This window comes from Miscanthus floridulus, chromosome 4, assembly GCF_019320115.1.
Source record: "Miscanthus floridulus cultivar M001 chromosome 4, ASM1932011v1, whole genome shotgun sequence".
NCBI classification, from domain to species: domain Eukaryota; kingdom Viridiplantae; phylum Streptophyta; class Magnoliopsida; order Poales; family Poaceae; genus Miscanthus; species Miscanthus floridulus.
This window is the reverse complement of record NC_089583.1, coordinates 118,816,000-118,874,988: the sequence shown is the minus strand read 5'-3', so window position 1 is coordinate 118,874,988 and position 58,989 is coordinate 118,816,000. Positions and strand designations below refer to the sequence as shown.

Sequence of the window (58,989 nt, the reverse complement as noted above, 5' to 3'; positions counted from 1 at the left end):
TATTCACTTTGTCCTAAGTTAAAAAATTGTATCTTTAACCATCAATTTTTTTTAAAAAAGATGGGTTCAGGACATGCGATTTATGTTTTAGATTCACCATGAAAAATACTTTCACAATGTGAAACTATAGGATTTTTTTGAAATGGATGGCCGAAGTTAACAGTGTTTGACTTAGGACAAAGCTAACGTGACATATAAAAAAAGAACAGAGAGAGTAATTATTAGCTAGCTAATTTTTAATAGAAGTTGTTTGGATCCATCTACTAATATGTTGCTAATTTGAGGTTAGCGCCTAGTAGTAAATTTGTTTGGACCTACTAGTACTAATTTTAGTTGCTACTTATTACTGCCTCGGTCCGAAAGAATGCAATTTTAGGCGCATTCTCAGTTAAAGTGACTAAAGTCTGACAAAATATAGAGGTAAAAATATTAATATTTATGTTGTTAAATAAGCATATTATGAGTATGCTTCATGATGATTCCAATGGTACCTAACCTAAAATGATAGATATGAGTAATTTTTATATAGATTTGGTCAGACTTATATTTTTTAGGAAACTACTGGTGCCCTGGATGTCCGATCGAATAATGATCCATCGGACAGTACCGTGGACCGGGACGATTCATTTTCCCGGCGCACGCCTGCACTCCGCACCCCCCGCCCGTGCCTACTTTTTCACGTACCCACCTGGGGGCCTGCACTCATGGGGACCGCTGGCGACCTGCTCCCGCCGCTCCTGACGTCCGGATGGATGGCCGCGTAGCCCGCCCCTGTCCGCCTCGCAAGCGCACCTTACCCTCGTCGTTGCGCCCGCTCCTTCCTCGGCCCCCCTCCTATCTCTCCACGTGGGCGGGACTCGGGAAGCCCACCCCCAACTCGTTGCGCCCCCATCCGCCGGTCCCTAGCTCTATCGTGCCCCATCCCCCAACGTAGGGGAGAGGAAGGCTCGTGCTGGTCGATTCCGGTAATCGAGGTGGGATCCGGCAGCGCGTGAGCACCACCAGCACTAGCACCAGCGGCGCCGCCTGAGCACCACCACCATCCAGCACCAGCAACACCACCCATGACTCAGCCTGGCGGGCGGTGCGCGCTACATGAGGGAGCGGGCAGCGCGGCGCACGCCCGAAGCGAGGTGTGTGTGGGGCGCGCGACGGGCGGGGGAGAGGAGCGAGGAGCGAGCTGCGTAGGGTCGGGGCACAATTGAAGAACACCGCAACAACGAGCGGAGTGAGGCGCGGCGTCCGGGCAAGAATAAGAGACATGGAAATGAGCCGAAAATAAAAAAAAAGCAAAGGTGTGGTGCACGTCATGCACGCGTCTATACGGAGGGAGTCACTGACGTCAAACGTTCTGTTCGTACCCTTACCGTATATTTTAACATAACACGGTTCTAGAATTGCATTTTTTTTGAACGAGGGAGCAGTGGATCGAAATAGGCTCTATGTAAGACTGTACTTGTACTTTTGTTTGTTTGCTTCTTCTTTTTGAGAAACCCATCCTTGAAAAGAATACAATGTCATAGGAAAGCCCGCCCAGGATCCAGTCCTCCATCCGAATGAAAGGCCCAGAACGTTGAGCTTGTGTCGAGCCCAGTCCATCCGAATGAAAGGCCCAGAACGTTGAGCTTCGGTCGAGCCGTCTGACCTGAAAAGTGCCGCAGTCTCGAACTATCTAACAGCCCAAAAAAATAGATCTTGGGCTGGGCCGCGATAATGCCTGGTGTCGACAGTCGACGCGTCCAGGTAGCGCTAGAACAACGCTACCACCTCCACCGCAATTCCCCGCAGCATCAGGCGCAGCCGGCGGCCGTGCGGCATCGCAGCATCGTCTCCTCCTCCTCCTCAGCTACTCGCGTGGTCTGCAGATGGGCGTCGAACCGGCACAACCGAACCCCGCCGCGGCCGCGGCCACCACCGCTGAGCAGGCTCAGGATCTCATCGACGTAAGCCCTAGCCCAAAACCCCCAAACCTCCTCCACCACCGCCCTATCGCCGAGCTCTGGTTCGGTGTCCCCCTTGTTCGTATGCGCTACTGTAGACTGATCTGGAAGCTTGGCTCGATTAACTTGCCAGGCCGCTAGGTACGATGACTTAGAGGACGTCGTCGCTCTGTTCTCCGCTGGTGTCTCGCTGGAATCCACAGATTCGCAAGGCCGCACAGGTTGGGTTCGATTCTATGCACTCGTCCACTGCTCTAAGTGATCTTACTTCGCTGTTTATAAGAAAATTCTGTTTCAGTTTTGTCATGGCAGTATAACATAGGGCTCAGTTTGATTGTGGTGACTGTCGTACACTTGCATAGAACAAAGTGAAGTGGAATTATGTAGTAGAAGTATGCAGTATGCATATCTGTTTGGTGAATAATCTACTAGTAGGAGTACTATATGCTAATTGAAGTGTAGCTGCTCCTTGGTGGAAGGTTTCCTCAATGATCCTTTTGGCTCCTTTTTTATTCATATACAGTATCCTCTTCTTATCAGCCAAGTATCATTAAGCTGCAAATCACCAATCGACTGCCTAGACTCTTCAACTGTGCGAAATGGAATAGTTAAAGTTCATCTGAAGCCTGCTGACGGACTTGTTGGCTGGTTTTCTTACCCAATAGACTACCTGAACTCTTAAACCGTGTGAAACTGGAATAGTTAAAGTTCATCTGAACTGCTAAAAAGACTTTGTGGCTGGGTTTTCATCAAAGATTATTGTCGAATTCTTGTTCATCTGGTCATTAACTAACATTTTCCCCATTTCCATTCAGCTCTTCATATGGCCTCTGCCAATGGTCATCTTGCTGTGGTGGAATACTTGATTCAAAATGGAGCGGTATAAAGCTACTTTTTCGTATAATAGTTTACCATGTTGATTTCAACTAAAGCTAAGCCCTTGTTTAGTTCTCCAAAAGTGCACTATGCAAAAAGAAGATTCCCCGTCACATCAAACTTGCGGTACATGCATGGAGTACTAAATGTAGACGAAATCAAAAACTAATTGCACAGTTTGCTTTAACTTTGCGAGACGAATCTTTTGAGCCTAATTAGTCAATGTTTGGACAATAATTCACAAATACAAACGAAATGCTACAGTGGATAATCGTGCACTATGCAAACTTTGCCGAACTAAACGCGCCCTAAGCCTCTTTGCAATATGTTCTATTTTCTTATTAGAGAAAGGATAATCCGACTTCTATTGAAAGTCAATTAAGGTCTTTTTCATTTTGATGGGACTACCAGCTAAGAAAATTATCCACTGACTATTCTGTCCTGAATAGAAAATCGTTCTGTTAAAGACACCATGCGAGTTAACCACAAGCAAAGCCTGAACCCTTTGAAGTTGCATTTTGTTTTTCGGACTAGACTCATAAGTTCCGTTTATGGCTGCATAACTGAAATCCAGAATGTTAACGCCACCAACTTGGAGAAGAACACACCCCTCCACTGGGCATGCCTTAACGGACATATAGAGGTAAAATTAGTAGTTTTGTTGTTCTGCTTTCTTGTGCAGATGTAAACACACACAGTGACATTGCTCCTCCTGAAAATAACTAACCCAGGTAATCAAGGCTTTGATATCAGCTGGAGCTAGCGTGAGTGCTCTGAACAGGTACGCTCAAATCTAAACGACCACGTCTCAAGACGCGACATCATCATGAATGCATTTTCCATCGCTGCGTATGACATTAAGCAGAGCAATGATTGCGCTTTTTCATGGTATGATTTGTGTTCTGCAGCCATGAGAAAACGCCTATGGACGAAGCGGTGAGCAAAGGCAAGATGGATGTGATCGATGCAATCGGTGCAACAGTAGCTCAAGCCGAGCTCGATGGCGTTACTGTCTCCTAAAAGGACCTGATGAGTACCTGGAGCTTTGAATGACTTGCAGCCTTGTTCTTATCTCCAAGAGGTTCTGTCTATGTCAGTTGTGATCCAGAATTTTTGATGGGCCAGTATCTGTGGAATATGGCTTAGGGGGTGTTTGGTTCGAGCTACTAAACTTTAGTAGCCACTAAACGGTTTAGTCACTTTTAGTAACTCCAGAGTTACTAGAGAGGACTAAAGCTCTTTTAGTAGCTTTTAATCATAGCGTTTGGTTGAAAAGTTACTAAAGTGACTAAAAGTTACTAAATTTAGTAGCTACTAGGCGAACCAAACAGGCCCTTAGCCTTTGCCTTTGCATGAGTTGAAAGTTTATTATCTATAGTGTCGACAATCGCCTGTTAGCGTCAATGGCATGAGACCGTGGAAGGCAGATCTGTCGTTATAAACCAGATGTGCAGATGTCAAAGATAAGGATTTCTCCTACAGGTTACAATGTTGTAGGACCGTTGTTTGTTCTCCTAGACAACCTTCATTTTCCTTTGAGTTCCTTGGCTCCAAGTAGGGGCGCAATGGTATCCACACCTCCCTGCTCCTTTTCTTTTCCAATTCAACTTTTATTGCCTTTAAAACTAAAATGCAATGTCATGTCCTTGTTTGAGGGTTGTTTTTACTGATGAAACTGCTGCAATCATGGATTCTCTACACTTGGTTACTACTCTATTGCAGTATTGGACTAATTGGATTGGACGGATAGGCGTCTGGACCATTGTCCACTACTACACTCGCTCTACTTTGCGCTTTTGGTTGGGCCTCTCTGATGGAAAGCACAGTGTCACAGAGCCCACTTCGCCCAGTTGCGACGATCCGTAGCTGTGCCAGACACAATTCGACGACAGATTTCTTGTCCTGCTCCTGCCCGATCCCCCAAGATAATCCAGACGATGCCAACTGCTGCGTTTGTGATGCATGACACTTTCTCTGCCGTGACAACTTCCATGGAAACAAGTCTACCGTCTCCCATCCAATGGCCGGACGTCCCCAATGGTCCCAGCCAGCGTGGAGCTCGCTCTCATGATTCTATGCACTGACCACGAAGGCCTGCCTGAGTGAACTGAAAACCCCACGATGCGCTGCACGCGTCGCTGTCCGTGGTCAGCCTCAGTGTGTCAGATCCGGCAGGAGGAGCTTCTAGCAAAAGCAGCCCCATTGTTCATTGATGGATGGTTTGCGATGGCATGCTGCCGACCTGGCGTCGACGGCGGGCGCAGCGTGAGGTGCACGAGGTCGTCGCCGTCGCCGTCCACGCCGCCGCCGGGGCATGCGTGAGACGACGAGTAGGAATTAATGGCACGGATGGCCCGTGAGTAGGTGTAGTGGTGATAGTATATAGTATATACTCCTTGTACGATACATAAATACGGCGTGTGTCGAGGTAGAAACCTTGACGTATATACTACTGTATCTGTATTTCGGTTGCCTGCCTGCCAAGTGCCATGGCTCATGGCTGGCACTGCGGCACAGGCACAAACCGTCCTCCTGTGCTCCGAGCGACGCCAACGGCGCCGCAATGATGCTGGGTGCGCCGCCGGACAGACGACGCTGCCCCTGCCGGCCTGTGAGCTGTGACTGTCTGACTGCGTGCAGAGCAGAGAGCACTGAGGTCTGACCGTCTGAGCGGGCAGTCAGCTAGCCGCCAGGAGCTTCCACTTCCTTCGACATTTCTTGCCGAGAGGCCGAGAAGGCCCGGATCCATCCCGGCCGGATGGAGACGGCCGTGCGGCCGCATTCAATCGGAGCCCGGGGCAGCGCTGCACAGGAAGCGGTTGAGGTGGTTTTCATCGTTTACCCACAACAGTGCGGTCCATGCCACAGGCGTAGATTAGAGCATGGTAGCATCTCGTCTACTACATCCGTCTCAAAATCAAAATTATTTTTCTAGATTGATTCTGTTGGTGAGAAACTGGTTTTTTAGCTCCCAATTTCAAGTGTAAATGGAGAAACGATTTTTGTCTCATACCCACCAGAATTTATTAGTTGTCATTTTCCCGTTTGGCAGTTCAGGAGCGATCTCACGGAGAATCTAGATCTAGGTTCAATCCCAAATGGATACAATAAATATTAGTCTATTTTTGTAAAAGAATCGAAATGGTCAAAATGAAAATGGTTTGATTTGGCACCGTAACTAAAAGTGCACTCTTTGAGCGGTGAAAAAGTGTTACTGTCCCTTAAAGAATCATGCTGCAGATTAGCCGGCAGAAAAAAATAAAAACTTACTTTAGCCTGTGTTTAGATGTTTTTGGAATAACAAAACTTTTGCCTCTAATCTTTTGTCGTAAAACTTTTATCATTTAAACTTTTGGCATTTGGTGTTTAGATGCATGGTAAAACTTTAATGATGCAGACACAGCACGCGCCCTCAAGAAGTTTTTTGCCTAGTTTTGGGCATCTTGGGTTCCAAATGCTAAAAGTTTTGCAGCCCAAGTTTTGTTGTTTTTACCTATGGTGTTTAGATCTATTTTGCTAAAAAAAATAGAATAAAACAGCAAAAGTTTTTAGCTAAAATGGGAAACTAAACAGAGCCTTACTGCTTCGAAGAAGACTTGAGCAGATACCTTTTTCAACTTGCATTGGCACCTCAAGGATATGTCGTCCTGGCCGGTGGGTTCAGGAGATAGATATTGCGGTGTACAAGTACGTAGTACTTGCCATTACTCCTGACCGTGAAAGAAAGATCCAACCGCTGGATCGCTGCCACTGCAGCCATTCGTATGCATCTCTACAACCAGCTCCGCTAGATCATATCAAGGCATTGAGGCTCTGGCTATCTTTGGGTAGCTTAGCGTTGCAGTAATTGTATGTGTGCACTGGCCTATGCCTAACCTGTTTCTGCACTGCAGCCAGCTCTTTATTTCGATCTAGTTGTAGCTAGCCCTGCAGCTGCAGGTTTTGTTTGCACGCTCGTGCCAGATCGAGCCTTGTGGAGATCGAGGAAATAGCTTTGTTTAGTTCGCGAAATGAAATTTTTTTTTTATGTTACATCGGATGTTTTGGAATGTTGGTACAGATTTTTGGATACTAATAAAAAAAACTAATTACATAGCTCGTCTGAAAACTGCGAGACGAATTTATTAAGCCTAATTAATCCATCATTAGCGCATATTAGTTAGTGTAGCACTTATGGCTAATCATGGACTAATTAGTCTTAAAACATTCGTCTCGCGATTTCCAACCAAACTGTGTAATTAGTTTTTTCGTCTATATTTAATACTCCATGCATGTGCCGCAAGATTCGATGTGATAGTTTGAGGTAAAAATTTTTGGGAACTAAACCAGACCTAAGCTGTTTCTTCTATCTAAAATAAAATAAAAGAATTTTGTCGTGTCCAACTGTGCGGGATACTCCAGGTCACTACACGCTGTCCACAAAAGATAATTCTAAGGATGATCAAATTTATAATAAATAGTATTAATATTTATGTTTTTAAATAAATTTATTATAAAAATATATTCTATAATAATTAATCTAATGATACTAATTTTGTATTAGAGATTTTATTATTTTTTATATAATTTTGGTCAAAGTTCGAACTACTTGACTTATCGGGAAGCGAGATTTGTATTTTTTTTATAGACCGAAGTCTCCCTACAAGTACAAGGCCTACTACAATAGTCATGCGTAGGAGTACTCTTCCTCTGTAAAAAAAAAAAAGTACATCTCGCTCTTCAAAAGATTAAACCTTACAAAAATTACCAAATAACATATACCAACACTGCTACAATAAAATTTAACCGAGACTTTTGGCAAATGGTCTCGAAGGTGGGCGGGCTAGTTGCGCGCCTCCGTTATTTGGTGGCCGGGCAGCTAGCCCAACAACCACCGAGGCAGACGCACTAAAAGGCTCGCCTCCAAAAATAGGCGTTGTTTAGTTGGCCACCGAGGCAGACGCACTAAAAGATGCGGGGCGTTACTGTAGCTACTGTAGCGTTTTGTTTTTATTTGGTAATAATTGTCCAATTGTTGACTAATTAGGCTCAAAACGTTCGTCTCGTAAAGTACAACCAAACTGTACAATTAGTTTTTGATTTCGTCAACATTTAGTACTCTATGCATGTACCGCAAGTTTGATGTGACGGGGAATCTTCTTTTTGCATAGTACCAAATTCAGGAATTGGGGGAACTAAACATGGCCATAGTGGCTCAGTAGGCAGCCCATCTCGCCCCGATATCCCGCTCACTGTATATATACGGGAGTTAGGGTTTCATTCTCAGCCTACTCTCTCTCATCCCTCTCCCCCCCTCAGACGTCGCGCAACGCACCCGCTCTCCCTCCCTCACATCACCCCTCGTCCCCTCCTGACACGATAGAAGGCGGCGCGCCCTCCCCTCCTGCCCCCAAGTGCGGCACCCCTCTCCCAAACATTGCCCCAACCTCCCTCTCCTCTACCTCTATCTCCTCCCTTCAACGGCGCGGGGCCCCTCCCAGGCGGGCGAGTGAGGGGCGCAGCGGACGGGGCCTCTCCCCGGCCCAGCGGCTCCCCAGATCCAGTCCCGGCGGCGGCGGCGCGGGGGACAAGGCCTCCTCTCCTAGCTAGATCCGGTGGCGACACGGGGGAGCCACCTCCCTCCTCCCTCCGCCTCGACGATGCGGATCTGGTGGCGGCGCGGGGGAGCCGCCACCCTATGGCGCGCGGCGCAGTGCGGGGACGCCAAATCTGGTGACGTCTCGGCAAAGGGACGCCTGATTTGGCTCGCGTTGGTGGCGCGCGAGGATGCGGCAGCAGTGGGGCCACACGGAGCAGGCAAGCTCGTTTGTGGGCTTCAAAACTGGCTCACCGGTGGGCTCTAGCCTTTTTTAATCCATTAACCGAAGCTGGCATTTGCAAGGCGCTCGCCTCAGTTAATCGATTAATCGAGGTAGACAAGGCAACCGTCTCCGTTGTTCACGGATTAACCGTGACCTTTCGACGGAGGCGGTTGTCTTTGCCCGCCTCCATTAAGTTTATTGTAGTGGTGAAAAGGTACTGGGGGCTATTTGGTTCACAACCCCCGCCAACCACTGATGTTGTGGCGGCGTCGAAGAAAAAGTGTGGCTGCCAAACATAAAAAGCTAAATCAAGCAAGTGTCTTCCCTCTGTGGCGCGCCGCAGCCTAGGCATGTGGAGTATGGCGGTGAGCCAAACACCCCCTTAATATTTGTCATACATAATAGATATTGTTAAATTATTTTTATTATAAATAAATGTATTTACGGATATAAATGTTGATACTATTTTGTATAAATTAAATATAGAAGCAGTTCTTTTTTAAAAAAACTATTGACTTCTTCAGGAGCCAGGCATATGTTATATTTTGTAACGTACTCCTCTTTCTTGTAATATAGTGCATTATAGGAATTTTAAGATAAATTAAGAGGAAACATAAAAGACATATGTATTCTTATTTTATTTTCTAGTCAGACGCTATCATCAACGTGATTAATGGTGATTGGTTGATAAATAAAAAATATTTAATATAAAATATTTTTTTGTCATTTAGAATGTATTATATTTGAGAATAAATTTTAAATACTAGAATGTAAAGGACGGAGGGATTAGGGAATACGTGCAGATGGTAAATTGTCATGGTCGATAGAACAGCGTCAAGCTTAACGAACACCGTTACCGTGTTACGTACTACTACTCCCGTTTGCATGTAGGCAAGCATGACGTTCGTTCGTTCGTTCGTTCTGGAAAGCAGTCAAGCACGCACGGGTGCACGACGTGCCCGATGGCACGCACGCATGCAACGACCAGGACCTCTCGTTGCTGCACAGGCCACGCAGCGGTTGCGGTGCGCTGCATCGTCCGACGACGTGTCTGCATGCCCCGATCGAGATTACGGTTGTGGTCGGCAGGCAGGCACGACGGCATCGGCATCGGCATCGGCATCGGCCGGCACGCATGCGGCATGCCCATAGGAGCGCGCGCGGGGGACATGGCACGTTGCGCGGTTGACGTCGCGGCCGGCGCGCCGTACTACGTGAGCGCGAGGCTGTACCTGTACTTACTGTACACGTGAGGGGAGGCAATGCCGGCCGGCGTTGCTTGCACTGGCCGGCGTCGCCCTCGCCCGCTTGCATGCGCGCGCGGGAGGGGCCACAGTCCACAGACAGACACGCGGGGGGCAGCCGCGTTAACTCCGCTTCGTACCGCCACGCTACGCTGAGCGGCGACACGCGGGCCCGCTCGGTCGGGAGCCGCCGCGCGCGCCACGAGCGTGGCGTGGCAGCGTCCAGCGCTCCGCCGCCGGCCGGCTCGAGAGGGAGCCATCAGCAGGAGCAGGCCCTGGTCGTCGTCGCCGCCGCCGCGCGCGCCGTCGTCTTGGCGCGACACACAGTCACACAGATGGATCCACATCCATATGCATGCATATGATCTCCTAGCTAGGCTGCGCGTGCAGAATCCGCGACAGGCAGGCTTCCGGGCTTCAAGCAAAAGAAAGGGCACGAGATGGTAGCATGTTGGCATGGGCTTAAAGCCTGTACGTGTCGCCCGGCGGTTTAAGCCGGGCACTGTCGCGTAGATACTGACACATGCATGCATGTACCAGACGTAGAGAAGGACGGACAATGCAGCATGTCCGCGACAAGGGACGGCCACCAAAATCTAAACTTTAGCATTGTTCAAAGAGAAGATTCTCCGTCATATCAAATTTGTGGTACATACATGGAGTACTAAATGTTGACGAAATCAAAAACTAATTGTACAGTTTGGTTGTACTTTACGAGACGAACGTTTTGAGCCTAATTAATCAACAATTAAACAATTATTACCAAATACAAACGAAATGCTACAGTACGCCGACGCCAAATCGGTCCAACTAAACGAGGGCTTGGTTCCAGTCGGACACACAATAATGTTATTGGATGCTAGTACTGTAGTACATGTGTGGTGCCGAGGCAATGTGCTCTCTGCAGCCTGAGGGTCGGGTGCATGAACTGTGCGGAGGGATGGCCGCGCCGGACTGGATGGGTCAGGGTATACGGGTAGTGGAGTGCACGGATGGGATGAAGCACAGTGCAAGCTGCCCGCTCATTTCATTACCGGCTAGGGCCGCGTTTAGTTTGCCTCCTGAATCGGCGCCGCCGTAATTTCCGCTACACTGTAGCATTTGTTTTTATTTGGTAATAATTGTTCAGTCGTCGACTAATTAGGCTTAAAACGTTCGTCTCGCAAAGTACAACCAAACTGTACAATTAGTTTTTAATTTCGTCAACATTTAGTATTTACCGTAAATTTAATGTGACGAAACTAAACGTGGCCCAGGCTAGTCCTAGCTAGCACAAGCGCACGCGCCGGCCTTGGCCTCTCATTATTTTATTGCACGTCCGTGCACCTGACTCCGAATTATCACCACCGCCTCTCTTTTACGCACTATTATTGCGTTGCGCCTTTTGGCTTTACAGCATCGTCCATTGAAGCACCTCATCCCACAGCAGCAGCAAAACTAGTGCCCACCGTACGTATGCATAGGGATAGCGCAACGGACATGTTGATGATTCTAAAAGGAGCTGTTTCAGAGCTCTTCTGCGGACGGTTTTTACGGTTGATAAATTAGCTGACGTTATTTTGTTATGAAAGAAAAAAAATATTGTACCATAACTGATAAGCCGGACTGATAAGTTCAAAGCGAACAGGGCTGTCCTATGTTCCAAATTATTTGTCTCTCCTATCTTTAACCATTAACTCCTATAAGCTTATCTAGTGTATATAAAAACACATGTATTATATAGTATAAAAAGGCATTTGTCATGCTGCATCTAATAACATAAATTGTACTCCACCTGTCTTGAAATATATCGGGTTTTTCGTTGTTCTAAGTCCAATAATTTTATATTTGATAAAAAAAGTATGAAGAAAAGAAACAAGAATATTTACAATATCAAGTGAGGGATTCATCATATACACATAATTTTCATCTCTGATATATTAAACATATTGGTTGTTCTTTTTTCACATTTTTTTTGTTAAACTTATAGTGGTTTGACTTAGGACAATTTGAAAATCCATTATATTTTAGAATAGAGGAAGTATATATAGTACACATTTTTAAAAAATTGAGACAGTTATTAAAGATATAAAGACTTGACTTTGGATAAAATAGGAATGGCAACTAATATAAAACAAAGGGAGTACAACCACCTAAGGTACAAATACTGTAATTTTAAAAGCTTGATAACTATATCTATATGAAGCTATACTTTGTGGGAAACTAATATACCAGGTGCAACGATGAGTGAGGAGGAGAAGAGGGGAGGGTGTTGCAAATTATCTAAGCTATGAAAGTCTCATCATGACTTGCCAAAATGGCTTGAGAAAATGAGTTTCAAAGGCTTCAGCAAGAAAGTGGTTGGCAAAAAAAAAAAAAAAAAAACCCATTTTTTTTGAAACCAAAGGAGAAGCAGCAGCAATCTTCATGTCGGGTGGTTTGTTCGTGGATCGTGGTTCCAGTCGATCCGATTGTCTCGATCTTGCCACACTGTGAACATGGGATCGACTATTAGTACCATACTTATTTAGTTAAATCGCCAAAAAGTGATGTGTTTGTGTTGTCTTATTGGAGCACATTCACAACATAGGCCCCGTTTAGATCCAAAATTTTTTAGATTTTGGTTACTGTAGCACTTTCGTTTGTATTTGACAACTAGTGTTTAATTATAGACTAATTAGGTTCAAAAGTTTCGTCTCACGATTTCTCACCTAATTGTGCAATTAGTTTTTTTTCGTCTACATTTAGTACTCCATGCATGTGCCGCAAGATTCGATGTGACGAGTACTACGTAAATTTTTTTGGGCCATGTTTAGATTGGAACTTTTTTCAACCCGATGAATAGTACCACTTTCGTTTTATTTGGCAAATATTATCCAATCGTGGACCAACTAGGCTCAAAAGATTCATCTCGTGATTTTCAACTAAACTGTATAATTAGTTATTTTTTTTTATCTACATTTAATACTCTATGCAAACGGCTAAAAATTGATATGATGGAGAGACAGTGAAAAAACTTAGAATTTGGATGGTATCTAAACAAGGCCTTGAAATCTAAACAGGCCCATAATCAGGGAGGATTTTGACGTTCTGAAACTGACAGGCACACGATAGTAGTATAGTAGTAGTAGTAACATTTACACTAATTGTCACCCGTTGAAGTGACAGTGACCTTGCTGTATACCAACAGTGTAGAAGTGCGCGCGCGCGCAAGCAAGAGCCTAATTAATCTGCAGCCTGCTCGCACGGTCATAAATGATCGTAGATTATAAGCCCGAATAGTATTTTTCTCTCACACTGAAACAGCCAGCAATAATAATCTATGATCGTTTCAACCGAAACGAACATGCTGCTGAACTTCTAATATGAAAACAAGAGTCACTGTCATTCAGATGCAGTCGGTTTTGTCTAATACTTGCTTGCATGATCTCCAACGCCGCCATTTATGTCTCTTTTTATTTTCCGCTCTCTATGAAGGTTGGAAGTACTCATCCAGTCGCAAGCACTACAGTCTAAGGATAATATGAAAAGTGTTCAATGATTTTGCCATTTTGGGGTCGACACGGTAATAGCCCAGGATTTATAATATGTTTATGTGGCAAAATAATTCGGTTTGGCACCCACAAAGGCCAAACTAACAATGGTGCTCACTACAATAACAATATCCTCAACTCAATTCCTCGTTATAGCTAGCGATCCTTACCTGTCGTGTTTCTATTGTTGCACATGTTAATCTGGACCAAGCAACACATTCCACAGATTATTGAGAGCTAGCTAGGTAGAATAGATTAGGGAGGGGTGTCAGCTGGGCCCCAGAAAATCCTAGCAAGTGGACCCCCACACCCCACCCAAAAAGAAAGAAAGAAAAAGAAAGGAAAAGAAAAGAGTACAAGAGCAAGCAAAGCTAACAAGGAGTAGCATCATCAGCTTAATCTCCCATCTTTTCAGCACTAATGTGGATAAGTGGGGGGCAAGGGCATTCACATCACATGCCATATAGGTGGTGTGAACGAGAACGACCCAATGCAAGTAGCCCCAAACCCAGGAGTGCCTACGCTACTAATTAAACCACCACGAATTTTGGCTAATTGTTCCTCGGCCATGATCATGACCCTAGTGTGTGCTTTGTTGGCCATTACCTCATCCATTCCCCTGGGCCCCACCACCACTAATAAAACGTACTCAAGAATTGCTAGCGTCTCACTCCATTCCACCCCCCTGCTTCATCTCTCTGCTATCCAGTAGGAGTAGTACCCATCACATACTCGTGCATGGTACACTCGGAGTTTGGTGGTGAATGTGGGTGGGGGAAAAACACAAGTGGAGAGATTTGAGGCTTGATCACTCCTCCTCCAGAAAGGAAGTTTGGAGCAGGACGATTTGATTTTATGGCACCTTTCAGGACACATCCTCAGGATTGCATGTTTTCTACTACTCCCGTTGCTGTTATCACTCTGTCCAAGGGTGACGACATCTCGTCTCCTGGGAGTCAAACAATTCTTAGGTACAGTTTAGTTGGCAATTTTTTTGGCGAAATGTCACTGTAGCATTTTTGTTGATATTTGGCAATGAGTGTCCAATCATAGTTTAATTAGGCTTAAAAGATTCGTCTCATGAATTCCATCTAAATTGTGTAATTAGTTTTATTTTTTTATTTATATTTAATGTTTCATGCATGCGTCCAAAGATTCGATGTGACGGGGAATCTTGAAAAATTTGGCATTTTGGAGTGGAACTAAACAGGGCCTTAATTTTAATTTTATTTATATAAAACTAGTATCTTATATACATCGTTTAATATATTTATTATGATTATATATAATAATTAATCTAATACTATAATTAGATATATAAAAAAGAAATGGGATCAGGTCACCTGACTGACGCAAGTACGCAACAGTGGTGTAACCGTCGGCGACAAGGCTATAAGGACCCGCCACTTGCGAAGCCGTCAGGTGAGCACAGCGTCTTAGGGGGTGTTTTTGATCCCGCTACTAAAATTTAGGAGATGTGTCGGGAGGATGTTGCATAGGGTGTTCAGATACTAATAAAAAAATAAATTACATAATCCGACAGTACTCCACGAAATGAATTTTTTAAGCCTAATTAATTCGTTATTAGCACATGTTTACTGTAGCAAACATTATCAAATCATGGGCCAATTAGGTTTAAAAGATCCGTCTCGTAAATTAGTCATAAACTATGTAATTAATTCCGTAATTAATCTACATTTAATACTTCATACATGTGTCTAAATATTTAAGGTGGCAACGAATTTAGGAGGGGCCAAACACCCCTTACTTCGTAGCCACCGGACCCTCCATCCATCGGTGACGGCATTTCTTTTTGGCCACGGCGAGGGCTGCACAAGCATACTACTACTGCTGCTGCTGTGCAACGCTGCGGCAATCCAATCCCGGCAGGACGGTTGGATGGAACAGGAGGCGTCGGCGCGTCGCTCCCGGCGGCCGGCGGGGGCATGCAGCAGCGGTGGCGGACGTCCTGCCAATGCAAGGCGAGGGCGAGGGCGAGGCGAGAGAAGCAGAAGAGGATGGGCCCGGCAAAGGATAGAAAAGGACGTACAGTAGGGGTGGGGCAGCCGAGCAGGGGAAGGCAGGCGCCCAGGCAGGATGGGGACAGGGGACTGCAGCGTGCCGGGCGTGGCAGCGGCAGGCCCTGTCCGGCCGTCCCTACCGCGAGCGGGGTCGCTATCCATGGCCCATGGACCCACCCGCACCGAACGTCCCCAAGCCCAAGCACTCGGTGTCCCGTGCACCGGCCGTCAATGCCCATGCGCTGGCTTGCGCCTTGTTTAGTTCCCGGAAAATTTTGGAAAATAATGCTGTAGCATTTTTTTTTATTGTTATTTAATAATTAGTGTTCAATCATAGTCTAATTAGGTTTAAAAGATTCGTCTCGTGAATTTCGTCTAAACTGTATAATTAGATTTATTTTTTATTTATATTTAATCCTTCATACATGCGTTTAAAGATTCGATGTGACGAAGAATTTTAAAAATCTTTGCAAAATAGATGGGAACTAAACAGCACTTTAGCTGGTCCGCTCGCTAGCTTTCTTCCTCTCCTCTGTGTGCGGCCGCGGCCGCGGCCGGTCTGGCAGTTGTCGCTCGCACCTGCACTGCATGCATGCAACGATAGGGTGGTTGTGGGGGGGCCACAGCCACACCACGCCCACACGGGCCATGTTTAGATGGTAAGTTTTTTTACTCTTTTTTCATCACGTTAAATTTTTGACACATGTATGGAGTATTAAATATAGATAAAAAAATAACTAATTACATAGTTTGATTGTAAATTACGAGACGAATCTTTTGAGTCTAGTTAGGCTATGGTTGGACAATAATTGTCAAATACAAACAAAAGTGCTACAGTGCCAAGGCCTTGTTTAGATTGTAAGTTTTTTTACTCTCTCTCCATCACATCAAATCTTTGGACGAGTATTAAATGTAGATAAAAAATAACTAATTATACAGTTTGATTGTAAATTACGAGACGAATCTTTTGAGCCTAGTTAGGTCATGATTGGACAATAATTGTCAAATACAAACGAAAGTGCTACAATGCCAAGGCCTTGCTTAGATTGCAAGTTTTTTCACTCTCTCTTCATCACATCAAATCTTTGGACACGTGCATGGAGTATTAAATGTAGATAAAAAATAACTAATTATACAGTTTGATTGTAAATTACGAGACGAATCTTTTGAGCCTAGTTATACCATAATTGAACACTAATTGTCAAATACAAACGAAAATGCTATAGTGTCAAATACTAATTCCTAACCTCAATCTAAATAAGGCCATTCCTAACTCTAATCTAAACCAGACCACGGATTGACATCCACGTGGAATGGAAGCCGTTGAAACGCAGGCACACGGCCGGAACCGGAACGGCCGACTGGCAGAGGACGAGCGAGAGCGCCCAGCGCTGGGCGCTGGTTGTCTTGTCTGCCAGAGACCTCTCAGACTGTCAGCCTGTCACCACGGGATCTCCTCACGACCTCGCCTCACCTGCCCCATCGTGTCGTCTTTGTTTGCTGGAGATTGACGTCACCTCGACCTCGGCCATGCATCGTGAACATGTGCCGGTCAGAGGCAGACGAGCCAGCTGGGCGTGCCGGGCAATTAGCAGCGCACGTGTATTGCGCGCAGGCTCGCCCGTCGTGCCTACTAGTGGATCGGATCAGGGGCGCAACTGCGCAAGCACCGCGTCACACGAGACCGATCGGATCGCCGCGCCGCGCGCATGGTTGGATGCTGCCGCGTGCCGTGGAGGGGCGGGCACCCAATTTTGGGCGGAGAAATCGACCACCTGACGAGCGCGAGCAGTGGTGGCCTCCTCCCCGCGGTCGGCGTCGCGGGCGTACTACGGGCGAGCCGCCGCCTTCCAGTGCCAGTACCATTGCCATTTGCCCATTTGTCAGGGTGCGGGCTGCGGAAGCGTGGACGTACTCGCACAAACACGCACCCATCCGGGGAAAAAGGGCCAAGAACGGAAGACACCAACGCGACGACGCAAATGGAACAAACCAGTCAGCCTTTTGTTTTTTTTCTCCACTCGCTCGCTCTCGCTCTCCCTTACTATTTCTTTTGAGCCTCAAAGACAGATGGGAATTCCTGCACGCATTTGGCTCTCCATTCGCATTGGTTCGTTCAATTCGTTTAGCACGGACACAGACACAACCTGACCGCTCGCGCGATTTGGGCCTTGGCGGCTTGTGTGTTTAACGCCTTCGCTTTGCTAGTGCTAGTGGGGCTCCAAATCATGGCGATCAGGACGAGAGCCTCTGCGACTCTCCGATACCTCAGCAAAACATCACCGCGTTTCTCTCTCTCTATTTACTTTGAGCAATTCAATACTTGTTCTTACATTCATAGAATTGCCATGCTAGAGTAAGTTTGGAACATAGGTTGCAAGTCCTTTGTACGTTAGATTAATAGAAACACTTTTCTAGGCACAAGGGGTTAATTGGGCTAACCGTAGGATTTAGTTATTGTAAGAAAATTTAGAATTAGCCCAATTCACCCCCCCATCTTAGGCATCTTGATCCTTTCAGCAGCTAATTATGCTCTGCATCAAGCATCAGTATATCAATGCCAACCATTAAATCATCCTCTAGAGTTTACAAATGTAAGGCATGACAATAAATTGCAACAATTCAGGGCAAGTTCAGTGAGAAATCCCTCTTTTTCAAGGTTTAACTTCAGTGAGAAATCATCATTCTTTTTCTTGCCTACCTACATCAGATTGTTCAAAAATAAACAAAGGTCAATCCACAGACATTTTGTAGTGTAGAGATAACTTTGTGACCTGGCTTGGTGTTGCTATTATGGGAACACCAATTTAGCGAGCGAGGTCTAGAGGTGCAAAGGCCTGATGCCAAACATCTGAATACCATCCAGTGTAATAAAAAAAGTTGACAAGAGAAAAGTATCTAATATATTTTACTAGTAAAGTATCTAACATTGGTACACCAAGCTCATAAATTGAGACTATCAGTAAATAAATAAGGCTCGAGCTACTTAAAACGAGATTGGTACAGACAAAATGCTAACTATGCTAAAAAACAATGGCATCCAAATGTGCAGGCACACAATATCGAAAAAGATAATTAACTATATAACAAGAATGTTGAAAGGTCCTAATATGGCTAGAGGGGGGGTGAATAGCCTATTTAAAAATCTACAAATCAACTAGAGCAATTTGATTAGTATGACAAATAGCGTAATGCAAACTTACTCTAGCTCTACAAGGGTTGCAAGCCACCTATCCAACAATTCTAGTTGCAATGAATACTTAGGCATACAAACTAGCTATGTAATTACTCACTAAGAGCTCTCAACCTTGCTACTCTAAAGAGCTCAACTAGATGAATGTAAATAATAAAGCAAGCTCTCAATTCTAATTACACTAAAGAGCTTATATCAACTAGTTTGCAAGAATGAAAATGAGTGAGTAGAGTGATTATACCAACGTGTAGGGGATGAACCAATCACAAGATGAATATATAGCCAATCACCGGGAGAATGATAAAGAAGAGAGACAATCGATTTTCTCCCGAGGTTCATGTGCTTGCCAACACGCTACGTCCCCGTTGTGTCGACCAACACTTGGTGGTTCGGTGGCTAAGAGGTGTTTCACAAACCTCGTCCACACGATTGGACACCGCAAGAACCGACCCACAAGTGAGGTAACTCAATGACACGAGCAATTTACTAGAGTTACCTTTCGGCGCTCCGCCGGGGAAGGTACAACTCCCCTCACAATCACCGAAGGCGGCCATGAACAATCACCAACTCGTGCCGATCCTTCACCACTGCTCCAACCGTCTAGGTGGTGGCAACCACCAAGAGAAACAAGCGAAATCCGCAGCGCAACACGAATAACAAGTGCCTCTAGATGCAATCACTCAAGCAATGCACTTGGATTCTCTCCCAATCTCACAATGATGATGGATCAATGACGGAGATGAGTGGGAGGGCTTTGGCTAAGCTCACAAGGTTGTTATGTCAATAAAAATGTGCAAGAGTTATCCTTTGAGCCGGCCATGGGGCTATAAATAGAGCTCCCATCAAATAGAGCCGTTATACCCCTTCACTGGGCAAAACGCGCTCTGACCGGACGCTTCGGTCATACTGACCGGACGCTGGCTCTCAGCGTCCGGTCGCCCGATGGACGTCACGCGTCACCGGCTTCAAACGCTGTTCGTCAGATTTCAACGGCTACGAAGCTGACCGGACGCTCCGGTAAAACTGACCGGACGCTAAAGCCCCAGCGTCCGGTCGTTTCCAGTAAGCTCCCCGAGGCATGTTTTTTCGACCGGACGCGTCCGGTCCACCTTGACCGGACGCAGCCAGCGTCCGGTGCTCAACCCTTAGCCACTGTGCAGACCCGTCAGTTTGACCGGACGCAGAAACCAGCGTCCGGTGCATCTCAGGTCCAGCGTCCGGTGCAACACCGAAACTGGCGACCTCTCTGCCAGCTCGACTGGACGCAGCCTTTCAGCGTCCGGTCAGTAGACCGACGCCAGCATCATTTCGACCAACTCCATTTCAACTCTAACTTCTTTACCCTTTCTCAAGTGTGCCAACCACCAAGAATTTTGCATCCGGCGCAATAGAAAATAGACATTTCATTTTTTCCAAAAGCGCCGAATCCCGCCGAGCTTGTGAGGCGGAATTCGACGCTTTTGGAAAAATGAAATGTCTATTTTCTATTGCGCCGGATGGCGGGAGGGAGAGAGGGACCCAAACCCATCTCAACCCTGCAAACACATTGTGCACATGTGTTAGCATATTTTCATAAATATTTTCAAGGGTGTTAGCACTCCACTAGATCCTAAATGCATATACAATGAGTTAGAGCATCTAGTGGCACTTTGATAACCGCATTCCGATACGAGTTTCACTCCTCTTAATAGTACGGCTATCTATCCTAAATGTGATCATACTCACTAAGTGTCTTGATCACTAAAACAAAATGGCTCCTACATTTTATACCTTTGCCTTGAGCCTTTTGTTTTTCTCTTTCTTCTTTTCCAAGTTCAAGCATTTGATCATCACCATGCTATCACCATTGTCATGATCTTCGTCATTGCTTCATCACTTGGAGTAGTGCTACCTATCTCATAATCACTTTGATAAACTAGGTTAGCACTTAGGGTTTCATCAATTAACCAAAACCAAACTAGAGCTTTCAAACGTCTACAGCATCATGAACTATGGTTGTGTAACATCATGAACGGCGAGCGATGGAGGACGGGCGACGTCAATCGGTCTACATATGCGAAGACGACGGCTCAGGTGGCGTTGAGGTAGCGGCACGGTAGCCGAGGACAACGGCTCGGGTGCATGGCGCGGGCGAACGTTGAGGACTATGGTGCAGACGTCGTGGAGGTGGCGGTGTTTCCAGGTGCACGATGCGGGCGAACGGTGCGACGTCGTGGAGGCGGCAGTGTGGCACACGGGGAGGATGACGGCATGGGCGCACAGACCATACGATGGAGCAGGTCGTGGAGGGGAGATCGCATGAGGAAGGTAGATCGCACGGGAAGGTGATCTTGCGGCGACCTTGCGGCGGTCGATGATGTAGCCACAAGTGCATCCACCGGTAGGCAGACGGTGGATGATCCATTGTTGTTGCTTCTCCACTACACGACGAGGAAGAAGTAGGGGCGGCTCGATCGTGCAGGGGCTTGAAGAATGGGGCGCGCGACGATCGTCTCCGACCAGTGACGCGCTTGAGTCCTACCAAGAAGACGCGTTCGATCGTGCAGCGACGAGCGACGATGGTCTTCCGTGTTTGTAGCGCATGCAAATCAGGGTCAAGAATTTCATATTTGTGGCACGAGGGCGGTATGATCGAGCGTGAGACGTGGGTGATCGCTTTCCTTGTTTGAGGCAATTAGGGTTAAGACTTTCTGTATTTGTAGCGCATGCAAATCAGGGTCAAGACTTTCCATATTTATAGCGCATGCAATTCAGGGTCAAGACTTTCCGTGTTTGTCGCAAGAGGGCGGTGCATGCGGAAGATGTCGTCGATCGCAGACGTGGGCAGACGGACGAACCATGGCTGTGCCGGCCCGTGGCTGCAAGGGAGGAGCTCGCCGAGCCAAGCCATGCCGCCGGCGTGATGAATACGCCGTCGTTGAGCCACTCCTTGGCCCCGCTGCGCCCTCACATTGTCGCCGCGGCCGCCGCGCCGTCGCAGTGTTGCCTCGCATGAACGCCGCCGGGCCACCGCAGTTGTGCCTCACTCGAATGTCGTCACGCTGCTGCCGTCGTAGCCACACCTCAAGGAGAAGACGAGTGGGGGAGGTGTGGCGTGGGACTGCCAGCCGCCGTCCTAGGGAGCGTGAGTCGGAGAGGCATGAAAGGCTTCTACGGTTGGGACTCGGGAAGAGGATACGAGAGGAGTACCGAGAGAAAGAGATGACAGCTAGGAATGAAAGAATGAGAGAGAATGAGGAGGGAGTTGCTTTTATAGCTAGGTAAGTCAATCCAACGGATAATAATACTCCAAATCGATCCAAGGGTCGAGAATAATCGGGCCACTATAGTACCGTCCCATTAACCATGCCGTGCCCGTGTCGGCACTATGGGTCGAACCTTCGACCCAGACACGACCCTAAATCGTACCCGTGCCGGCACTGGCACTATAAACATCATGCCGTGCCATGCTAGTGTCGTGCTTTTTTTTTTTTAGATCGGCCCGTGCCGGCCCATGGTGCCTGGCCTATTTGGCCATCTACCGGTAAAGAACACATGCATGTCGTGAGCTCTGGCCACGTGGATCGGATAAACCGGCTCGTTCGTCGTCGTCGTCGTCCTCCTCGACGGCACGGCCTCGAGTTGTAACGTGCATGTCGTCGGCGTCGTTTCCCTCCGCGCCGCGCGTTCCTCCGTCAGACACGTCTTGTGCGCGCGTTGGATTCCGTAGATTTTTGTACAGTGGGTTTGTGTCGAGACCTCGTGTCGTCGGCGCGGCGTTCAGGACAATACAGACACACACAACTGCACTCGCCCAGTGGACCTCCGCTAACTAACGCATTGGCTTGTTAATACTTCTCTCTCCGTTTCTTACTGTAAGTCGTTCTAAATTTGTTTGAAGAGTCAAAGAATCTAAAGTTTAACTAAATCTATATGATAAGATAATAACATTTATGATACCAACTAAGTATCATTAGATTCTTTATTAATTATATTTTATAGTATACCTATTTGATGTCATAAATCTTTTTAATTTTTCTTATAATTTTGGTCAAACTTAAGATCCTTTGACTCTCTGAGATTCTTAGAATGACTTATAATTTAGTATGGAGGGAGTAGTATATATACTAGTCTCTCCGATCAGAAAAAATGTCGATTAGATTTAGCCGAACTACGAACGTCAACTATGACTTTTTAAATTATTTATTAGTTTCAGAAAAAATAAGTATATGTGTAGAATTGTATAAAAATGCCAAATTTAAAAGGATTTTCAATACATTTAGAAGAGATTAGTTGTCAAATCAAATACCCCTCGTTTCAAATTATAAGACATTTTGACTTCTATGAAAACATTACTTTTATGTTGTATCTAACTAAGTGCATAATAAAAGCTACAAATCTAGAAAAGTCAAATTGTCTTATGATTTAGAATGAAAAGCTTGTGCATCAAATAACATTTGAATTGTTTATTAATCTAGACAAATATATACAGCCGAAACAGTTTGCTGCAACTGCTCTAGCAATAGTTCCAATACCAAATAGTTGTGGTGCTATAGCAGCATCCACAGCCACAGCAAAGCTGAACCGAGCATATAAAAAGATACTTGCAAATTTTGCAAAAAAAAAAAAAAACTTGCAAACTCTCATAAATTCAAAGGATTCTAATAATATACTTTTAAAAGTTGAACATTATGTTGATCCGCTAACCAACACATTTGCTTGTTAATAATACTAGTCTCTGCGGTCATAAAAAACATGCCATTTAAAATAAGATGTAGTCAAAATTTTAAATATAGACATCAAACATCTTTAAAATTATTTATTAATTTAGAAGATATGTGCAGGCTGCTTTATAGAAGCAAATATCTGTGATCCTTCGGTAACGTCAAGCTGAAGTGCGGAATACACACACACACACACACAGAGATATATATATATATATATATATATATATATATATATATATATATATATATATATATATATATATATATATATATATATATATATATATATATATATTCAGTAGCCGGCTACAAAATAAGTTATTCTGTAACCACCTCCGTTTACGATAATTTTATATACTAATTTACGATAATATCAATACATATTTACGATAGTTAGGTTACTATAACACATGAAGATATTTACCATAACGTTATAGTAAATCACTTAGCAATGAGTCACTATGATCTCGTAAATTAACATAGTAATTATCGTAACTCAAAGTGGCTACAGAATAAGTTATTTTGTAGCCAGCTATATATATATATATATATATATATATATATATATATATATATATAAGTGTAAAAAAGATATTTGTAAACTCTAATAAATACAAAAGGATTCTAATATATATTTAGAAGAAATTAGTAGTCAATGAGAAATATAAAGTCAAATGCACCATACTTTTGACTAGAATAAATATAGCCGAACGACAAGCTGATGGGAGGAGATCAGAGATGTACAATGGACAAACAGAGCGGGCACAACACTACAGTGCGTGCTAGCCAGACAAGAAGCCAAGAACTGGTCTGTTGACCTCGCTTCGTGTCCGGCAACGGCATACAGCTCTTTGCCTGTGTCTGTCTGTGCGTCGCTTTGTACATTTGGATTGATGGGAGCAGTGGTATTTTTTTTTGGGTAGTATTAGCTCATGATGAGAACTAGTCAAATTCTGTACCGGCCAAGGAAAACGCTACAAGTTTAGGAGAATTTTTTTTGTGGCCACTTGCCAGCAGATATAAGCTCTCCTCGGCTGGTCTATAAGCTGTTTGTGTTGATTCGTACTGCTAATTTATTAGGAGAGAAAAATACTATACAATGGCTGATAAGTTGGCTTATAATGACAGCTGAACAGAACCATAGTTAAGAAATATATAATGGAGCAGGATCTGGTCACTTATTTGGACGCACGACAGTTGTTACCGGTTCTGGCGGCAATGGCAATATTACTTAGCCTAACTTGCAAATCCGGCAGTGTACCGTCAGTGATCTTGAAGACGCAATAAGGAGAAAATAACCACCTCTTACTAGTAGCAAATACAGTACTAGATTAGACTGCCATTGCTGATATCATTACAGAAAGTACGTTACCTAATCGTGAGAGATCCATCTTCCAAACACATACACACAAAAAGAGTGTTCTTGTTGTACTCCTAGCCTCCTAGGAGTCCGAATAACGTCATTGACAAAGCTATCGAAATTGTCAAAGCCATTAGATTTCCGGTGCACTTTTTCCTGCATTTGCTGGTCCAGTTCGCCGACCATATCAGCGTACATTAACGCTGAATATACAACTCCTGCTAAAACGTCGGTTCTGAATTGAGTTTTTTTTTTCTTCCCAAACGTCAACCCTTACCTATGCAGAGGGAAAAAAATGTCACCATTTTAAATACTACAGGTGGAGGACAGGAAGTACATGCCCTGCATCACTGCATGACAGAGGAACAACCACCAACACGACTGAACCGACGATCTCATTGAAGATTCACGTCTTATTCAGATATCAGCTTTCCTCATATAAAGCAACAATCAGGAGGCTGTCATTAGCATACCACTTTCTAACTAACCAGGTGCTTAGACCTGCACGTCAGAACATTAGGACCAAGCTAGCATCAGACAAGTACAAGCTGCAGCTTCTCAGCACTTGCAGCTGCATTGCAATGCGCCTGAAAGAGGTACTCCCTCTGTCCCGATTTAATTGTCGTTTCTGGTTTTCGTGCCACAAATTTGACTTGATTTGTAAAAAATACTAGCAACATTTGTATCTTCAAATAAATTTATTAACAAACTAGATTCAAAGATCTTTCCTATGATACTGATTATGTACTATAAATAATAATATTTTTTAATATATATTTTGTTAAAGTAGATATTCTGGGACGGAGGGAGTAGGCTAGACCGGCTGGCAGGTGCACCTAGATACAGTGACAAGACACCGGACCACAACCAGTTGGGAGCTAGTACTGTGGTGGGGGTAGGATTGTAGGAAGAAGAAGAAGGGGAGGCTGCTGCCTGCTGGCGACGGTGAGGGAGAGGAGATGGCTTTTGCCATTTCTGCAGGCTGCAGCTGCTTGCAGCTTGCTTGGTTACTGTTGAGTACCTGACCATGACCTGGGGCACCTAGCCGGCCTAGGAGAAAAGAGGCGGAGGCCGCCACCTCGCGGACAGACAACCAGACAGGCCTCCTAAATTAAGCCAAGAAATGGTTAACTAGTTGGTTGGCGCTGCTAATTGAGCATGGACAGCGCTACTGCCCAAAATCTCTAGCCTTTTGACGGCTTAATTGAAAGGACAGGCGCCGGCACAAACTGATAGAAAACCACCGTGGTAACCAAGTCAGTAACCACTCATGCTGCAACCCCCAAACCTTTAAACAGCTCGTTCCAGGGCTTATCACTTATGGTACAATACTTTTTTCTCACAACAAATCAGCAATAGTTGGGTTTATTAGTCCAGAAACTAACCAGCGAATAGACTGAAAGCCTTGAGATATAAACACGTGAAGCTAGAAACCAATATCCCGAAGAAAGAGGCTTTTACCTGTGTGTTATTATAAAAGTCGATAATTATCTACAAGCCATAAAAAAGTAGAGTTCTCATAGGTGCCACTGCTGTGAACTTTTTTATCCTCCACGTCACTTCCGTCAGATTTGGCTCTAATAGTGTTAAACCATGGTTCTGAAAAGTCCAAAATACCCTCAGGTCTGAACATGCAATTAAATTTTTTGGGCATGGTTAGATTTGATGGTATTTTTGACTTTTCGCACCCGTAGTTTGACACCGTTAAATTCAAATCTGACAAAAGTGACGCGGAGAACTAAAAGAGTTTCAACCAGTAACACATATAAAAAATTAGCTTTTTTTTAATATCCTCTGAATAATTATCAACTTTTATAGTAAAAACCTCGAGAACCCCTCCACCTCCATAACTCCATTCTTCCTCTTCCACCCCTGCTCTGTTCCCCCACCTCCTGCTCCTGCCCGTCCCCAAAACACATACAGTATCTTTCCTTGCTTGCTTTCCTACCTTCTCGCCCGCTTGCGTGTATCCGCTCATTCCTCACCATTACATCCCTTTTTCCCCAACAATGCCGCCGTGGAGGCAGCGCGCGCGCGGCCTCCGGCGGTGCTAGATCCGAGGCCAAGCACAGCGACGCGCGCCGAGCCAAGGTACCGGGCGACGACCTCGAGCGGCGGCGCCGGCGTCAGCGCCGGCAGCGAACAGGAAGGCGCAGAAGAAAGGCGTGGCCGCCGGGACAGGCGGGGGCATCCAATGCACGAGCACACCCGTGTCGGGGCGTGGGAGGCGACGGTGCGCAAGGTGCAGCATCCGCAGCCCGTGGGCAGGCGCCGGGTGTCCCCGATGTTGGCCGCGGACGACTCCGAGACGGCATCCTCCTCGTCGGCCGGCGGCGACGACGGCGAGCACGTGCACGGCTACGTGGAGCGCGGCCTCCCCAACGGCGACTTCTACACGGGCCAGTGGCACGGCGGAGCGCCGCACGGGGCCGGCAAGTACCTGTGGACCGACGGGTGCATGTACGAGGGGGAGTGGCGGCACGGCAAGGCCACGGGGCGGGGCAAGTTCTCCTGGCCGTCGGGCGCCACCTACGAGGGCGAGTTCAAGGACGGGTTCATGGACGGCTCCGGCACCTACACCGGCGCCGCCGGGGACACCTACCGGGGGTCCTGGTCCATGAACCTCAAGCACGGCAACGGCAAGAAGAGCTACGCCAACGGCGACCAGTACGACGGCGAGTGGCGCGCGGGGCTGCAGGACGGCGCCGGCCGCTACACCTGGCGTAACGGCACCGAGTACACGGGGCAGTGGCGTGCGGGGCTCATCCACGGCCGCGGCGCGCTCGTCTGGTCCAACGGCAACCGCTACGACGGCGGGTGGGAGGATGGCTGCCCGCGCGGCCAGGGAACCTTCCGCTGGGCCGACGGCAGCGTCTACGTCGGCTACTGGACGCGCGACACTCCCACCGGCATTGTCCAGCAGAAGGGGGTCTACTACCCGTCCCCGGCGGCGTCCTCCCCGACGGCCCGCGATCCCCGCGACGTCTTCGCCAGGGACCTGCCGGGCTTCATGGGCGCCAGCCCCGACTCCGCGTCGCCGCGCAAGTCACGCGTATCGTCTGGGATCAGGGCGGCCAACGGGCGGGCGAGCTCAGTGTCCGGGTTGAGCAACAGCTCCGGCGGCGACAGGAAGTACGACAAGATTTGCATTTGGGAGTCCGACGGCGACATCACGTGCGACATTGTGGACGGGCCCGCCTTGGGGGACGAGGTGGTGACCGCGCGGAGGAGCGTGAGGACGGATGACGGCGGTGACGACCGGGGCCTGCCGCCACCATCGCCGGCGCCGCACGTCACACAGTGGGTGCCTCCTCGGGAGGCGAAGCGACAAGGGGAGACCATCGCCAAGGGACACAAGCACTACGAGCTTATGCTAAACTTGCAGCTTGGGATCAGGTGCGTGGAGTTCGTTTGCCTTCAATGGCTGTGTTGACAGCCAATTTGGGCCTAGAAATTTTTGACGTCGAGCAATTGTGAGATTTGAGCCTGTTATTTTGGCATCACGTAATGACAGAGGGTTTTGAATTGAATCTTATTGATGACTCTGCTGATTGAGAAGTTCTAATTTGGGAATCATTTGAATCATCAAAAGAGTTTTCTGCTTCAGGCCGCGTGGTGGTTCAGAAGTGGATTTCTAGTTGGCTGATCTCATTTCTGTTTTTCTTATAATAAGTTAATAAACCCTTCCATGTGAAATTTTCCACCAATAAGACATTACGGTGTGTGATTATTTGTCAATTCTGTCTCATGTTTTCTCCATACCTGACTGAATTCTCTTGCCTCAACATTCATATCTGGACAGGCATGCAGTGGGGAAGCAAGGCCCAATTGTGCTTGATCTGAAATCGTCTGCTTTCGACCCAAAGGAAAAAGTATGGACAAAGTTTCCTCCTGAAGGCTCAAAATACACCCCTCCCCACAATTCTTGTGACTTCAGATGGAAGGATTACTGCCCACAGGTCTTCCGGTTCGTCATCACTCCCTTGATAAAGATATATGATCATGAGACAACATGTTCCTTTTCAATCATGCTTATCAACAGACCATCTGTTCTGAACTGGATTGCAGGACGCTGCGCAAGCTGTTCAAGGTGGATGCTGCTGACTATATGTTATCGCTATGTGGAAATGAGGCTCTCAGGGAGCTTTCATCTCCTGGTAAGAGTGGAAGCTTTTTCTACCTAACAAATGATGATCGGTACATGATAAAGACGATGAAGAAATCTGAAGTGAAGGTTTGTCCTTTGTAGTTCCTTTTGTCTATATGTTGTTTCATGGTAAAGGCTATATGTTTTATATCTTGAATAAAAAAACCCATTTTACACTGCAGATGCTTCTGAAGATGCTCCCAGCTTATTACAATCATGTCCGGGCATTTGAGAATACTCTAGTAACAAAATTTTTTGGTCTACATTGTGTCAAGTTAGCTGGAGCAAATCAGAAGAAGGTTAGAGATGATTGCAGCAGTATAGTTCTTCTCCATCCATAACATTAACATAGACATTGTTTGCTAACAATCATAACTTATGCACTGATTTTTCTTCTGCTTCTGCCTGCTGTTCCAAAACCAGGTTCGTTTTGTCATAATGGGAAATCTATTCTGCTCGGAATATCCAATTCATAGGCGTTTTGATCTCAAAGGTTCATCTCTTGGCCGAACAACTGATAAGCCACAGACAGAGATCGATCAGTATACAACTCTGAAGGATCTCGACCTGAACTTCATCTTTAGATTGAAGAAGCAATGGTTTCATGAGTTCCAAAGGTGCTCATTCTTTGTCTTGTGTTCTACATATGGTGTCTTATTAGTGCTTTTAGAAATCATGGCATTTGTTTGCCCATCATGTCAATAAAGATGTTACAAATGTTTAAGCAGGCAAGTGGACAGGGATTGTGAGTTCCTTGAGCAGGAGAAAATTATGGATTACAGTCTTCTTGTTGGCGTACATTTCATTGATAACAGAGAGAAGCTTGTGACTGAAGGTTGAATGGAAAACCCTGAACACTTTACCAGTTTTGTTATATATAAAAAACGCCTTAGCCATTTTTTAGCATGGTAGGTTTTTTATCTTACAAGGCAAATTGTTTGGTTGAAGGTTGCATTGACTATGAAATCATCAACAACGGACCAACACCTCGTCTTTCAAGAGGAAATACATATCGGTTTCTTGCTGACCCAAACAGGTAACTAGACATTCAATTACGTTTATCTGTTCTTTTTCATACTTATGAGGTAATGGAATGCAACCTGCAATCAGAATAGTTATGATTCTGTGACATCTAGCAGTCACGATCCTTATGTCATATTTGGTAGTAGGATTCGTACCAGCAATCTTCAAATATTCTACGCCAGTACTGTTTAAGGATATTTAAACCTTTTGTTTAAGCAACAGTTTTCAACTCCCTTAGCACTTTTTTTTTTGCGAACATACCTTATGAAATAATTTTTGTCATGGTCTTGAGAAGTGAGACAGAATAATTGAAGATGGAAGCATGCAATCATTCCTTTGTGACCCATTCAAAATCTAGAGTGTCCACATAGTTCATGCCCACCATGACTTCTAGCCAGAACAAGGCATCTACATCTATGCTAAGAGCCTAAGACCCTATGCCCCTATCAGTTCCTTTCTGTTAATGCAATCTCAGCTGTTCTTGATTTGATTTGTTCTATGTCTACAAGCTAAATGACATTAGTAAATAGATAATTTTTGTATATATAATCCAAATTTTCCACACACTTAAAAGTTAGGTATATCGTATCTGAAAATTGGGTATGGATACAGATGCGCACAGGACAAGTAGTAATAATTTACTATGACATGGAACGTCTCTCCTGATCCATGCTATTTCACTTTGTACTTATTTTCTTCTGAATACTGTGAATTAACAGGTTTCCTAAAATCAAACTTGGGGCCAACATGCCTTCAAGAGCTGAACTCACTGCTGGTAAGAGTGATTGTGAACTGCAGCTGATCGGAGAGCCAACTGGAGAGTACTACGATGTTATATTGTTTTTTGGAATCATAGACATACTTCAAGATTATGATATCAGCAAGAAGCTTGAGCATGCATACAAGTCTTTCCAGTATGACCCAACTTCTATATCAGCAGTGGACCCAAGGCAGTATTCCAGACGATTTAGAGATTTCATATACAAAGCGTTTCAAGAAGATGGATAGACAGCTGCAAACACGTCGAAACTTTTGAGATGCCGCAGCCTCCATGTGTAGGTGAACCTTCAAATGTCAAAGCAAAGCTGAAGCCAGGCACGATGCAGCGGGCTATCCCCACCTGAAAGGATGACTGGAGCGTCAGTCAGTGGGAAGCCATCTGGTGGTGGAGTTGCTCAAAGCCGGCCGTTATCATTGTCTTCCAGAAATCGTCTGCCTGGCGCTATGTTATATATATTTAGCCATATACATACATATATATAGCTCATCACTAATACTTTGTAGGGTAGGAGATGTTTAACTTATAGATTCATGCTCACAGATAGAAAGATTGTAACAGAAGCGCGCAAGCAAGTCCGGAGATGTAAATTTTTTTTACCCGAGGTTAGCTTGTACCTTCAAGGCACAATTCTTTTGCTACTGTCTTCTTGATTGCAACCTCGTAACTTATCGATAGGGAACCCTTGGGAGATGAGATCACTGTAATGTACAGAGCTTTTGGTGACCTAGAAATGATAGCTCAGTTTTGTTCTTTTTTTCTGGAAATGAATGATCATGCTTTGGATATTTGCTAACTTCCAATGATGCAACACTGGGATGGGGGCCATGGATGGACTCAGTGGCTGCTGAGGCATCAGCATTTGGTGTGCTTTAGGGTCACCCTGTGCTGGTGGCCTGTGTGCATTGAGCCAGGACACAGATGGAACCATGTCCCGCATTTTGTGTAACTTGCTTCCTTCCTGCAATGAAAAGGACGACCAGGTAGGTGTTGAGCCTGAACGTATTATCCCCCTACATGGCAAAATGGGCAGGTTTGTACTCTATTGCAGATTGGTAGTAATCCGAATGCAAGCCACCAGCGGTCACTGTCCACTGCTCGTGCCTGCTGATGCTGAATGGCGATGCCTGAATCCTGATGCCATATAAGGATCGGGCCTCTTCACTTGAACTTATCAGCCGGCTTATCAGCTAGAATCTACAGTATTTTTCTCTCACAACAAATCAGCTTCGGCCGGCTTATCAGCCGGGCCCGTGTCAATCAGTCAGCCTGCACCTTTTAGTCACAGTCATGCACAAGAACCTGGGTGCCATATTGTGCTCCTCCTCCCGATCCCGACCCAAAGCTATGATTGGCCACTGCTAGGCATGGAACACTTGGAGAAGAAACTTTGCAAATGACGTGGATCCAAGTTCTCAGAAAGATGGAGCCCATATTCTTTGGAGGTGAAAACAGCACTGCAGCAACAAAGCTGCACGGCAAAATCCATGGTTCATAGTTTTTTGCAAAATGCTTGCCTGTGGCCAGCATTGGTGTCTGACTTCATGTGTATTTTTTAATTCCTCCTGATCATGCTGTGATGCTGCAGCATGACAGCCCCTGCATATCCTAACAAACAGGCAGAACCAGATCATCAAGGTAATAATATAAAATTAGGGCAGGAGCTGAAAAGATGAGACAGTTGTGTCCCCCATTTCTGTGCGTGTGTCTCTGTGTGGTTGATGATGAGTTGTGGCCGGCAACTATCAACACCGAAGCTTCCGTTGGGCGCGGGAGCGCTGCCGATTGGTCGCCGGCGATCCTGTCAACGGAAAATTCTAAACAGGAAAGCAGCTGGTAGGAAGTAGGATGATGACGGAGCATAATAAAGTGGCGTCCGATGAGCCAGCCTGTTAAAAAAAGAGTTAAATGCATCATTGATCTATTAACTTTTGTTCATGTTTCACTTGGTCCCATCAACTGTGAAAGTGATTTTTCAGGTCATAAACTTTTTAAGTGATGCATATCTAGTCCATACCCTTTCGTTTCTTTTTTTTTAATCCTGACGTGGCGGTCCATAGTGGTGCTGACATGTCCTTGGAGGCAGTTGTGGCTCACGTGAGCCGTAGATGAGGGCTGGTTGATGACCTCCTGGCACTGGTGGTGCTCGCCTGCACCGTCCATGGCAGGCTGCCACGCTGGCGCCTGGCGGTGGCATGCGGCAACAGCTCCGTCACCATCAACCACCCCACCGCCACCACCGCGTCTTTCCCGGGGCACTGCTTGTTCCCCTCCGCTGGCCGCAGCCGGTCTCCGACCCGTTCGACCACACCACGTGCTCCACATCCGCCGTCGTCAGAACATACAGCGAACCGGTCGGGGACGAACTCGCGGCCGCGTGGAACACGCGCTCGTCGCGCGTCGCCAGTGGCTGGTACCCGAACACCATCTCACCCTTCTTCACCATGTACACCGCGTCGTGGCTCTCCACCACCGTGTCCCGCCGCACGCACCTGTACTGGAACTCCACCGGTGGGTTCATGCGCAGCGTCTCCCACACGAACGACTTCACCAGCGGCATCTTCTCCACGTCCGACAGGGTGATCGTCGTGCCCGGCGGTGGGACGACGGCGCGGACCTCGGTGGCGAGCCTGGCGTGCAGCTCCGGCCCGCAGCGCTTGAGCGCGGCGTGGCGCGGGTCGGCGCCAGTCGAGGAACGCGAGCGGGCGGTGTCCGCCGAAGAGCGCGAGTGAGGGCATGTAGGTGCCGTCGAGCGTGCCGTCCTTGTCGACGCGGGAGTCGTCGAGGAGGATGCGGAAGCTGCTGCGCGTCGAGGACGGCGACGACGCGGGAGTCGCCCAAGAGGCTGTCCACAGTGGCTGCTGACATGTCTTTGGGGCCATGGGGCTGGTTGATGGACCTCCTGGCACCTGTCGTGCTCGCCTGCGCCGTCTGCGGTAGGAAGCGGCGGGCCGCCGAGCTGGTACCGACGTGCGGACATTGATCAGCACAAAACCCAACTAATGAACGGTGAACATGCATGTCGTAAATAATTGTTTTCGTCCTATGGGATGCCGCACGCAGGCTGACCTTCTAGAAGGCGCAGGCAGAGAGTTTTTATTAGCTGGTCATCCATGTATGCCTTCCAAATTCTTGTGTGTAGAGACTAGAGAGTACATTGTTCTGCTGCCCTGATGCTGCTCTCTCTTCCCCAGCCATGGCATCGAAACGAGCCAACGCCGGCGACGAGCAGCAGAAGCTGTCGCCTTCTGGGCTCCCGGTCCGCAAGATCCCGGGAAGCTACGGCGTGCCCTTCTTCTCGCCGCTGCGCGACCGCCTTGACTACTTCTACTTTCAGGGCGCGGAGGAGTACTTCCGCTCTCGCATCGCCAAGCACGGCGGTGCCACCATGTTGCGCGTCAACATGCCGCCGGGCCCGCTCCTCTCGGGTGACTCCCGCGTCGTCGCCGTCCTCAATGCGCGCATCTTCCTCGTCCTCCTCGACGACTCCCGCGTCGACAAGGACGCCACGCTCGACGGCACCTACATGCCCTCACTCACGCTCTTCGGTGGCCACCGCTCGCTCGCGTTCCTCGACGGCGCTGACCCGCGCCACGCCGCAGCTCAAGCGCTGCGGGCCGGAGCTGCACGCCAGGCTCGCCACTGAGGTCCGCGCCGTCGTCCCACCGCCGGGCACGACGATCACCCTGTCGGACGTGGAGAAGATGCCGCTGGTGAAGTCGTTCGTGTGGGAGACGCTGCGCATGAACCCATTGGTGGAGTTCTAGTACGGGCGCGCGCGGCGGGACACGGTGGTGGAGAGCCACGACGCGGCGTACGAGGTGAAGAAGGGCGAGATGGTGTTCGGGTACCATCCGCTGGCGACGCGCGACGAGCGCGTGTTCCAGCGCGGCCGCGAGTTCGTCCCCGACCGGTTCGCTGTATGTTCTGACGACGACGAGCGGCGGCGGATGCTGGAGCACATGGTGTGGTCGAACGGGCCGGAGACCGGCGCGGCCGCGGAGGGGAACAAGCAGTGCCCCGAGAAAGACGCGGTGGTGGCGGTGGGGCGGTTGATGGTGGCGGAGCTGTTGCTGGCAGCCTGCCGTGGACGGTGCAGGCGAGCACCACCAGTGCCAGGAGGTCATCAACCAGCCCTCATCTACTGCTCACGTGAGCCACGAATGCCTTCAAGGACATGTCAGCGCCACTATGGACCGCCACGTCGGATTAAAAAAAAGAAATGAAGGGGTATGAACTAGAGATGCATCACTTAAAAAGTTTATGGACCTGAAAAATCACTTTCACATTTGATAGACCCAAGTAAAATATGGACAAAAGTTAATGAATCAACGATGTATTTAACTCTTAAAAAAATTGCTGACAACGTGAAGAGAAAAGGGACCTGGGTATTTCTTTATTATGGACAGGATATTGCATTTGCATGTTGTATATATATACCTGGAAGAATCTGCAATGATTGTGTGTGTTGTGTGCATGTTCTCTACCGTATCGTGTACACGCGTTTGTTGCAGCAACAATATTTATTATCTGTTGGTCTTTTTTTTTGTCAGGGTCGTTTCTGTCATTATATCTGGTTTGCAATAAATAAAACAGAAAAATAATGTGAAATCAGAAAGTTGCTGACTCCTCACGGCCGCTGTCATGTTTGCATTTGTCAGCAGCGCCGGGACTCACGGCCAGTGCTGGACGGAGCGCTTGGCTACGCCAAATCCGCTCTCGCGGAGGAGGTGGCCTTGCAGCTCGGCGTCCAGCGCGACTCACGGCTGGTGCCTGACGGTGGCCCCCCAAAAGGCAAGCCGAGAGGGATGAACAGAACAGCAGCAAGGGAAGTCACAAAAAATAATAATAAAAAAAGCAGCAAGGGAACCGGAAATGGAAGCTGCCGCGTGATCCTAGTAGTATCTCTCAAATGAAATGTTAGTGTAAACACTATGACTGTACAAAAGAAAAAAAGAAGAAGGGTATTTTGGTTATTCATGCGTTTTGTCGACCAGAAGAAGTTGTTTTGCCACGTGATTCAGAAAAACAGAATTAACTTCATTAACAGAGCTGCTTTTCGATCTAATCCAAAGCCAAAAAAACTGATTTAATGGTGAAAATGAGCCATACCAAATAGGCCCATATATGCATGAGGCTATATGGGCCTGTTTGATATAGGGCCAAGGGGGTGGCCTGCGCTCCCCAGCTGCAACTCGGTCTGTTTGATTTGCTTGGCCCAGCTGCTGGCCCAGCTTTGCACGTGCAAATGGTCTTCTCTCTCCTGCATCTGGGGGAACGCTCATAGGGTTCGTTTCTTTAGAGCCAGGCTCCCTCCGTCCTCGCGCGGGCGATTTTAGGGAGGAGGCGGCGGCGGCTCGCGCGGGCTCGTGCGGGAACCATGAAACTTCCTCCCGCGCTCCTCGGCGAAATCCGCTGTCTTTATAAGCTGCCTCCCTCCACCGCTGCCTTCCTCTCCTTCCTCCAGCTCCGTCTTCTCCACTGCGTTCGCGTTGAGTGACTGGCGGTGTTGGTGTGGTGGTGGTGCGGCGCGGCAATCTTCTTCCTCTCCGGTCTTCGTCTCTGTTCAGGCGGTCAGGATCCACTTGTTCACGGCGCTGATGCGCCTCCTGTCGGGCTTCGTGGACGCGGCCGTCTTCCTCCTGCGGTGGTGCGGATGGTCTTGGTTGGGGTCGATCTGCTTCGTCCCGTACCGGATCTGCTTCATCTTCCACTACGGATCTTCTTCTTCTCCGTCTTGCGCTTCTTTTTGTCACCGTCAACTCCCCCGAGGTGAAATCCCCCCAAATCCCCTTTGCTTTTGTGGCAGAACCGTCCGAAATAACACGCTTTTGGAGGCGCCCGTCTTTCACCAGACACTAAGCACCCCGAAGGTTAGCTACATCGGATAGTTCCGTCGAGCCCACCCCAAGGGAGAACTCGAAACAATCCACGTTTTACCGCCAGGATCTAATAATGAGTACGAGCTTACAACACTTAGTCCATTTCATACAACAAGTGTAACGTCCCGTCTCTACAAGGCCAGGCCCGCTTACATCTAGTAGCTTTTCTAGGACATAGACTGTCCTCACAGACCCACACAAGTCTTTTCTGCGCACTTTGTCCTCACTCATGCGCACCCGGGAATGACTTCTCGATCGGTCACCCATCCTGAAATTGCTCTAGACCAAGCACGCTTAACCTCAGAGTTCTTTACAGATGGACTTCCGGAAAAGAAGTTGCAACTTGTTGGTATGAGTATCCTATTAATCCTGTTAAGCCCTGGGCCGGGATGTTACATCCTCACCCCCTTAAGAGATCGACGTCCTCGTCGATCAATCCCAAGCCAGGAGCGTCCCCTCTTGGCCACGTCCGTGTATCTAGAGCCAGCGCATGGCATGTGCCATGCTGTGTGACCACGCCGGATCCACACCAGTCATGCGTACCATGCCTGCGCAACTGCGACACACGCGCCCGTGAAACCGCGAGAGTCGGCTTTGATACCATTCTGTAACGTCCCGTCTCTACAAGGCCAGGCCTACTTATATCTAGTAGCTTTTCTAGGACATAGACTGTCCTCACAGACCCACACAAGTCTTTTCTGTGCACTTTGTCCTCACTCATGCGCACCTAGGAATGACTTCCCGGTCGGTCACCCATCCTGAAATTGCTCTAGACCAAGCACGCTTAACCTCAGAGTTCTTTACAGATGGACTTCCGGAAAAGAAGTTGCAACTTGTTGGTATGAATATCCTATTAATCCTGTTAAGCCCTGGGCCGGGATGTTACAACAAGAGTTCTTGGAAATTATTTATTACAATACCAAAGTTCAGAGTGCGATAATTAAACAGCGGAATTGAAATAAACGTATAACAGAAACGATACAAGGATCCATCTGTGCCCACCAGAAGAATCCTCCACACAAGAGTTACTCCTCAAGCTGCACCTGCAATAGGGGTAAAATAAACTCTGAGTACACGATGTACTCGCAAAACTTACCCGACTAGTGGGAATAGTTTCTCTACTCTCAAGGATATGATAGGTAATATGGGTTTACTGTTTTCTTTTTGTTTGCGAAAAGCGTTACTAGAAGTATGTCCTTAAGATCAGGTTTAATTAGCAGTCATGATTACTTCATTAGCTAACCATTCTAGGTAAGCACATGTTCTACTTTCAAGCAAGGATTAAGCAATCAAAACCATTTCACCATCTTTCATCTTCCAGTTCTTACTACGGTGCTAGACCATAGCCAAGTTGTACTGTCTCACGGAAACGACGATTCATGAACCAATGTATGCCAGCTAGGTACCCCAAAACACACGCCCTGTTTATACCCTAGGCACAAACAAGACCAACCCATTCTACTCCTGTCACGGGGTCCAGGACCCCGTCCAAACTTGGACTCTAAGCCCCCATACTTGAGACTCAGTCTTAGGATGGTGCTTAGACCTCCACCTTTTCCTGCCTCCAATTAGTCGGTCCGAAAAGAGCCAGAACCCACGACTAGAGCGTAACGAGCCTTTTCGCTCCCAGAAGCAACTATGTGCTCAGGATAATAAGTCTACGACTTGACTACCATCCACAGCAACGAACAGTCCTTAATCGACATGAATAGGGAAAACAGTGTAACCAACCTAAGCCCCATTGGCCGCAAGACACAACCTGTTACACTCACCAATAACCATACCATATCCCTACCGTGTCTCCAATTTTTCTTTCATCATTTTATTATGAGAGTATTAATAATCCTCTATTGTGAGCAATGGCAAGTTGCTCACGCTACCGATGACCTAAGCATAGCATCTACTCGAACCTACACTAGTAAGACTCTTAGGATAGGTGTATCTATGCATGTGATTTCTATAAAATTTCTGTAACATAAATGCGTAACACATATATATACGATGAATTATAAAATAGAGGTTATACACCGGGGCTTGCCTTGGGCAGGCGCGATGTCAGCTGAGTCAGTCAATGGTGGCTCTGAGACCTCCTCCTGCACGAGAATCTCCTCCCCATACTCCTCGATGATCTCCTCGATCTCGTGATTGCCGGTGGTCATGATCTCCGCCAACTCGTTCTCTACATGCATGTGATGATGATGCAACACTTAGCATTTAGGCAACAACAACTCTTAAACTAAGAATGCGTATACCAAGCTACTAAACTAGCTCTAATGACTAAGATACTAAGCTAACTATCATCTTCATCAAGCAAGGTGTTGGATTCAACTAACAAACACTCAGTTTTGCAATTTAAGGGTATATCTTTATTTTTACTAATGATTTAATGTATATTGAAACAAAGAGCATTTAACTACCCTAATGTTTAGTCTATTCTAAGGCTACAAAAATTACAATGAGCACATAATAATACAATGAAGCTGCTATAAAATTTTCAGGACTAAAGCTATCAATAATTTACCACAAAAATTCCTACAGTAATTAACTTAATATTATTAAGCATCCTCAAATAATTTAATAGCTCCTAATATCAACATGTATAAACATGAACTAAATACACCAACCGATAGTGCACAATTTTAGGAACCTAACAAAATTTGTTTCATAATTTTTGGACACCTACATGATTTTATATGATTTACCAAAGACCAACCCAAAAAATAAATTAGAAAACCATTGCTAATTCCTTATGAAAAAGAAAACTAAATCTCCCACGTGGCCCACACGTGCGGCGCACGCGCGTAGCGGCCTGCTGGTGCGGCCCATGCGAGGCTAGACCGCTCGCGAGGCGGCCCACGGCGGGAGAGTCCCGCGCGTGTTGGAGATTTTGCAAAAGAGACCTCGAACTCCTCCCAATTTATAACTAAGAACTAACACTATTTTCTCCTCTCTCAAACCTTCTCACTTAACCCCCTAACTTTTCCCTAATTCACCCGCGCGCACCCCAGCGACTCAGCGCATGACGACGCGGTGGGTGATGACCCGACGCGACCGTGCTAGCCACCAGAGGCTCACGCTGACCCGTTGGTCGGGCTGACCATCAACTATAGTCCAACCGCCTACACCAAGCAGCAACGCGGGGCGGCGGGACATGCTAGAGCGAGCTACAGTGATGTGTGACCACCCACGGTGGTGGCTCAGCTGCCCCGGTGATCTAGAGCACCTAAGAACCTAACTGGCCAGCGAGGGAGCATCAGTAGACTATCGTGGACCTAGTCGAGGTGACGGTTGGGGTGGAGGATTGTGGAGGAGGTGTGGCCACATGCGGTGGCGCACCGTGGTAACGTGGTCACGTCAGCGGCGACGGGGAGGCAATAGCGATTCCACTAGCGTGCGCAAGGTGGAGAGGGAGGCAAAGCAAAACTAGTGGTGCAACTGAATTAGCTCAGGAGGGACGGTAGGAGGGCTACCCTCGTCCATGGCCAGATGCGGCCTTATCAGCACGACGGTGGGAAAAATGACAAATTAGAGCTTGATCAGGTGCCATTCAAGGTAGGGTGGGGTGGGGTAGCAAGAGGACTTGATGGTGGAGACATAGGCACACAGAATTTAAAGGAGATGACCACTCGCTGGTCAATTGCATGGGGCACGACTCTGACGGTGGTAGCAGAGACAGAGAGAGAGATGGGCCGGTAGGTGGCACAACATGGCCTCGCCTTGGCGGGATGTGCTCGGCAAAGGATAAGCACATGCGTCCTAGACCGACCATGGCCCGCGCGGCGCAGCGCCATAAATGGCAAGGCGACGGCGAGCATGGCCATATGCGCGCGGCAGTGGTGGCCTCGAATAGGGCCAGCAGCGGCGCAGAGGTGCAGAGAGAAGCACGGATGTGACGGTGAGGCGACGACACCGGCAGCGATTGTGTCGTGGCGTGGGGTGGGTCGGTAGTGCGGCAGCGTGGCGGGACAGCCAGCAGCGCCACATGGCCATGCAAACAGCAGGAGTGGCTCCACGCAGTAGAGGCTAGTGGCGACCAGGCCAGAGGCAGCCGCGGCCAGCCATGCACGACAGCGCGCGCACGCCCGAGCAGCTAGCGCAGCGATGGCGTGCACCCGAGCGTGGTGACCGTGTCCACCCAGCCAACCCAAGAACGTGTCGTGCATGCTTTTTAAAGCCCCTATAACAACTAAACGGTTGCTTCTAGACCTAAACCATCTTCACCATTCTCAAGATGGCATATGAGGATTCTAAACCGAGCTAAAACATAACACCTATTCTTAACCCGATTTCGCAAAATAAATTGCCAAACATGGCATTTTTTAGCTGCCTATATACTTAAAAATCTTCTAAGTCTATGAGCTGAATTTGATTCAAAGTTGCATTTCTAGGCTATTAGAAATGTTGGCTATCAATGTTATTTTTCTACAGCAAGTATTTCATTGTCATCTACAAAGTTTATATTACAAACTTTATTTAAGCGCCACATATATGTTCTATAGTATTTTTGTTCAATAAAAATTAGTTTTAAACCCTACTTGATACATATGAGTTATGGAATAGCTTATCATTTAACATTTTTATTGATCATCTAAAGTTACAAAAATGTTATCTACACCTTCCATCACATGCATTATCACATAAACATGATGCTCACGACATGGTTTGGTACTTTGTTTAGGGTGTAACACCGAGGGTGTTACAACTCTTCCCCCCATAAATAGAATCTTATCCCAAGATTCATGTGTGTGCCTAGTGTGGAAAAGGGATAAGAAATAAACTTTTACTTAACCTATTACCTCGATACTTTAGAGAGAAGATAAGGATAATGCTCTAGAATATAACTCTCCTATTCCCATGTTGCTTCATCCTCCGAATGATTTTGCCACTGGACTTTATAAAATTTCACCACTTTGTTCATAGTGACTCTTCTTCATCCAAGATTTTGATGCGATGCTCAATATAAGAAAAATTAGGTTGGAGAGGGAGTCCTTCAATTTCCACCACTTCATCGGGAACTCACAAACACTTTTTTAGCTGGGAGACATGGAAAACATTATGGACTGCTGATAAAATATCCAGGAGATGGAGATGATAAGCAATAGAACCACACCGCTCCAAAATTTTATAAGGTCCAACATAACGAGGAGCTAACTTTCCACGAACTCCAAACCGATGCACACATCTCATCGGGGATACCTTTAGGTACATATGGTCACCAACTTCAAACTGCAAGGGCCTTCTCCTCTTGTTCGCATAAGCTATCTGATGGTTCTGAGTCGCTTTCAAATGACTCTAAATAACACTGACCTATTCTCTTGCTTCTTTGATAAAATTAGGTCCAAAGTACCCACGATCACCCACTTCAACCTAGTTAAGAGGTGTTCTACATTTCTTACCATATATAGCCTCGAAAGGTGCCATTCGAATGCTCTCTTGATAGCTATTGTTATAAGAAAACTCAGCTAAAGACAAGCATTCATCCCACTTTTCTAAAAAATGGCACAAGCTCTCAACATGTCTTCAAGTATTTGATTGACCCTTTCTGTCTGACCGTCAGTTTGTGGGTGATAAGCTAAACTTCTGAGGACACGAGTACCAAGACATTTCTGAAGTTGCTCCTAGAAGCAAGAGACAAAGACTAACCCTCTATCGGAAACAATGATAAGAGGAACTCCATGTAGGGTCACAACCCGATCAAAATACAACTTGGCATACTTTTTGGCTGAATACCTTGTATCCACCGAAAAGAAATGAGCGGACTTGGTAAGGTGATCCACAATGACCCAAATAGAGTCATACCCCTTTGTCGTACGGGGCAAACCCACAACAAAGTCCTTGGAAATACCCTCCCATTTCCAAACAGAGATAGGCAAGGGTTGTAGAAATCTAGGCATATGCATATGGTCCACCTTAACCCTTCTATAAATGCCACATTCTGAGATGTATTTGGTAATATCCTATTTCATATTTGGCCACCAATACAAGTGACACAAATCATGATACATCTTGTTACTTCCCAAATGAATGGATAATTTGGAATTGTGGGCTTCATCTAAAATTTTTCTCCTAAGATCATCACTTGAGGGAACCACCAATCAGTTCTTGAACTTCACCACACCTCGATCATCAATACTGAAATGAGGACCACACCCTTCAGCAGTTAACTTCTTGATATGCAAAATTTCCAAAGCATCTTGCCTTTGCTCTATAATAATTTGCTCAAGTAAATCCAAGACTAGAGCAATATGGGCTAACACCTCAGAATGGTTGAGACAAAGATTTTTCTTCAACTTGATGCGACTTCCGACTGAAGGCATCAACTACCACATTAGCTTTTTAGGGTGATAATGAACCTCTAAGTTATAATCTTTGATTAACTCAAGCCACCTCTGTTGCCTCATATTCAAGTCAGATTGAGTGAAAATATATTTGAGACTCTTGTGATCCGTAAAAATGTGTACTTTATTTCCCAACATGTAATGTCTCCAAATTTTTAGAGCGTGCACAACTATGGCCAGCTCTAAATCATGGGTGGGATATTTCAACTCATGCTTTTTTAGCTAACATGAAGCATAAGTGATCACACATTCACCTTGCATAAGCACACATCCCAATCCAGTCCTAGAGGCATCACAATACACATTAAACGACCTATCAATATTTAGTTGGGCAAGAATAGGAGTAGAGGTAAGAAACTTCTTCAGGGCTTGGAAAGCTTCTTCACAAGCCAGACTCCATACAAACTTGACATCCTTCTAGAGCAACTTGGTCATCGGTTGAGCTAATTTGGAGAACTCAGGGATGAAGTGCCAATAATAACCAGCAAGAATAAGAAACTGACAAATCTGATGTACTGACTTTGGAGATTTCCAATTTAACACATCCTGCACCTTGTCAGGATCCACATAGATGCCTTTAGGTGTTAGGACATGTCCCAAAAATTGCACTCGATCCAACCAAAACCCACACTTGCTGAATTTGACATACAACTTGTGTTCCTACAATTGGGTTAGGACTATGCGAAGATGTTGTTCATGCTCCTCATTGTTCTTAGAATATATCAATATGTCATCAATGAACACCACTACAAACTTATCTAACTTCGGCATAAAGACTAAATTCATGTGATACATGAATAATGCAGGAGCATTGGTGAGACCAAAAGACATGACTAGGTATTTATAGAGCCCGTACCTAGTAGAGAAAGCTATCTTTAGTATATCTTGTGGCCGGATGTTAATTTGGTGATACCTAGAATGAAGATCAATCTTTGAAAAAACCTTAGCACCAGCCACTGATCGAACAAAGTATCAATACAAGGTAAATGATACTTATTCTTAATGGTTACCACGATGAGAGGGCAATAATCCACACACTTCCGAAGAGTGTCATCCTGAGCCATGCGGTAAGGACACTGTGAAATAGTAGTATTAGGTTCTAACTCAATGGCAAACTCCACATCCCGGTCCAGTGGTAACCCAGGTAGATCTTCAGGAAAGATATCCAGAAACTCATAGACCACAAGAATAGGGGCAAGGTCAGGAGAGGCTTTAGTATGAGCAATAACTGGTAGGGTGGAAACTGAAGACATAAGGAGAGACATTCTATCCTCAGAAGAAGGAAGCTTCAACTCAACAATTCTTTGCGTAAGGTTCATGACTACCCCATAGTTTCTCTACCAGTTCATTCCTAGAATTACATCTATGCCTTGCCCAGGCAGCACCATGAACTAGAGATGATAAGAGTGAGTTGCGAGCACTAGTCTCACTGTGTCCGTCCAAGTTTTAATGCACAACTGCGCACCCAGGGTTCTGATTCTATAGGCAATTGGAATAGCCATAGTAGATATATTGTACCTTTGTGCAAACCCCATACTCATGAATGCATATGATGCACCAGAATCAAATAATACATATGTTGGGTGGGAATCAATGGTGAACATACCAGCCATCACATGCTCTCCTTGTGGAATCTCCTTAGCCTAGGTTAAGTTAACCAGTCTAGAGCGACTTACGGGCATCTTCTTCCTGATGATAGTCCTCTTGACCAAATGAGAGTTGGCTGAAGGCTGAGAATACTGGGGAGGTTGATTCTGAGGGCACTCTTAGGTGTAGTGACCTTCCTTGCCACACTTGAAACAAGCACCCAACTTGTTCCCATGTCCCTGATGAGACAGAACCTATTGTCCCTGAGGCTGCTACACCTACTAAGTAGGTGCACGGTACTGAGTGGGAGGTGCCTGATGAGTCTGCTGAGTCTGGCGAGACGACTGTCCACCCAAAGAGTGATAGGACACCCTCCTCACAACCTATACCTTCTGAGACTACGAGTGATTAGAAGACCTAGTGATCACCATCTTGCGCTTCCACTCAGCCTAAGAGTCATGCTGAAGTCCCTCCATAGCAATGGCAGTATTTATCAAAGCACCAAAGGTCTGATAGCCCCTTATATATAACTTCCCTTGCAAGATGAAAGAGAGACCACGATTGAAACAGTCCATCTTCTTCTCATTTGTATCCACATGAGTTCCCGCATACTGTGCAAGATGGTTGAACTTGTTCACATACTCCATCACAGTCATGTTTCCTTGCTTTAGCTCTAGAAACTCGGATAGCTTCCTGTTCAGCAAACCAACAGGAATATAGTACTGACAGAAAGCAGTGGTAAACTCCCACCAAGTCACATGGTGGTCCACAGGCAGATCCCAGAAGCTGCTGTGTGGCAAAACACACCTTCTGCTCGCTAGTCATATTGAGCAGCTAAAACTTCTGCTCCAGAATACGAAACCAATGCTCCGTGTCTAGAGGCTCAGCAATCGGTGTGAACATAGGCGGTTGTGTCCCCAAAAAGTATTGATAGGAACAGGGCCTCTCGGGACCACAGGCATCACCCCCATTCCTACCATTGCCATCGGGCCTCCACGGTCAAAGCCACCAATAGCTTGTGCCAGCATCTCCAGGGCATGGGCTGACTCATGATGAGCAGCCAACATCTCAGCCATCATCTTGGCATAGGTCATCAAAGGCGGTGGTGGTGGCGGAGGAGGACCAAGGAGTGGGGCCTCATGGCTCTCCTCGTTGGCATTGCCATTATCATCGCCATGACCATTTTCGTCCTGGTCTTCATGAAGACCACAGCCTGTCCCAGCACTGGTGCTCCCACGACCAGACCTTTGGTTCATATATAAACAGATAGGAACCCACTGTTAGGGACCAGGCCTTCATACTTAGAAATAAATGGCTAGAGAGATGATAAGGCTCGATAAATGGTTACAAGCGAGAACTTTTCCTTAAGAGTTAAAGTATTTCTCTTTATTTATTATCCTATCAATTTACTATCCAAAAATTATACGTGTGGGGGAGTTTAGTTTAAGCAAGATTATCTTTTCATGATGTATGGATCGACCTATTCGTTCGCTCAAGCCAAAATATAGCAACATTCGTATATAATTTTTGGCACAGCGCACACTCACTTCCCATACGCTAAACGATTCTTGCGTAGCATAAGTTAGTGTACCGATAGAAGATTGATTAGATAAAACAAATTCCACTATCCTAGATAGACCATATTACTAGGGCTTATACTTATTTACGTAATTTATCGTATCCTACTTTTTGCAAAGCTTTTGTTTATCAAATTTTAGGTTTTGAAAAGAGTTTTTAAACTCGTAGACTCATTATTGGCTCTGATAACACCTGTGGCAAAACCTCCCAAAATAACACGCTTTCAGAGGCACTTGTCTTGCACTAGATACTAAGCACCCCAAAAGTTAGCTACATCGGACAGTTCCATCGAGCCCACCCCAAGGGAGAACTCGAAACAATCCACATTTTACCGCTAGGATCCAATAATGAGTACGAACTTACAACACTTAGTCCATTTCATACAATAAGAGTTCTTGGAAATTATTTATTACAATACCAAAGTTCAGAGTGCGATAATTAAACAGCGAAATTGAAATAAACGTCTAACGGAAACGAAGAATCCTCCACACAAGAGTTACTCCTCAAGCTGCACATACAACAGGGGTAAAATAAACCCTTAGTACACGATGTACTCGCAAAACTTACCCAACTAGTGGGAATAGTTTCTCTACTCTCAAGGATATGATAGGCAATATGGGTTTGCTGTTTTCTTTTTGTTTGTGAAAAGCGTTACTAGAAGTACGTCCTTAAGATCAGGTTTAATTAGCAGTCATGATTACTTCATTAGGTAACCATTCTAGGTAAGCACCTGTTCTACTTTCAAGCAAGGGTTAAGCAATTAGAACCATATCACCTCATCTTTTTGTATTTACTACGGTGCTAGACCATACCAAGTCGTACTGTCTCACAGAAATGGCAATTCATGAACCAATGTATCCCAACTAGGTACCTCAAAACACATGCTCTGTTTGTACCCCAGACACAAACAAGACCAACCCATTCCACTCTAGTCATAGGGTCTAGGTCCCCGTCCAAACTTAGACTCCAAGCCCCCATACTTGAGACCCAGTCTCAGTATGGTGCTTAGACCTCCACATTTCCCCGCCTCCAATTAGTCGGTTTAGAAAGAGCTGAAACCCACGATAAGAGCGTAACAAGCCTTCCTGCTCCCATAAGCAACTATGTGCTCCGGATAATAAGTCTACTACCTGACTACTATCCACAGCAATGGACGGTCCTTAATTGACATGAACAAGGAAAACAGTGTAACCAAGCTAAGCCCCGTTGGTCATGGGACACAACCTATTACACCCACCAATACCCATACTATATCCCTACGCTGTCTCCAATTTTCTTTTCATCATTTTGTTATGAGAGTAATAATAATCCCCTATTGTGGGCAACGGCAGGTTGCTCACGCTACCGATGACCAAAGCATAGCATCTACTCAAACCTGCACTAGTAAGACTATTAGGACAACTGTATCTATGCATGTGGTTTCAATAAAATATCTATAACATAAATGCACAACACATATATATATATATATGGTGAATTATAAAATAGAGGTTATGCATCGAGGCTTGCCTTGGACAGGCATGGTGTCAGCTGAGTCAGTCAGTGTCGGCTCCGGGACCTCCTCCTGCACGAGAATCTCCTCCTCGTACTCCTTATGAAAACCATTGCTAATTCCTTATGAAAAAGAAAACTAAATCTCATACATGGCCCACATGCGCGGCCCGCACAACACGGGTGCGCGCGTAGTGGCCTACTGGCGTGGCTCATGTGAGGCCGGACTGCTCGCGAGGCGGCCCATGATGGGGGAGTCCCACGCATGTTGGAGATTTTGCAAAAGAGACCTTGAACTCCTCCCAATTTACAACTAAGTACTAACACTATTTTCTCCTCTCTCAGACCTTCTCACTTAACCCCCTGACTTTTCCCTAATTCACCCATGCGCACCCCAGTGACTCAGCGCACGGCGGCACGGCGGGCAATGAGACGGTGCGACCGTGCCGACCACCAAAGGCTCACGCTGGTCCATTAGTCGGGCTAACCATCAACTATAGTCCAACCACCTACACCAAGTAGCAACGTGGGGTGGCAGGACGCGCTAGAGTGAGCTACCGTGATGCGCGACCATCCACGGTGGTGGCTCAGCTACCCTAGTGATCTAGAGCACCTAAAAACCTAACTAGCTAGCAAGAGAGCATCAGTAGACTACCATGGACCTAGCCGAGGTGATGGTTTTGGGTGGAGGATGGTGGAGGAGGTGTGGCCACATGCGACCGAGCCATGCGGTGGCACACCACGGTGGCGCGGTCGCGTCAGTGGTGATAGGGAGGTGGTAGTGGTTCCACTGGCATGCGCAAGGTGGAGAGGGAGGCAAGGCAAAACTAGTGGTGCAGGTGAATTGGCTTGGGAGGGACAGTAGGAGGGTTGCCCTCATCTACGGCCGAACGCGGCCTTATCGGCATGGCGGTGGGAAAAATGCCAAATTAGAGCTTGACTGAGCACCATTCAAGGCGGGGTGGGGTCAGATAGCAAGAGGACTTGATGGCGAAGACACAAGTGCGTGGAATTGAAAGGAGAAGACCACTCACTAGTCAATTGCTTGGGGTGTGACTCCGATGGTGGCAGTAGAGAGAGACAGAGAGACAGGTTGGTCGGTGGCACAGCATGACCTCACCTTGGTGGGACGTGCTCGGTGCGACCGGGAAGGCATGCGTGCAGACGCAAAGAACAAGATCTTTTTTTAATCTATGCAACCTCTTTAGAGGTAGAGGCCTTGTTAGATAAACTAGTGGGTGTTCTGTTGAGGAGCTGGTTGCAATGTTCCTCTATGTGGTTGGTCACAACTAGAGGTTCAGGGTAGTTCACTAGTCTTTTAGGAGGTCCATTGAGATAGTTAGTAGAGTCTTCCACCAAGTTCTCTATGCTGTTGGTGAGCTTAGGAATGAAATGATCAAGCCTCCTACCATTGGCACACATCCAAAAATAATGGGTAGCCAGAGATGGTACCCCTATATGTAGGTACATGTTAATCATGTTTACTTGCCTTTGGTTTAACCATTTGCTGTGTTTGCACTTATCCACTATCCTACACATTTCTAGGACTATGTGGGTGCCATTGATGGCACACATGTGTTGGCAAGGGTGCCTAAACATATGCAACAGGATTTTAGGGGTAGGAAACACATGCAACAGGATTTCAGGGGATGTAACAGGATTTTAGGGGTAGGAAACACAACCCCACACAAAGTATGATGGCTACTATGGACTTTGATCTCAAGTTCACTTATGTGCTAGCTGGCTGGGAGCGCTTTGCCCATGATGCACTCATTCTTGCTGATGCAATTGACAGGAATGATGGGTTCATGGTTTCTGAAGGTAACTGCAAATAATAGTCCATACACTGTTGTCCTTTAACTTTCCACACACCTTCACTATAGTATATCTTTTGGTGCACTTGTAGGGAAGTTTTACCTAGTAGATGATGGCTATGCTTGCTGCACTGGTTTTCTCCCTCCCTATAGGGGTGTGAGGTACCACTTGTCTAAATTTGGGAGCCACAATTATCGTACCAATGCTAGGGAACTATTCAACCTAAGGCATTCATCCCTTAGGGTGACAGTGGAGAGAGCTTTTGGTGCACTCAAGAATAGATTTCGTATCCTAGACAATAAACCTTTCCACACATACAAGACTCAAGTGAAGCTTGTACTAGCCTATTGCATTCTCCATAATTGGATCATTGGGTTTAGCATGGATGAAGTAGTACCAGAAGAGGAGGGCTTCCTATGCAGCCAGCCTAAGGCTGATGACACCTAGCCTATGGGAGACATGCTGTCCTAGGACTCCACTGTCATGTCTAATAGGAGGGATGGCATTTGCAATGCCATGTGGACTGGTAGGGGTCCTGCTAGGGTTTGATTAATGCTTTCCATTCATGTATGATTCCAATTTGTAGACCCTGGATATGAAACTCATGTGGTGTATTAATCATTTGTAATAAATGCTGGACATGACTGAGACCAATCTGCTTTTGCTTTTATGATGATTATGTTTTCATGGACATGACTGAGACCAATCTGGTGTAAATGTTTTATCTGTTGTTCATCTTCTACCTGTTCTTCATATGCTATCTATTGTTAATACTTACCTTCATGTCATGGATGCTGACCTTATTAGGATGGCTGAGTTTGTGGGGGCTATTGACATGGCTGTTGTGGCTGGTGCTAGTACAGCTGGTGCTAGGCTAGCTGGGGTTGTTACTACACCAGAGGTGGTGGATGTGGGGCTGATGCACCTAAGGCAGTGCCTGCCCAGGGGGTGTTGGTGGTGCTAGGCCTCTAGGTTTGTCCTTAGGAGGATGGCCTAGATAGTGTCTAATGGGAGTAGGGCTAACAAGTGCTTCAAGGATAAAGATGTGAACCATGTGGCAAAGGCTCTACTGGAGTACTGCGGTGAAGCTGTGAGCCCTACTCAAGTATACAATCACTTGAGGAAGTGGAGGCAGAAGTTGGGTAGGGTTGTGAAGCTGAAGGATCTTATTGGTGCACTGTTTGATCATGATGTGAATGCCATAATGCTTGAACCTGAGCACTACATAGGCCACTGCAAGGTAGAAAAAGAGTCAATTGCCTTTCTCTCTTCTCTCTTCCTCTTCTAGCCACTTATTCTCATCTTCCCTGTTTATTTAATTAAACACACAAGACTGCAAGACCATCCTAAGGATGCTGAATTTCTAAACACCCCAATCAGGTTCTACACTAAGATGGAGACCATATGTGATAGAACCACCTAATTTATACAAGATCAAGTATGGTTGTCCCTGTTTAACATGTTGATGCGCACATACTTTCACTTATATAAGTCCGATAGTCCGCCGAGTGTCACAAAGGACCTCGGTAAATCCACATCACAACCAAGACCATAATAGATTAAGCAAATAAACATCACATACATGGAGTTGCAGCAGAAATAATGTTTACAATTGAGTTCACAAATAATAATATGTTGCCAAGTTTACAAATATGATAGCTAAAACAACATAGCTTTAAAATGGTTACAATAACATAAGTTTCAAATACACTGCTAGCATAAGTAACATCCTCTAACAATAGCATATAGACGAGAAATAAATATAGAGTCGCCGAGCCCACCGGCGGTTAGCCACCATCTTTTGCAGGCCGAGAACTTCACCTACAACATGGTGGGATAAACACTGAATACTCAAATGTACTCAGCTAGACTTACCCATCAGGAGAGAAATAAAAAGACTCTCAAGGATATGCAAGGCTTATTTCGTGGAGCTGGTTGGATAGCATAACTTTACAAAAAGTGCATTACTATCATGAGTCCTTACTTTCAATATTTTAGTCAATATTTTAGCATCAAGTTTAATGAAGCTTCTTATGGCTAACTTTGCACATATTCTAGAGCAATCACTTAATTAATAAGCATCACAATAGTAACCATATCTAGTTTATCATATAATTATTATAACCATCATGTTCCATCCAGTGTTACTACGAATGAAGGAAGCCCGATCAAGTTTCTCACTATCTGGGAGAGACGACGATTCGAATCGATTGCAACCAGCTAGGCAAAAATCCTAACACAAACCCACACTTGTCCTGTTGGGGTTGCGTCGGGTCACCTTTGGTATAACTCAGGACTCAACTTCGCGGGTTTGATCAGTGTTGCACACTTAGGGACCAACTAGCTGCTAGGACGCTCGGGCCTTGCCTACCCTTGGTCTCATATCCATGTCCCCACACATCCTTACTACCTCCAGTGTGCACCCTTGGACAGAATGACTTCCGACCTGAGTTGAGCTACTTGGCTTCACGGTCGGAATGAGTTATTCGGCCAGCTAAGTGAGAGGTTGTGTTCAAAATGACCGAGGACCAACAATGAGGCGGTCCTTAACCGACACATACGTGATAAAACATGCACCCAAGACCTCCATGTCTTGCCGCCTCTCAATCACCAAATCCCGTCCGGTCTCCATTTATTCATCACCATATGGTTATTTTCCACGATAGCAAATATAGCCAACCATGACCAGGTATCCACCTATATTGCAGGTGATAGGAAATCACCCACTTCTACCAGTCTAAGCATGGCTAAGCATAGGTTGGCCTATTCATCTAGTAGGGGTACCAGCATTTATATATATAGTGGACAAGGTAGGAAATATGCACCAATAGCTTCATTCAACTCCTATCACCTAATGCAGCATACAAAAGTTATACTTATGTGCATTTGTAAAAAGAGAGGGTAGGAGACTTAGAATGCTCCGAAGCTTACCTGAGATCAAACACTAGGTCAGTGTTTATTAGATGACACTTGCTTGGCGAGCATCTCTAGTTCAGGTATGAACTCTTGGGGTTGTTCCATCTTCTGGATCTGTCCACCAACACACCATCTTTGGGACTTATCCACCAACACCGTCTTCTGGTTCGACTCCAACATCATGTCCTTCCACCCTTCACATAGTTTATCTAGCATACCTAAATGAGATGAACAATGCAGAGATATGAATGCAAAGAATGGCCACAAGGGATGCATCATATAAAAGCATTCAAAACAAAGCTCAAGGTTACACAAGAAGGCATAGGACCTAGAGTTGTTTAACTAAACATCACACAATCTATTATAGAAAGATAGCAAGCACATCAAGAATGGCACACAAGTTAACTTAAGTTTAGCTATTACAAGCATTCATCAATCAAGAATTAATTAAACATGTTTAGCTAAAACAAGAGCAAGCTAAAGCAATTAGCTTAGCACATGCTCAGAATTTAGACAGCAACACAGAATGCAATTGTTTCAACCATAATTGGAGTTATAGGCATCAAACAAAGTCGATCCTAGACTTTCTAAAAAGTTTAGGAAGTTTACTACAACTTTGTTATTTACACCTAGAGCTGATTCAAAGGTTAACAAGGTTGAAAATACTAACAAGCAGATCTGCACAAATAAGGACAGAAAACTAACATGAACATCAGAAATGTATATCTGAAGTTCTAGATATTTAGCAAACATGATTCTTAACTTTCTGGAAATCTTATTAAGTTATCTATAACTTTCTTATTATCATCTTAAGATGATTCTATAGCTAACAAGGTTAAACAACACAATAAAGATATCTCTGTCTATATTTTTTATAGAACCTACCATTCTAAATTGAACAGCTATAGCTGGAGTTTTAGGCCAGCAAAAGTGGTGCTCTTAGATATTTTGGAGAGATTAACAAAAGCACTACAACGCTTCTATTATCACCAATACATGATTCCATGTTTAAATAAGCCAAACAATACAATCATTCAGATCTATTCAGAGGACATGCAAAACCTAACAACAAACTTCTAAAATCTATAACTCCTAAACCAGCAGCCCTAAAATCATGAATTTTAGGACAAGAAATATAAAGAAATTATCTACAACTTTTGTATTCAACATATCTACATAAAACATCATTTAGGCCATGAAATCATTACCACACTGCTAACTGCTCTAGCAGCCACAACAGCAGGGATACAACTATATACATTTATCATTTATGTTGTTAACAACTAACATTTTGTTGCTATATATGCAGCTCCATGTAACTCCTAATAATAACCAAGCAATCACAATACTTAGCACCAATTATTAGAAGTATTACATGGCATAAACACATGCATCTATTAACAACCTTTCATCCTCTACTTATACAATGCAACATATATATTATTTTTAGTGCTATACAAGAACAACTAGTTTGGGGCTAAGACGTTTATGAGTGGTAGATGTTATCCAAACATGGCTACTGCACAAATTTCACATGCTCAGGTTTTATAATTTAATTATTATGAAAAAGACAAATCTTAATTATCAAAAAACATATAAGAACAAGATAAATATGAAATTCAATATTTTTCTACAAATGCATGGCCATATTATATGTTATTATGGTATCACAACATAATACAAAGGTAGAGGAACAACATACTTATTTAAAACCATTTATCAAGCACTAAACAAGTTAAATCAATAAATCAATCATACTACATCCAATGAACCTAAAATTTTTACCACAGCACACATATAGCATCAGTAGCCTGCCATAAAAATTTCACAGCAATTGGAGCACCACAACTCCATATATGAATTTATTCCTAGAAAACCCAAAAAACATAGATGCAATTCTACAACAAAAACTTTCTAATAAAACATGTCATATTATGACTCTCTTGCATAGATCTACTCACAAGGATTCCAAAACATCTTCATTTGCTATTTTATGATTTTTCTACAATTTACTATGTATTTTCAAAGTTTTAGCCGATTAAATGCATAGAGAAAAAGATAAAGAAAAACGTATTTGCTTGAGGACCCTAAACTTTCTACTAAAATAGATTCTAGCAAAAAGGTCCTTCTAAGCACTATTCATATGAGTCAGATTTTGTACTTAGGCCCCTCCCTTTCTCCTTATTGATGCGCGTGGTCCCTAGTCACGAACTTGAATAGAGGTGGCGCTAGAGCTCGTTGACTCCGGCTGGAGGAGGCTTGTCGACGGCGGTGGAGTGGCGGCGTGCCCTGGTGGGGATGGCTTGGGCGAGCGTGTGCACGAGGTAAAGAACGACGAGGCAAAGGTAGTGACGATGGTGCAGGGCTGTGAGGCACTTGGGGGCGGAGGAACGACGGCAGCCATGGAGCTCGGCCCGGCCGTCCATGGCGCCCAGTGCCTTGCTGTGGAGCAGGGCGTGGGAGAGCAAGCCGAGAGCGAGTGAGAGAGGGAGCCAGAGGAAATGGGAGCTCGATGTTCGCATCGACATGAGCAAAAGGCTAGGGTGCGTGGCATCCCTGGTGGGGGTGCGAGCTCGTGCATGACGGCCACGTTTGCATTTCATCGGGCACCTGGCGTGCATCGGTGTGGCCACATTGGGACCCAATTTTGGGATATTTCCAGTCTGATCTAGGCCTTGGGCCTTAAACAAGGATTGCTATACTCCATATGCTCTCCAACTTTTATTAAGGCACTTAGGTCATTAGGGCAACGTATTAGGAGACAATTATGTCCAAAGTTGACACTGTCAGCAGTTTAAACAGAATTAAGCTTTGCTTGGTTGGATCCCAATTTAACTGGTCAAGCTTGGTCAAATTGAGTCCAACTTTTTATATGCTCTTCTCCAAAACATATAGTCCAACTTTTATTTTGGGATCAAGTCAAGTTGCCTAACGAAATCATGAGAATGTGACACGTCAATCATCATTGCCACTGAAATCTCAGAATATTTAAGGACTGAAAACAACAGCAGATGCAATCTTGAGTTCTCAGTTTGACTTACTTTCAAGCTGATTTGGCTCTTGATCCAAAAACAAAGTTTGTAGCACACAAACTAAATTACCACTTTTATTAAAGGTCAAACCTTGTATCTTGAATAGAAACTATTGCTTTACTTCGGCCAAAGCAGTATCACAATAAAGCTTTAAATTATCATTTTTGGTCCATTAGATCTTTTTCTTGATATTTGATCAACATGAACCCTTTATGACTTTTGTTGTAGAACCAATTTGGAGTGGTTTGAGCAAGGTTGCAAGGTTTGTTTGACTACACATGTTTCCATTCACTTATCAAAAATAATTCCAGCAAGGATATGATCCATCATTCCCTGTGACCTTTTGATTCTAAACTTCATGATAATATTCCAATGTTGTGAACCAAGTTCATGATCAACATTTGACATCCCTACTTGAGTTCTAATTCACTGTTTAACTCATGACTAACACCTAGGGTGTTACACCATATTTGGTTCTTCCATGGCTACTGGTAGGTTTGTCCTAGGTTCTAGTGAGCCACTTAGGGTGAACAATGTTGACAATGTTGCTGCTAAGATAGAGGGCCATGGCTTCACCACTATTGCTAATGTCAAAGCCAACCCTGAGATGGGTGAGGGCAGCAAGGCAACTGACCTGCTAACTTCCACTATTGGAGTAAAGAGAAGGAGTGGCAATTTCAGTGAGGAAGAGATGCTTATGATGACTAACATGACTGATGCTGTCAATAATGTAGCCTCTGCACTTAGGGAGACTAGGCCTGCTCATGTAGATCCTAACTTCTATCTTGCAGCGATGGAGATGCTTGGCTTCACCACTAAAGCTCTTATTGTTGCCTACACCTACCTACTATATAACAAGGCTCTTGGAAGGGGCTTTGTGAACATGGCAATCGGCCATAGGGACTTTTGGCTGAGGAACTACCTTGCCAAGAACTACTATATGTAGTTCTGTCCATCTAGGATAGCAAGGATAAGAGGGGGTTGACTGTTGAGATGTATAGTTTCTCCACCTCCCTCACCCACTCTCTCACCTTTTGTACACACCTTGGTGTAGCTTTTGTGCAACTTAGTTGGTTGATTCACACCTGTCCTTTTGGGTTAGTGTAGTTGGAGGGTGGCTAACTATAGGTAACATTGGGCAAGATAGACCTCATTTAAGCCCACGTCTGTGAGGATGTAGTGCTATCTGTAATGCACTATTAGTGGCCTCTATTGGCTGCCCAGTTTCCTACATATTGGTTCTGTTCTTTTGGTTCTGTTTACTACATGTTGCTTCTCTTCTTTTGGCTCTAGTTACTACATCATCTATCACTGTTACCTAGTCTTTGGCCATAAAACTCAGCCATACAATAGTAGCAACATAGATGAAGTATGATGTTGCTACTAGATGGCTGTGTCCCATGGCCAAAGCTTATGTTTATTCATGATTTGTGATGTTAATCTCTAACAGCATGGCACTGTTGGCTCTATTTATGGATTGTTGGTTTTATTTCTTTTGATTGGTGCTAACCGTGGGAAATCTATAAGGCCTATGATGCAAACAACATGTTGGGTTCATAAACCCAGGGTCCCTCATGGACCTACTTCCTAGCAAAAGCTTGGCCCAGTAGATGACGTTGTGAACGATGTGTTACTCCTGAGCCAGCCCAAAAACCTAATGACAGGCCAGAAGGGTGATCTAGTCTCTGACCGAAAGGCCTAGCCAAGGAGAAATGGCACTTGCTTCCATCGCTTCTGACTCTAGCCTATGTCTCTGACTAGAAGGCCTGGCTAAAGAGGAACGACACTTGGTTCCGTCGCTTTTGACTCCGGCCCGCCTCTCTGATCGGAAGGCCTAGCCAAAGAGGACCGACGCTCGCCTCTGACTCTGGCCCACCTCTTTGACTGGAAGGCCTATCCAAAGAGGACTGGGGCTTGCCTTCGCCTCTGACCCACCTCTTTGACTGGAAGGCCTGGCCGAGAAGGGACGACGCTCGCCTCTGACTCCAACTCGCCTCTCCAACCAGAAGGCCTAGCCAAGAAGGGACGACGCTCACCTCTGACTCTGACTCGCTTCTCTGACCAGGAGCACATCGAACCTCTGCTTATAGCTCTTCTTCGACCAGGAGGCCAAAGCCAACTAGGGAACGACCGACCAGAGATGCCCGCTCAGTAAAGACCTAGGAAATGGACAGAGCAAGTAAGCCAGGGTGCTCTAGTCAACTGCAATATCAAGGACCGCACCCAGCACACCTATGGGATAGTACTGTCAGACCATGTCAGAAGGATGCACCACAACCTTCCAGACATGTCAGAACATGAGCAGTGTTGTGGGCACCAACATTTATCCTATAGTACGATAGGAACCGACCACATGCATCTAGCCATCAACAGTATTATGGGCGCCGACAAACCAAATTATACCCAATGGCGTGGGCAAGAAGACTAGGTAGCACACACACACTCTTTCTCTCATACTCTCTCTAGTAAAGCCATCCCCTTCATCTATAAAAGGGGATGCGCTCTCTCCAAATAGGAGGATCGATTCGGACGAGTCGAACAACGATTAATTCAGACGACCAATGATTCCAACGAACAATATACGAATCATTCTGATTCTCTTTGCTCGGCTCTAGAACTCTAAAGCCAAATGGATCAACACTTAGCGCACATCGAAGCTCCCGTCACTCTTGGCCCTTTGGTCTGAAGTCCGACCAGACCTCTGATATCCCCCATCTTACTCCCTCTCATTTGTAACCCCACAGCAAACTTTGAGCACCTAGGCTCAGGAATAAAGTCACCGACCGTCTCAAACTAGATGTAGGGCACGTTGCCTAAACTAGTATAAACCTTGTGTCATTGAGTGCTAGGCCACATCCGATCACAACATATAGCAAAACGATAAATATTTACTAGTTGGTTACTTTTCACACTGACAGTTGGCACCGTCCATGGGGAAGACGCCATATGTTCACGCTTTTGGTCATCGGATGGCCCACCTTTCTACTGTCTTCGACATGGCGGGCTCAAGCGATATGACTCACTTCGGCTCGCTAGAGTTTCCCATGCTCCTACCTATTGGGATGTGGGTTCCTCCCGTCTTCGAGCCATCCTAGGCCTTCCTTTTTGAAAGGCTAGACTTCATCGCCAACCGGCTCGGCATGCTTTGCCTCCATGAGGAGGCACTTGTCCTAGCGCTCGTCGAAGGAGGAGCGCCCTCTGACAACTCCAGACCACCCAACGACCTCAACGATGAGGCGCCTACGCTTCGCTCCGAGCCTATGCTAGGCTCAAACCCTGCTGTGAGTAACGTACATACTGTTCTTTACTCGTTTTTTTATATTTTCTGCCGACTCTCTGGAGGGACCCCGTTGTCCCTGCCGCAACCGCCATGTGACCAGTTCCCCTATGGCCCCACGTCTCCCATGGATGTGTATGCATGGGGGCTCCAAAGGATGCTGATGCTACCCCCTCTCACATCCAAATTCATGGGGATGGCGTGCTATGCTACTGCCTCTTTCCACAACCTCATGGATGATGAGGTTGAGAGCGACGGCTCTAGCATCGGCGATGTCGTGGCACCTAGCCACCCTCTATCCTGGGAGTGCACTTTGGCCCTTCAGGATAGCTACCAGTGGTAGCGGAGTCTCTACAGACCCACACCCCTCCGAACACTTGTGTGGAGGCCCTCACGTGTGCATAGGAGCAGGGCAAGGAGCTACAACAAAGGCGGTAGAACTATGCCCCGTGTGCGTAACCCAACGAGTGGC

At 45.9% G+C, this 58,989-nt stretch overlaps 2 protein-coding genes and 1 pseudogene across 2 annotated transcripts; all 3 read left to right on the top strand.

Moving 5' to 3' along the window:
* The first annotated feature begins 1,755 nt into the window (after positions 1-1,755).
* On the top strand, positions 1,756-4,470 carry LOC136552855 (uncharacterized). Its single transcript, XM_066544425.1, has 6 exons — positions 1,756-1,943; positions 2,074-2,161; positions 2,756-2,820; positions 3,391-3,459; positions 3,548-3,597; positions 3,725-4,470. Exons 1-6 carry the CDS (start codon positions 1,866-1,868, stop codon positions 3,834-3,836), a joined length of 462 nt encoding a protein of 153 aa, XP_066400522.1. The 5' UTR covers positions 1,756-1,865; the 3' UTR covers positions 3,837-4,470.
* A 22,054-nt stretch (positions 4,471-26,524) lies between these two features.
* On the top strand, positions 26,525-31,355 carry LOC136552853 (phosphatidylinositol 4-phosphate 5-kinase 6-like). The gene is made up of 8 exons (XM_066544424.1): positions 26,525-28,049; positions 28,456-28,620; positions 28,722-28,887; positions 28,983-29,099; positions 29,224-29,417; positions 29,529-29,635; positions 29,749-29,836; positions 30,543-31,355. Exons 1-8 carry the CDS (start codon positions 26,848-26,850, stop codon positions 30,829-30,831), a joined length of 2,328 nt encoding a protein of 775 aa, XP_066400521.1. The 5' UTR covers positions 26,525-26,847; the 3' UTR covers positions 30,832-31,355.
* A 2,112-nt stretch (positions 31,356-33,467) lies between these two features.
* LOC136549203 (allene oxide synthase 3-like) lies at positions 33,468-34,827 on the top strand (annotated as a pseudogene).
* Positions 34,828-58,989: the final 24,162 nt, after the last annotated feature.

Coding starts and splice junctions, on each gene's coding strand:
- LOC136552855 (XM_066544425.1), top strand. CDS start 1,866: ATGGGCGTCGAACCGGCACAACCGAACCCCGCCGCGGCCGCGGCCACC. Junction 2,162..2,755: donor AGATTCGCAAGGCCGCACAG/GTTGGGTTCGAT, acceptor ATTTCCATTCAG/CTCTTCATATGGCCTCTGCC. Junction 2,821..3,390: donor ACTTGATTCAAAATGGAGCG/GTATAAAGCTAC, acceptor ACTGAAATCCAG/AATGTTAACGCCACCAACTT.
- LOC136552853 (XM_066544424.1), top strand. CDS start 26,848: ATGCACGAGCACACCCGTGTCGGGGCGTGGGAGGCGACGGTGCGCAAG. Junction 28,050..28,455: donor AACTTGCAGCTTGGGATCAG/GTGCGTGGAGTT, acceptor ATATCTGGACAG/GCATGCAGTGGGGAAGCAAG. Junction 28,621..28,721: donor TACTGCCCACAGGTCTTCCG/GTTCGTCATCAC, acceptor ACTGGATTGCAG/GACGCTGCGCAAGCTGTTCA.